This window comes from Dendropsophus ebraccatus, chromosome 12 (genome assembly GCF_027789765.1).
Source record: "Dendropsophus ebraccatus isolate aDenEbr1 chromosome 12, aDenEbr1.pat, whole genome shotgun sequence".
Classification (NCBI taxonomy): Eukaryota; Metazoa; Chordata; class Amphibia; order Anura; family Hylidae; genus Dendropsophus; species Dendropsophus ebraccatus.
Window position 1 is genome coordinate 46,766,800 of NC_091465.1, and position 72,089 is coordinate 46,838,888.

General features: G+C 42.9%; 1 protein-coding gene across 1 annotated transcript; it reads left to right on the forward strand.

Annotated features, from left to right (window-relative positions):
• The first annotated feature begins 19,724 nt into the window (after positions 1-19,724).
• On the forward strand, positions 19,725-58,547 carry LOC138769784 (sulfotransferase 2B1-like). The gene is made up of 8 exons (XM_069948469.1): positions 19,725-19,827; positions 25,028-25,161; positions 27,363-27,503; positions 32,402-32,610; positions 35,090-35,216; positions 46,682-46,776; positions 51,985-52,165; positions 58,360-58,547. Exons 3-8 carry the CDS (start codon positions 27,368-27,370, stop codon positions 58,473-58,475), a joined length of 864 nt encoding a protein of 287 aa, XP_069804570.1. The 5' UTR covers positions 19,725-19,827; positions 25,028-25,161; positions 27,363-27,367; the 3' UTR covers positions 58,476-58,547.
• Positions 58,548-72,089: the final 13,542 nt, after the last annotated feature.

Below are 72,089 nucleotides of genomic sequence, written 5' to 3' on the forward strand. Positions count from 1 at the left end.
TACTATCGAATACCTTACTATTCGATCGAATTTTAATTCCATCGAACAGTATTTGCTCATCACTAGTTAACAACAGAAATCCCTTGCAGTAAGGCTGTATTCACATTGCATTTGCAGTGGATGTCAGAAGTAGATAATAGAGAACAATGTTAACAAGCTGAACATACACTGCACATGAATAGAGAACACATCCTAATGGCACGTTCACACATTCTTAGGCTACGTTCACACAATGTATACATTTATTAAACAACGGCCATAGTTGCAGGTTTGCAACCACAGCCGTTATTTAATGAATTTGCTAATCACTTTTATTGCTATGGAATCCTGGCCAGAGTGTGTATATACTGTATACACTCCAGCAGGGATTCCATGTGGCTGCACAAAAAACTGACATTCATTGAATAGCAAGACTGACAGTCCAGACAATGTAAAGTGCTGCTCCTGCAGACTCCTTTACGCTCCTATTCATTTGTATCAGCAATTGTAAGTACAATGAATAATTATTTTCTGGCAGAAGCCAAGGAGCCCTGTGCTCCCTGTCCTGCCCTTGATGTGATCAAGAGCAGTGCGATTAGCTCCGCCACCATTACACAGGATCCAGACATGAGCAGAAGAGGCCAGAGCAGGAACCACAAATGGGGAGCTTTACCCAACTACAACCTCCTTATTTCCTGCTAGCAGCTCATGTTGAGAGTTTTGCAGCTTGAGTATCTTCAGATTTCAGAACTACAAGCCCTATCAGGTCCTGATTGCTGCTTATGATGGGAGTTGTAGTTTCACAGCCTATGTCTCTTTATGTTGCAGCACTACAGCCCCCATCATGCCCTTCTGGAATTCATGATGGGAGTTGTAGTTTTCCAGCTTTTGTCTAGATTGAAGAACTACAACCCTTATCATGACCTGTTGGCAGCTTATGTTGGGAGTTGTATTTTGGCAGCCTGTATCTCTCAAGGTTACAGTATTACAACCCCCAACATGTCCTGTGTCTTTCCAGGTTACTGAACTACAACCCCCATCATGTCCTGCTGGCAGCTCATGAAGGAAGTTGTAGTTTTGCAGCTGGAGTATCAAAGATTGGGAAACGGGCGAAGCAGCCAAAAATTCATTTTGCGAGTGTCAGACTCGGTAGGCAGAAACAGTACAAGACAGTGAGCCCTGAAGCTAGACCCACCTTCTGACCCTACCTGCTTGCTGCAACGACCCTAAACGGTCGCCGACAACCATGGTGCCGGTCCCTATACTGATATAAGTGTAAACATGAAACAAAGACAGACGAACTAACACAATAGAGCAAAGTCAACAAGCCAAGTCAGCAACACACGGAGAGCGAGGTACAAAATCGGAAGGCAAGCGGGAAGTCGGTAACAGGCAGAAGGTCAGAAAACGCAGCAACAATAGAGGAAGGATAGGGCAGGGAAGGCAGAACAAGGATCAGGGGAGCTGGGACTAGAACAATCTAATAGCCAGCAAAGGAGTCTGATACTGGCTGTACTTTATACTGGATCAGGAGTCCAGACCAGCCTCTCATTGGTCCGGCCTCCTGAATCCAAACCTTGTGCAGCTGAGACACTGCAGGCTGAATGGCAGAGCGATCTGCCCCTCAGCCTGAGTGTGACTGCACTCAGCTGTGAGAGCTGGGCGGAAGCCGGTCGTGACACGGAGCCACGGCGTCCCTGGTTGTCAAGGACGCCGTCAGGTCTCCGTGACGTCACGCGGCTCCGGCGGCTGATCCGGCGCTGTGTCCTAGCGCCGTCAGACGGGGCTGAGGCCGAGGAGGACGCCGCTGGATCCACGGCAGGTGAGTTGCTTACAGCGAGGTTTGCAAATTTTGGGTCATTGTTATTAAGATTTGTGAATCGAATTCTAACAGATTTGAATAAAACAGCCAAACTATAGTAGCTACAGAACTGGGACTATTACAGAAGGATGAATGTGTTACCACATGTTCTTGTAAAAGTGTCAAAAATCGGAAAATCAAAATGAAAAAATAAATAAATAAATCAGCCAGACAGTCATCCAATTTCAGCTATGGACAGCAGAGGGCATTTGTGGATTAGCGGCAGAAAATATATAATCTTTCTAAGAAACCATTTAACCCATTCAAATACCCTGTGGATCTCTGATGGCAATGCCCCTTTATAGCAGTATTTCCTATGATAGCAAAGATCTCATCATAATATAAATATTACATGTATGTGATATTCATAACATATTTTATTAGCCTGTTTTTGGAGTTTTGGGTTATACAATGTTAATCTACTAATATATAACACTATGCTATTATTATTATTATTATTATTATTATGTAAGGATAATTCATATACTGCTGACAGCTGCAAGTTATCAGTATTATATAGGAGGATGTAGCATCATTAGCATAGTGCATGTATGTATGTATGACATCATGATGATGTCACAGTGCTGAGCTGGGGTAAATTCCAGCTGACACGCTGGCTGTTACCTTTGATGGGCAAAGGATGGCGAGGCGAACATCGAGGGATGGTAAGTACCACAATATATTTATGCTATGTCTATCGGCAATGAAGAGAATTTATATGGGTAAATGTTCTAAATAAACATTCTAAAAAATTCTTTATTTTTCAGGGATTTTAGAGCTGAGATTTGCATTTTTAATTATCTTGATTATTCTTGTACTTATCTTCCTGGGATGGCTGATTGAGTATCTGTGGTAAGTTACTGTCCCCATGTACTGTATGTTATATCTTGTCTTTGTTCTGTAATGGGAGTCACTCCTAATGGTCTCTGTTGTTACCGTATAGCACAGGGACATCTTTATAACCTTCTGCATTTCAATTTTAGTATGAAAATCATAGTCTGGAGAAAGAAGAGAACTGCTAAACTGCCTGCCCAAGGTAAGTCTATATGATCCATCTAACAATAATATAACTCATCTACATGGTGTCCATGTTACTGTCAGGAGCGGAATCCTCCACTATTACTTGTCTTTTTTACCTGTCTTATGTACAATTGCACCATTCACTCCGTAAAAAAAATTACATATTTTTTACAGAAAACCCTCAGAATATAATTCCTAAGGACAAGGTCATGATATGGATTCACTCAGTAGCAGGTTAGAATGGTAAGTATATACTATAATTCATGATCATCATCATCATCATCAATGTAAAGAATATCATGAACATCATCATCAGTGTGATTTAGAACATCAACATGATCTGATGTATTGTCTTATTATCTAATTTAACCTTATCTATTATCTAATCTTAACTCTTTTTATTTTCAGAGCATCTAGAATCCTGAAGCAGAGGAGAATTTGTTGTTTTTGATTAACCCCTTAAGGACCGGGCCTGAAATGGCCTTAAGGACCAAGGCAATTTTTTGAATATGACCAGTGTCACTTTACTTATAACTTAGGAGTGCTTTTACCTATCCGGCTGATTCTGAGATTGTTTTCTCGTGACATATTGTAGTTTACATTTCTGGGAAATTGGACACAATCCTTAAAACAAATCTTTATGAAAACCCCCAAAATAACGTGAAAAATTGCATTTTTCTAACTTTGAAACTTTTCTACTTGTAAAGAACTACTTTATGTTGGTGGCATTTATTAAACGTTATTTAAATTTTTTTCACAAACATCAGATTTCTTCAGGGACCTGTTCAGGTTTAAAGCAGAACATTTCAGAAACTGCACCCCCCAAACTGTGCACATCCAGGTTTTTTTTAACCCTTTAGGTGAGTCACAGAAAAAAAGCTAAGAAAATTGAAAATGTAAATTTTATGTGCAGAAATTTTATTGTAATCAAATATCTTTCATAATTATAAACCTATTACCAGAGAAATGCACCCCAATATTTATTGCCCCATTTCTTCAGTTTATAAAAGTATCCCATATGTGGCCCCTTTTGCGCTATTTGATGCAACCACAAGCCTCAGATATAAATGGAGCGCCTAGTGAATTTTAACACCCCCATTTTTGACTGTACCACTTCAGGTTGGCAGAGGCTCTGGGGTGCCAAAACCTAAAAAACACCCCTAAAGGGATATCATTTAGAAAACTACACCCTTCGAGAAATGTAACAAGGGGTGCAGTGAGCATTTGGACCCAGCAGGTGTTTCACAGATTTTCAGAACAATGTGGCATGAAAAAGGAAACATTTAATTTTTTACACTAAAACTAAAGCCTTAAAGGTACAAACACACACACCGTATACACAGCAGATACGCAACAAATACGCAGCAAATACGCAGCAGATTTGTTGGTTCAGATTTGATGCTGTGTTCAGTTATTTAGATCTAATCTGCTGCGTATTTGCTGTGTGTTTGCTTCGTATCGCAGCAGTAAATACGCTGCTTATACGGTATGTGGGTTTATACCCTAAAGGACAAGTGCCATGAAAAACTTTTTCCCAGTAATTAAAGCACATTACAAAGTTATATAACTCTGTAATGTGCTTCAATCACCTATCTGCCTCCCTTCCCTGTCTTTTCCCCCCTCCACCCCCCAGCAGGAAGTGTAAGAAACTCACACAGACCCAATTACTGTCGTCCCCAAGCTCTTCTCTCAGCTTCTTCTTGTGATGATGAGTCATCAGCAGGAGGGCTGCTCTAGCTCCTGTTACACCAGCCTCCCCCTCCCCTGCCTTGTCAGGTGACTCAGCTTGCTCAGCTCCGATTGGCTGAACAACTGCAAGCCATCTGAGTCCATGTCACAGGGGGGAAAAGACAGGGAAGGGAGGCAGATAGGTAATTAAAGCATATTACAGAGTTATATAACTTTGTAATGTGCTTCAATTACTGAGAAAAAGTTTTTCATGGCACTTGTCCTTTAAATTTTTGACTTTTACAAGGGGATACCACCAAACATGTAGCAAAGTTTCTCCCGAGTATGGAAATACCCCACGTGTTAAATCCTCTAGACAAAAATGCATATGAACAATACTGGTAGCACATCACAAAAAAATCTTTATTAAATAACAAATATAAATACAAGAAGATCACACATAAGTACAAACGTACAGGAGCAGTACACGCAGGGAGACAAAACCCCACATACTACTCTAAAATCATTTAAAATGTTTTTCTAGTTCATCTGTTGTTCCTATCCCTGGAATGGAAGTAGTGAGACATTCTGGAAGAAAGAACCCATAGTTTACAAACTACTGTGGAGGAGACAGCATCTTTTATTCCTCCATGGGGCAGCCTTGCTGGTAGCTTTCAGGATTATATATAGTTTATATCCTGGAATATATTTATTTATTATATACACACACACACACACACACTATATTGCTATATATCTACTTTATAAACAAATGTAAACACCAGCCAGACCACTGTTTTTAGAGCAGAGTGGTGGTGTGTAACCTAGACAATGAGCTGTCAACAATGGTAGGAGAAATATTTACTTGTTTTGCTTAAATGCCATATTACAATTATCCCTATAAAATGAAGATAAATGGCACAATAATAATGCAGAATATTTTAGGCGATTAAGGTCACATTTAAAAAGGAAGAAAGGAATAAGATACCTTCAAGTTCAGACTCTCGTTCCAATATGAGAAAGCTGTTCCCTCTCAGCCATACCCTTTTCGACTTTAGTTTATTAAGCAATCTCAGGCAATTATACAGCTTTTACCATAAGGTAAGGATTTAGACTCCACCTCACTCTCAAGCTATTGGCTGTATTATTTAGCTGGAAATCATGGGATACTTATAAAAGTATCCCATGCCGCCGCTGTTTTTCAACTTTGCTCTGCTTAGCCCCTGGTGCCTGGAAAAGCTGGATGCAGTCCTAGGAGAATATTTCCAGGACTGCATACAGCTTTTCCAAATACCCAGAGAGGAGCAGAGTTCAAGAGCAGCAGCCTGACAAGCCAATAGCCGAGCATAACAAAGGGTTTTGCCTTAACATTACATTGTATGTTAAATGGAATAAAAAAGATTTTGTATAATATGTCTAATTTTCACTAACAGTACAGGCTCCTGTGTCATTTAGAGTGAAGATAGAGCTACTTGTACTGCACGTTTCGCATCCAGTACAATTACATCCAGTCCCTTACAGTGATCAGAGTTATTCATTTTCTCTGGCTAACACAGCCATTAAGACTTCTTTCCCTTTGCGACTTGTATACTTTTGTATACTTTTATTGTTCCCCTGCAAACTACTAATACCTTCTTTGTTCCCGATACTGTACTAGGGCTGCCTTTTAAACCCCATAAAGTATTAGCAATAATTCCCCCACTGTGCCCACAGGAAAGTAATACTTATCACTTTATGCTCCTACAAGGTAATATCAGGCCTTTTTTGCCACCCAAAAAATTAATAAAAATAAAATAAAAATATAATAATAATAATAATAATAATAATAATAATAATAATAATAATAATAATAATAATAATAGTAGTAGTAGTAGTAGTAGTAGTAGTAGTAGTGCTTTTCCTCACTTTGTGCTCCATACTCCCTTATTTCCTACCTAGCTGGCAGGTACGTCTGAATAGACCTCAATAAAAGCATTCAGAATATATCTCTGTTGTCTGTGTTTTTATTGTCATAAGAGAAACAGATTGCTGAACTCATGGAGACCAGCCAAACGACAACCCTGCCGGCTGCTAGTGAAAGCGCTCAATGCAGTGAAGTCCTAGGTGCATTGCCCCCTGGGAAACATGAATATGAAGAAGAGCCCGTGGAGCCTCATTGAAGAGTCTCAAAACACAGGACTAGCCAGATATCCCTCTGGGAAGGATAAGGATAAGGATGGGTCCTTCCCGGAGGGATATCTGGCTAGTCCTGTGTTTTGAGACTCTTCAATGAGGCTCCACGGGCTCTTCTTTTGCATTTTTATTGTCATATAAAAACATAATACATTTATTTGGATGCTAATAGTGTCAAGTAGGTGGGGCCTAGGGTCCCTAGAACAATTTTTGTCGCTTTCAACACCCCTAAAAGTGTCCTGTGGTATCCAGCACCATGACATTACCAGCAGATCCTAGTTGTGAAGTGAGGAATCTATAGGTTTGAACTGCATTAAGTGCCTATCCCACAGATACTCAGTTGGATTGAGACCACAATATACAGTACATTCAGATTTCAAACCTGACCCCTTAAACATCTACAGGTAAAAAAAAAATGTATATCTCCCAGGAAGCACTTGAGGCAGGGTTATTGCCGCCCTCAATAAGGGAAGCGGTGATAGTGGTACTACCAAAGCTTGGCGAGGATCTTAAACTACCAGATTCCTACAGGCAAATTTCTATACTAACCTGCAATGTTAAATTATTATTCAGGGTACTAACAAATAGACTTGTAGTAGTAATAACCAGATTAGTACATCCTGATTAGTTGGGATTTATACAGAATAGGTCTACCTCCTTGAATTTCTGTAGACATCATCTGAACCTGCAGCTACAGTACATGAGAGGGGTGAGTTGTGTGCAGTAGTGGTTTCACTCGACGCTGCCAAAGCTTTTGACAGCTTTAAGTGGAATCTGTTGTGAGCTGCTATGCGTCGGCTGGGTTTTGGTGATAAGTTTTTGAGATGGGTCCAGTGCAGCCGAGGGTCAGGATTAGAGAAATGGTATCATGGATGGTTTTGCCTTGGAGTGTGGAACTTGTTAGGGATGTCCACTGTCACCGCTATTATTTGCTCTGGCGGTGAAGCCCCTGGCATGTCTTATACGGTCGTTGCTGGGATTCAGTGGCATTCAGAGGAGACTAAAGACTGAGTGAATATCAGTATATGCAAACAACATTTTCTTTACTGTATGTAAGAGATGTTCAATCTACTATGCTGCATGTAATCTCCCTTAGTGGCAAGGTGTCTGGATTTACCATTAACTGGATTCATGGTGTGTTTACACAGAAAGATTTATCTGACAGATTTCTGAAGCCAAAGCCAGGAATGTATTAGAAAAAACTAGAAATCTCAGTCTTTCCTTTATGACCTGTTCCCTGTTTATAGTCTGTTCCTGGCTTTGGCTTCAAAAATCTTTCAGATAAATGTGTCTGTGTAAACACACCATTAGTCTGTAATAATGCCTCTGGACCCAGTTACACCTGGTGATGGTGTGGACGGTACTAGACTGAAAGTAGTATATAGATTTAAGTATCTTGGAAAATATATTACGCTGAATCCTAGGGATTACATTAAATACAATCTGCTGCCCCATCTAGCCAAGTTCTTGCAATAGGTAGAGATGCATGGTGTAAACGTCCTATGTCCCTGAGTGGTAGGTAGGGGGAAGCTCCTTTAAATGATTCTAATGCCACAACTTTTATATATTCTACACAATTTACTGATGTGGATACCCTTAGGTATTTCCACAAAATCCAAAGTATGTTCCGTAACTTGGTGTGGAGGGAAAAAGGTAGCGAAGATTAAATTGGAAACTTAACACAGGGATAAAGAGTTGGGTGCCCAAAGTACCCATTACAGCATTAGAGGCTGAAAGTGATGAATGGCATGCTAAAACACTATCATCCGTGTCCCTAATGTTGCAGGTTTAGGGATAGAGCTAAAAATCTTTTGGAATTGACATGGTTTACAGATTACGCTCCCATTTGGAGAAATCCTAAATTAGCTTTCGTTTATTGGGATTCTTTCCGTGAGGCCTTTTTTTTTTTAATTTACAAATTTTTTTTAAATATTCCAACAGGTTTACATCATAAACATACAGTAAAAAAAAAACAAAAAACCCATACATAAAGAAAAATTCCATTTCCCACCCCTAGATCCCTACCCAATACCCGAGGAGGAGGAGGGAAGGGGAGAAAAAAAAAACAAAAAACTAAAGATAACTCTAATCATACAAAACCTAGATCGAAAATAAGCTCAATCTACCAAGAAGGAGGCCATCGTCCCCAAATCATATTATGGGTTTTAATACCGTTCTTCTTATCCCAGGAGTGGATGTATTTGTAGTTTTTAACTTTCAGTACCTCTGCCTTCCATTGAACTGTAGTCGGTGGGAGCATTGATATTCAATCCCGTAAAATCAATAGTCTCGCTATAAACAAAAGTTTGGACAACAGTGGAGCCCCCGAGCCAAGTTGTAACGAACACCCCAAAATAGTGTACAGGGAATTGAAGGGAAAAGAGATCCCAATATCAGATCTTATATAGGCGGCTATTTCCTCACAGTAAGGCAGTATTTTAGTACAGTTCCAGACACATCCTACCTCTTAAACCACACCTTGCACATGAGGCATTGATCCCTCTACTCATTTTCTGTATCATAGCCAGGGGGTAGTGCAATCTATTGATGATCTTAGTTTGAATCAACTGGTGATTTTTGCTAATGATGCCCTTCCCCCACTAGCTAAAATATTCCCCCATTCTTCTTTGATACTAATCCCACCTCCTTCTCCCAGGCATGTTTCTTGGTCTTCAAGATTCTGTGTGCCATTGCATCCCTTAAACCATTATATATCATTCTAATCTCGCCTCTTCTGAGGCCTGTTACATTCTTTAAGATAGAAAAAAAAATAAATCACAAATCAGTAACACAGAGTCTCTCCCTACCCACAGCAGAAGCCACATGTGCCAACTGTAATTAATAAAATCTATAAATTATTAGAGATTGCAAATTCCCCTTGAAGGTCTGTAAAAGACCTAATGGTGTCATCTATAAAAAACTGAAATTTTTAAAATACCTTTATCTTTCTATAACCTGGACGTTCCAATCTCGTGAAATGGCAAAAAATTCTGATTCTCCCATATCGGAGAGAAAATTGAACAACAGTTAGTGCCCACTATCCTACAAGTGTTAATCCATATTCTATCCCATATCTGAAGTTTAGAGAAAATAATGTTAGTTCTAAATCGTGACCTGTGTGCATCTACATAAGTTAGGAGAGACTCTGCGTTACCAGGGGGCTCCCCTAATACATAGGCCCCCAAGGGGGTAGCTGTATTCCTACACATCTGATAGAGATTCATAGCAAAAAGTATAACCGGAAATTTGGGAGGGCCAGGCCTCCTTGTTGTTTGGAGAGAGTGAAAGTAAGATACCTTGTTCGAGGTCTTTTCCCTCCCCATACCAGCTTGTTTAATACCCGTTCTAGTGACCCCCAAAAAACCCTCCGAGATCCAGGTCGGAGAGGCCCTTACATAGTAAGAGAATCTGGGGTTGTATTTCCACTTTCTTTTAGGCCTTCTATTTTTACATCAATTGAGTAATGGTGAGTATGTAAACCCTGTTCACCATGTGACTCCTGGCTCTCTGACGTCCCGCTCAGCCAATCAGTGCACTGTCCCGCCGCAGCCACTGTTTTGCTAATAAGGACGTCAGGGAGCCAGGAGGCATGATGTATGAACATCATGCTGGTAGTAGGAAAACAGTTTGAATCTCCGTAGCACTGTAACACAGAGCCGCGCGACTTACATCCTTATCCATGCAGACTTACTCAGTGTTAGATTATGTTACACAGACTTCACCAGGGAGATGATTTCTCAGCTTCATTTACAGCTGTTCTGCTAACATTTATCTTACTATCCTGTATACACTTATCAGAAAAGTTATATTCCTCTAGTTTTGGAAAACAGTTTGCCGAAAGACATGTCTTTTGTTCTTGCTTATTCTGAATTGTTCTTGCTTATTCTGAATTACTCAAAGACACCTTATAGAATGGAATAGCAACTCCCACTATAGACACAAGGATGAAAAATATAAGGATATCCTGGACATCCTCAGGTTTCTAACAGTAACTGAGAATGCCAATAATTGGCATATGCCAATAGGATTGCAGGATTTGGATTAGAAAATAAAAGTTGGTGCGAGTCTGCGATTGCTCTTTTAGAGGATAGACCAGATTTATTTTGTTCCCCTTTTGTTCCGATTTTGTGACTGTTTCCTGTATTTTGCGGTGGAGGAGACCTGACTGTACATCATCGTGTCACAAATCTTCAGAGGTTAAGTGGCATTACATTTACCCCAATAATTTGGGCAAATCTATTTTATGCTTATTTGTAACAATAGAGAAATTGTGGGAGGTTGGTCATGCAGTCTTACAGTAATAATGTCCTCTATTGCCCATAGCAACTAATCACTGCTCTGCTTTAAAGAGAACCAATCATGGACAATTTTTTAAATTTTTTAAGATTTTAATTCTTAATTCCATTTAAATTACATTTAAATTACTTTTTTATTAATATTTGTAAATAAGATAAATTAATTCTCTGGCCGCATCATTCCCATTTTTCTTCATTGTTACGGGCTGGCTCTTTTTTTAAAAAAAGTCGGCGCATGACAGGAAGCTTCCGGCATGCACAGCGGCAGGAAGGGCTCCTTGGCCGCCGCTCTGTCAATACGCAATGATCTCGCGCTATACTGCATGAGATCACTGTGTATGTCAGTTCTTATTGATCCTATTAGTCTATTCATGAAGATACAGACTGCCTTTGCAGTCTGTATCTTATACTTTACCTAATCATTTGTACTGGTGTAGTGTGGCCTGGCACCGCCATCTTTATAACCAGTGTCAGAATGCAAGATGGCGTCATCAAGATGGCGCCCGGCCTTACTACACTGCTACACTGCCTTTGCAGTCTGTATCTTATACTTTACCTACTCCTCTGTACCGAAGCAGTAAGGCCGGGTGCCATCTTGATGACGTCACTTGCGTTTCAGTGCTGGAACGCACTGCTGAAATGTACTGCTGGAACGCAAGTGATGTCATCAAGATGGCGGCGCCATTCCATACTACACCGCCACACAGGATCAGGGGAGAAAAAATCTTTTATAATAAGGACAGTTAAATTCAGGTGATCTCTTCAGGTTTTCTCATTAATTATACCAGAGCTCATTGATATATAACGCTGAGGTGTGACTGGTTGCTATGAGGATACTAGTTGCTATGAACGAAGCAAAGCACTTCATTAGGCTCGTCTATTGGCTTCCATCAATTTGCCAGGACTGCATCCAGCTTTTCCAGGCATCGTGAGCGGAGTTTCAAAGCAGCAGGCTGAAAGCTGCCGGCTGAGCATAACAAAGTGCTTTGCTTTCTTACTACTGTAGATAAGCTCATGATCAATCTCCCACAACTTCTTTTTAGTCACAAGTAACCATAGTAAAATTATGCCCAAATTAATAGTAATGCTTCTGCAAAATACAGAAAATACTCACTAAATCGCCAAATGGGAACAAAATAAAGCTGGTCTATTTTCTAAAAGAGAAATCGCAGACTGGCACCAACTGAAGAAATCATCTCCCTGGTGGAGTCTGTTTGTTTAATATAATCTAACACCAAGTGAGTCTGCATGGATAAGGATGTAAGTTTTGCTTCAGACTGATAGGTGTGACGAAGTTGCAAAAACTGACAGAAAAACCAATGCAGCAAATCATACTAATTTTGAAAACTCTTAAACCCATCACCATACCTCCCAACTTTTGCAAAGAGCAAAGAGGGACATGTGCGCCACGGTCCCCATAGCCACGCCCCCATAGCGACCCTCCATAGCCACGCCCCCATAGCGACCCTCCATAGCCACGCCCCCATAGCAACCCTCCATAGCCACTCCCCTACAGTCACCACATGCTGCTGACTGAATAGTGCCCTATATAGTATCCAATCCCCCCAAAAATGCCCTATATAGTATCCAATGCCCCCATATATGCCCCACATAGTAGCCAATCCCCATATAGTACCCCACATAGTAGCCAATCCCCCCATATAGTGCCCCACATAGTAGCCAATCCCCCCATATAGTGCCCACATAGTAGCCAATCCCCCCCATATAGTGCCCCACATAGTAGCCAATCCCCCCCATATAGTGCCCCACATAGTAGCCAATCCCCCCATACAGTGCCCCACATAGTAGCCAATCCCCACATAGTGCCCCACATAGTAGCTAATGCCCCAATATAGTGCCCCACATATTATCCAATCCCCCATATAGTGCCCCACATAGTAGCCAATGCCCCCATATAGTGCCCCACATAGTAGCCAATCCCCCATATAGTGCCCACATAGTAGCCAATCCCCCCATATAGTACCCCACATAGTAGCCAATCCCCATATAGTGCCCCACATAGTAGCCAATCCCTCCATATAGTGCCCCACATAGTAGCCAATCCCCCATAGAGTGCCCCACATAGTAGCCAAACCCCCATAGAGTGCCCACATAGTAGCCAATGCCCCCATATATGCCCCACATAGTAGCCAATCCCCCATATATGCCCCACATAGTAGCCAATACCCCATATATGCCCCACATAGTAGCCAATCCCCCATATAGTGCCCCACATAGTAGCCAATCCCCCATATAGTGCCCCACATAGTAGCCAATGCCCCCATATAGCGCCCCACAGAGTAGCCAATCCCCCCATTAGTGTGGCCCCAGCGGAAAAAAACAGTAACTCACCTGTCCGCCGGTCCCAGCAGCTCCTCTCCCGGCAGAGCGCGCACTCCCGTCATCCTCCGGGGCGGGCAGCGGGGTACAGAGACACTGACTGTGCCGGAAGTGACCTGCAGCCTCTATATGAATTACTTCCGGTACAGTCAGTGTCTCTGTACTCCGCTGCCCGCCCCGGAGGATGACGGGAGTGTGCGCTTTGCCGGGAGAGGAACTGCTGGGACCAGAGGACAGGTGAGTTACTGGTTTATTGTTTTTTTCGCTGGGGCCACATATATTGCGGGACACGGGGGGCCGTCCCGGGACCGCGGGACAGAACCCCGAAAACGGGACTGTCCCGCGAAATCCGGGACGGTTGGGAGGTATGCCATCACCATTACTCAACTGATGTAGCAATAGAAGGCCTCGCTTTTCCCACAGGGAAAATTTCTCCAAACAAAATAGCTCAGCTAAATTACGATTTCTCCAAATAGGAGTATAATCTGTAAACCTTGTCAATGCCAAAACTTTTTTAACTCTATCCCGAACCTGCAATATAGGGACATGGCAGGTAGTGTTTTGCCATGCCATTCATCATTTCAAGCCTCCAATACTGCAATGGGTGCATTGTGTCCCATGTGATACTGTGATTCTCCTTTAGTTTTAGGGTCTCCCCACCTCCTAAAATGTTGCATCCAAGCAGCTAAAAGTAGATCAAAGGGTTCGGACAGACCATCCGACTACTTATCCCTCTCTAAAGTTTCCAATTTAATCCTTGCTACTTTTTCTCTCCACCCACAAGAAATACCTAAGGAGGATCCACACTGGTGAATTATGTAGAATTGTGTGGCATTAGAATAATTTTAAGAAGATTCCCCCTCCTACTACCTACATAAGAAGTCTGTGCCGTTCAGCTACCCTTTGTAAGAATTGGTTTTGATAGGGCAGCAGGTTGTCTTTAATGTATTGCAGCGAGCCGGGGTAATGGGAAGAGAGTGAGGGGAGTGAGGAGAGGATGATGGTGATGGTAGTCTCTCCTGAGTGTGGCGCTGAGCTCCTCTGTGAGGGGATGCACTGAGGGCTGCAGGGGGAGAGTGTGCTATACCTGCAGGATGGCTGGAACTTGTCACAGTCACAGGTGGGCCCGAGGGCTTCTGCAGGTACAGGGGGACTCTCTGGCGCTTCCCGGGTATCACTCTCTCTTCTGTGGCTGCTGCAGCGGTTTCTGTAGGGGGGCTGCACCCGTGTGTAAGGTGGTCGGTGGTGTGGACCTGTAGTTCCCCCGGGGCCAACCCCAAAATACTGCTGCCTGGTAATATGGCCCTTGATGGTGGTGTGGTGCAGGTGGACCAGACAACAGGGAGACAAGGAGGGAGGCAGTGTAACAACAACTCCTTTACTGTTAGTCTTGCAGATGTTATACAGTCCTTTGGTACACAGCGGTGACTACTGGCAGCTTTGACTGGGTTACTGTACTTTTGAGAGCCTGGTGGTGTGTAGAGAGATGACCTGCCTTAGGTCCTGGTCTGCCAGTACGTGTGGGACGCTGGTAAGCACGGTGATCCTGTGGACTTCTCCCCAATGGAGCTTGAGTCTGCTTCTCCTTCCCTGTCTGCTAGGGAGCTTCCTGCTTAGGTTACTGGGCCGGGCCTTAGGCCACAACTTTCGGGTCCCAGAGGTATCCAGGGGTCATAGTCAATCCTACCCCCCGAATGTCAGGAAGATGGGTGCCGAGGCCTACGTTAACTCGGCTCCCTCCTGCAGCCAAGTCTCTCCACTTGGGGGTCTGTCTTTAGGATTCCCACTGACTGTATATGTGCTGCCCCTTTCCTGAGGGTGCACCTGACAAACTGTCTCTCAAGGTCTCTCTTTCTCTCACCTCCAGCTGTTTTTCCTCTTGCTGCTCTGTGTAAGATCTTTCTCCTTGTTCCCCTCAGCAGCTTCTCTCTCTGTGGTGATCTCCTGAGGTGATGTTATTCCCTCTACAGCTGGTCACTTGTCTCACTAGTCTCTTGTCTCCTGTCTCACTTGTCTCAGCTAAGCTCTGCAACAGCCAGCCTTATATAGGGGGCCTATCTGCATAACCACACACCCTTCTAGCAACTTCCTAAGCTTACCACACTACCTAAGCAGTTCCCACTACGGTCAGTAGATGTCGCTGTAGTGTGTTGTGTGCAGTGTAAAGCATGTAACCCATCTCTGCCTGCCAGTTACTGGTACAAAGAAATACACAGAATAGTTGCACATAAAACATGTTAACTCCTAAAATATATAATAACACTTGTTGACAGGTGCCATCCTCAGCCCAGCCACAGGAACCATGCTCTGGTATACTACAGTATTACCTAGGGATCGGCTTTATATATATATATATATTTCAAGATATTTAAATCTAACCGTCCACACAGTCACCAGGTGTAACCAAGACATTATTACAGACTTAGCCCAGTTAATGGGAATCCAGACAACTTGTTATAATCTTAAGTGAGGGACATTACATGCGGCAAAGTAGATCTCCCACATAAAGCTAAATGTTGTCTGCGTAAAATGATATTTGCTTTGTCCTTAGTTCCCTTCGAATGACACTGATTCCCAGCAACGACTATATCAATGGTCACCCCTGATGCACCCCGCGCTCCAAGGCAAATTCATTCCGTCATACTATGCTTGGCTGCGTGTATAACAACTGGACCCATCTTAAGAACCTATTACCAAAACCAAGCCGATGCATAGTGGCCCACAAAAAAAGTTGCTCAATGCTGTCAAAGCATTGGCAGCGTTGAGTGAAACCACTGCTACACGTCCCTCACCTCTCTCATGTATCTGCAGGTTCAGATGAAGCCTACAGAGATTCAAGGAGGTAGGCCTATCGTCCAGAAATCCCGACTGATCAGGATGCATCAATGTCATTATTACTGTAGTAAATTTATTTGCTAGTACCCTGGATAATAATTTAACATTGCAGGTCAGTATAGAAATTGGCCTATAGGAATCGGGCAGTTAAGGGTTCTTTCCAGGCTTCAGGAATACCACTATCATGATGGTATAATAAAATCAAAAAAGTTTATGTACTAGAAGCCAATACACTGTCCAAAGGTAGATAAATCCTCTCACGAATAGTGCTAAGTAAAGTACAAGTGCATAAACTAATGCAATACTAAAGTGCAAATCATGTGCAATCATGTGGCCAATAGCCATCCAAAACATGTAATTAAAAAATCTCCCCATAGGAGAATTTTTTAGAGTACGCCGCAGCTGTTCGGATCAGGTTTCCTATGCCAGTGCAGTTTGTGATTTAAAACAACTTATGGTCATAACATTAATAGGGCAAGAAAGATCACAAAAAACACGCTTTGCACACCTTCTAGTCTCCAATATACAGCCATCCAACATATCTTTAAAAATATATCCCTCTCCTCTATAAAGATGATATATGTGAAATAAAATCAGATGTGTGGCCCGCAGAGTAGTCAAATTGGATAAGTTACTATCACTTAGTGTTGTCAAGGACAATTCAGAACAACAACACACTTGGTTATGTCTGAAAGTTTTTTTTTAAATGTGGCTTACCTCGTTGTTCTTTTTTGTACTTGTAAAACAAAATTGTTTCAGGGTAGCTTCACACGTACCCACTCGCAGCGTTAATAACGCTGCGAGTCGGCTAGGTCCTGGCAGATTACTTTCACTACATACACGCAGCGGTCTGAACGACTGCTGCATGTATGTAATTCTGCCGGCCACTTAACCCCTTCAGCTGCCGCCTGGCTCCTGCTCCGCTCCCACTCTGTATACATTACCTGTCCTCACTGCACGGGGTCCCGGCGTACTGCTCTCCCTCCCGGCCAATTAGTGGCTGCGGCAGGGCAACACACTGATTGGCCGGCCGGGAGAGCAGTACGCCGGGACCCCATGCAGTGAGGACAGGTAATGTATACAGAGTGGGAGACGGGCGGCAGCTGAAGGGGTCAAGCAGCCGGCAGAATTACATACACGCAGCGGTCCTTCAGACCGATGCGTGTATGTAGTGAAAGTGATCTGCCAGGACCTAGCCGACTCGCAGCGTTATTAACGCTGCGAGTCGGTACGCGTGAAGCTACCCTCAGGATGTAATTTTCACATGCTAACTTTCATGAATTGCAATTCCACATTTGTCGTATATTTTGCAGAGTGTGTATTATGCAAATTGCAAGATGTGGGTTCTACAAAACAAACTAAAAGTCTCCGACACAACTTTTGTTACAACCCAATCATTAGGCAAATCTACTGTATGTCGGGTCTTTCCTAATATTTTGCTGATGTCGATTCAGGAGATTTATCGAGCCTATCTGTGAGTGCCATTGAAAGAGTATTTTGTTCATGTTGAGGGGGAGATTGGGTACATGCACAAAAGGGAAGCTTTCTGGATACTTCACTTAGGCACTTGTTGGGCATGAACTACAGAAGTGACTTATCATTTATATATTACCAGCTGTATAAATTTGTTTTATGTCATGTTATGCTTAAAATATTCTTTGATCCAAGTTTTGTGATTAACCCAATCATGATGTAATTTTCTGTAATGATCACGTGATTTCACTGTTCCGCCTCCTGTTCCGCAATGGTGCTACTTCTCCATATATAAATCTACCAAGTTGCATTGTATAATTGCCATGATTAAGAGACGTATGTCTCGAAACACGTCGGTGTGTTTTTTAATCCTGTCTGTACATTTTTTATGGATGTGAAATAGAATTTCTCACAGAAAAGTAAATTCTTTTTAAAATGAAGTGAATTACAAATATGCTTGTTATTTTTATCGATAGGTTTGACACTTTTGTCATAGAGAGAGAGCAGTAATGACAATGTAGGTTACTAATTATATAAATAGAAGCAGCATTATCATATTTGGACACTAGGGGGACATTTATCTACAAGTACGAGTACAAGTACACCGGTCTTAGATAAAACACCCTTCTCCTGGTCAGATTTACAAAGGGGTGCGCACCTCTTAGGTAAATCTGGGTGCGCAAATCTACAACACTCTGCGTCTTCTCTGTGGCATACACCACCGGCGCAAGTTTCCTAAAAGTCCCCCTATATGTCAGAGTTATAGTTAACCAGTAAGAGTATACCCATACCTGCACTGCCTTATTTATAAAGATAGCCGAACCATAGTAACAATGAAGCACTTTGCCCCTCTGCCATTTTGTCTCAAAGCTCCTCCTAATAGTCTATATCGGCTATATCTGCTTTGTGTCTATGTATGTACTCTCAGAATTGTAAAGTGCTGCAGAATCTGTTGGCGCTATTAACATAAAAATTATTATTATTATTATTATTATTATTATATGGACTCACTGTATACTTATAAAACCTCACTGTAAATGGAAACAAAAGTTTACATGGCGCAGTGGATGTCCGAATTTCTCAGAAATGATAGTAAATACTTAATTATAGGGGCAATAATGTTATTACTATTACACAAACAACAAAAATATATTTTAATTTTTTTAATTTGTAAAAAAAAAAATGTATCAAAGAGATATGGGCCCAGCACTGATTATATAAGAAACAGCACAAGAAAAAGTGAGACCTACCAGCCCTATGGTCCTACCTGTGTATTGGAGACTTGGGCGTAGCTGGGGGTTCAGCCTGAAAGGGGGGGGGGGGGGGGGTGAGTCTGAGTGGCTTTTCCAAGATTTTAAGACAGTCTTAAGCCAGCCTCATTCTCTTTTCTTCACACACAGCACTTTTTTGCTGCAATTTTGTCAAAGTAGTGGAAAAACAGCGGCCGAAATGTAATAAAAAAAGTGTTATGCTATGTGTGAACACAGCTTTAGGGGGAGCGAGGAGTATTGACACCAAGCTTTCTTAGGCCGTGTTCACGTGTTGTAGTTGCAATAATGGCTGTTATTTAGGCTCGAATTGACGTCCATCCCAAAAAATGGCCGTTGAACAGCCAAAAAAGATGTTATATGGTCGTGGCCGAATGCTGAACAGATGAGCAGTTGCTTTAACCTCACTGTTCAATGGTAAGCAAAGAAATTTGAAATTATGAGGCAGGGTGGGTGGACTGTGATGAAGAACTGAGGGAAAGCAATGCCTTCTGGGACTTGTAGTACTGAACAACTGCTCAACCTGGAAGTAAAACCTCAAAATACAGAACTAAGATTACCAAAACAAATGAATTTACATGATGTCGGAGTACCCTTTTAAGGTATGAACTTTTTAGCACTGTGTTCCGGGCAGCGATATAGTTATTGACTCATGTGGTGCCAAAGTGCATAGTAGTATCAACAGCGGCCAGCAGCTCAAGATTGACTGGTTGGAAAACATTGTTTAACCTGATTCTTTTTAGAAGTATCCCATGTTTTCCAGCTACAGCAAATAATACAGCCAATAGCTGGATAATGAGGTGGAGTCTAAATCCTTACCTCATGGTAGAAGCTGTATAATTGACCGAGATTGCTTAATAAACTAAGTTGAAAAGTCTTGTATGGCTGAGAGGGAACAGAGAGTCTGGACTTGAAGGTATCTTATTCCTTTCTTTCTTTTCAATGTGATCTTGATAGCTTAAACTATTGTGCATTATTACTGTACTGATTATCTTCATTTTATAAGGATAATTGTATTATAGCATTTACCTAGAACAATGTTTAATGTGATAATAGTAAAATGTTATAAGTATCCATTCTCTGCAAGGGATCTTAAACAAATAACAATAAACAAAGGGGGGAAAAAACAACAACAGTATGCACCGGTATATGTTAGCATCCTATTTTGACTTAAAGTATATGCATGCAACACATTGAAGAATTTTGATGTGAACCCAAATGTAAACTTGTTCCTGCTGTATTCATTTCTGGCTTTAGCTAAAAGTAAAAAAAAATATATATTAAAAAAACTGCTACAAAAAGCTGTGTGTCAATTCCCCCCTTCTATCTATCTGAAGGTTATGGTCGTTGCTTGGGGATACTTGTCTTAAAGTCCTATAGGGTTTTTATATATATATAGCAAAATTTGAGCATGCTCAAGTCTTGAGCTGAGCCTTATTTACCTGGGGAACAGCGTGGATCATCTTCTGCAGACAAACAAGTTGTTCTCTCTCTCTGTTATGAATGTACCTGTTCAGACCTTGGCACTCGCTGTGCAACGTACGACAGAGGCTGCACTTTGGGCCATAATCTGTGTTTATTTTGTGTTGTCTTCGCTCCAGTATGAACTCAGTCCTAGTTTTGTTAATTGGTTTCATCTGACACACCTGCTGAGTTCTTCTGGTAACTGCAGAGTTCAGCTTTGTTTTGCTTTTTTTTGTCTCTTCTAGCCAGTCAGTTACCTCATTGTCAGTTGTGTATGCTCTGAAACCAGGAGGCCGCTGCAATAGGAATCTGGACTAGGATCCTGGTTCCCTATAACTTGTCCTAAGTATCTCAGTGTATTGCTGTTTTTTCAGTATAGATTCTCTGTCCTGTGTCCCAGCTCTCCTTCATCTATCGGTGCATTTCCTCTAGTTTTCTGTCCCTTGCTTTGTATTCTGACCATCCTTGCCTGCCGCCTGACTAACTAACTATTTGCCTGACTTTTGACTTCTCCTCTGTTTGGTGATTCTGTACCTTTGCTGCCCACCTGTTATTACTCGGACTGTTGACTGCAGAGAGACTTCTGAGCTGTTTTTATGGGGTAAAGAGTCTTTTTGTTTGTGATTAATTCAGAGATTTACAGTCATGTTAGGAACCACATTAAATTGATGGGAGTTGTTTGAAATAATAATAAGAATGACAATATCCTTCATGTATGTAGTAGCGCCATATTGCCTATAAAGGAGAAAGATAATCATGCACTATGATATAAGGGTTTGTGGAGTATGGTTATCTTTTATATCAAAGTAAATACATTTTAGATGCCTTCACTCACGTTCTAAATGTACTAGCTGTACTATCTGGGTATTGCTTACATATTGGGTATTAGCCAGTAATGTGTAACAGCAACCCGTGGGATACACAATTGTGGATTAGCTAATGTTTCACCCACTTTATAAAGCCTACTGTTCGTGAAGATCCTTTTGTGGTAATGTGGCTCATGTTTTATTCAGTCAACAATGATACAAAAGGAAATAGTTTAGGGTCCATTTCTAAACACTGATATAAGTCCAGGTGTAAACTGATGTCATATCCAAGATCTGCTCCCACAGAGGGTGAAAAAAGCGGCACAGAGCGGCAGTGAGTTCTACTGCCTTAGGGCGGGTTCACACTACGGAATTCTCGCGGACAATGTCCGCGGAATTCCGTCAGCTATCCACCCGCACGGGCACGCGCTTTTCCGCCGGCTCCATAGACACCATTCTATGGGCTGGCATATTCCGCAATCCGCTAAAAGAAGTGACATGACACTTCTTTCAGCGTATAGCTGAATACGCCGGCCCATAGAATGGTGTCTATGGAGCCGGCGGAAAGGCGCCCAGATGTGCGGGCGGACAGCTGATGGAGTTCTGCGGACATTGTCTGCGAGAATTCCGTAGTGTGAACCCGCCCTTAGGGTACAAACACACAGACCGTATACGCAGCCTATTTACTGCTGCGATACGCAGCAAATACGCAACAAATACGCAGCAAATACAAAGCAGATTAGATCTAAATAACTGAACACAGCATCAAATCTGTACCACCAAATCTGCTGCGTATCTGCTGCGTATACGGTGTGTGTGTTTGTACCCTGAGGGTACAAACCCACTTGACGTATTTGCTGCGTGAATCAGTCTTAAAAATAAGCAGGCAAAACGCAGGTTGGCTTTATACGATTGTTCTGCGTTAAAATACGCAATTGCGTATTTTTGAAGCGTGAAGCTACTTGCATTTTTCACACAGGTTGTTAACAACTGATGCTTTGCTAACAACAAGCTTCACGCTTCAAAAATACGCAATTGCGTATTTTAACGCAGAACAATTGTATAAAGCCAACCTGCGTTTTGCCTGCTTATTTTTAAGACTGATTCACGCATCAAATATGTCAAGTGGGTTTGTACCCTGAAAGAGATTGTCATCAGAAAATGACCTGCAAAGCAAATCTTCCCACAAGAAATCATATAAATGCAGAGAATTGGTTCCACACCCAAAAAATACTTTTTTAAAATTCTGAATTACATGTAAAACAAATGAAACAAACATTTAGATACAGCTGAATATGTGATATTATAAGTTACTGTACAGTATGGCAATCAGCATGAGGAGTATAATGTATAGTAAGAGCATAAACCAGAAAAAACTGCAGCAGTTTGTAGATACAGGCTGGAACTTCAGATCCCCATAATGCAGTAGCATAGTACAACAGGCTAGAATAGAGAATCAGGTCTGCTGTCAGAGGTCTGTGTGGTCACATGACAGCAATGAGGAAGAGGTGTGTGGTCAGCATGGACTAATCAGGAAGTGAGAATCACAGGAGGACAGTGGCAGAAACTTTTCTATACAGCAGTGTGTATAGCTGAGTGTAAGTGCAGGCACATTATAGCAGGAATGAAGAGGAGGGAAAACACAAGGACTGGCAGAGACTGCAGGGAGCATAAAGTAATGAGCAGGGCAGATGTGGGCACATAAATACAGCGGGGTTACAGCTATATAGAGATTACCTCCACAGTCCTGTCCCCTGATGCAAGCCCCAGCCTGAAGTGGATCTGCTATGATTTGGAAGGTGGGGGAGACTTCCTCGGTCAGAGTAAAGTCCCAGCTATGCAGACCATGCCCATCTCCCACTAACCCTCCCACCCAGTACAGGGAGCTCTTAAACCAAAGCAATGCTTTTAGACCAAGTTACAATTTTGAAAAACTATGAGCTCTTTTTGCAAACATTTGTATGAGGAGGAGGGGTGACCTCCTCCTGCGCCTGATTTATCATGCTTAACAGACGTAAACCATGGCAGAAATATACACCCGTACCGTTGACAAGCTGTCAACAATGGGACGAAAGAGCTGGCATACTACAAGAAGGGGGCAAGTTGCTTTGAATGTATTTGGAAAAATATTTAACTTGAAGAGGTCTACAAGTATAAATATAATAGTGGAGATTAGAATACCCCATTAATAACAGCTGACTAGTAAAGTATATGGTCCATCTAAAAGGGGCTTCTTTGCTCAAAGTTTGTCTTTTTATTAATCTTAAGCTCAGTGTAGGTTTGATGTGTTATTTCAGCTATATAAAAAACATATACCACTCACTATGCCAGGTTTTGCCACCAAAGGCAGAATCTACTAATCTCCACAATCTGTGTGTAATGTTTCGTTGATATTTTGCTAATATTTTTATAGCTGCCATTAGTTGCAGGCTTTACTCACAAGTTGCTCAAAATAATATTTAAAGGGGAACTATTAGCAGGTTAGATAAATCTAACCTCCTGATCTAGCCCCCTATAGCACTGGGGACGCAGAGAAGGAAGGTATGTGTCTTATCTTCCTCCTTTGCGCCAGTCCCGTGCCTTTAGTTTGGGTAAACTTCACTCTGGGGCACTGTCTTGTCATCCAGCCCACCCCTTCTAATGATAATCAATGGTGGGGTGGGCCAGATGGGACAGCACTGCTCCGGAGCAGAGTTTACCCTGACTAACAGCACGGGACAGGCACAGAGGAGGAAGATAAGAGACATACTTTTCCTTCTCCGCTTCCCCAGCATTTTAGGGATGAATCTAACCTGCTGATAGTTCCCCTTTAAATTAAACACTGCATGCATTGCAGATACTGTTTCTTTCAATATTAGAATAAGTAATGATATAGGATAAGAGTACAAAGGCTGTACAACGTGAGGAGTAGGAGAAAACAATCATGAACGTCCTTGACCTGCAATCAGTGTCCTAACCAAAGGTTAAATGAGTTTGCCATAGTGTGCTACAGTTCAGATAAATACTCCTTTGTCCTCCAGCAATTAACCCATCATGATTAGAATGGATGAGGTCAGGATTAACTTGTGTAACCTAATAGCAGGTATTTTATAATCCATAGTTGTTAATATTAATACACTGTAGGCTCATAAGACGAAGGGTCTAAACATTCTTATTTTCTTTTGAGATTAGAGTTAACAAGACTTCAGAGTTAACAAGACTTCATTCATAGAATAAGGCATTCTAGAAGTTCAGAAAGAGTTGAAGGGGTTTTCCTAATATCTTAGTCTACAGCAGAACATATTGTGGGACATTTACTAAGGAGTCTAATGTGTGCAACTATTCTAATGGATATCTTGTGACTGATACATTTACTATGGCAGTACTTCATTTTAATGAATCTAATTAAAAAGGCGCAGATATGAAAGAATTGCGCAGTTTTATTCACCTGGTACTGACCAGACTTAAGCCTGCGCCTGTTTATGCGACTTTTGATAAATGATAAGTGCAAATGATAAATTGGGCACTAATCCCAGATTATGTGAACTTTTGGCTGAATACTTAAAACAGGCAGATAAAAAAAAAAGTCGCATCTAAAAATATTCACCTGTCAAATACTGGTTCAGAAATAGAACTTAGACCAAAAATGGGTGAAAAATGCAATTATTCACCAAAAATTAGGTGCAAAAACCTTGATAAATGTCCCCAATTGTCTTCTGTCTATTCTCCAATCCCTTGATTGCCTATTCTATTATGTGAGGTTTTATTGTTTTACCTGTAACATGTTTTTTTTTTTTTTTTTTTTTTTTTGGATGATTTTATCTGACCCATATACTAAGTCACCAGGCATCTTCTTTCTTTTTTTAGGGAGAGAGCCACAGAGGTGTGTCTGAGACATTGTTGGTCCTGCCCCACTCTACTACCACGACCTCCGCCCCTGCCTCCTCACTGCAAGGGATTTCAAGGAAACCGAAAATAACATAAAGCAGAGAAAGCACAAGGTGGGCACTGCGTGCATACGTCAGGTATAAGTCAGTGATTCCTAGCGTTAGCAGGGTGGTGTTCGCTTTATATTCAGTGAAATGCAACAATCAGAACAGTAAAAGACAGTAGCTGCACTCACCCTTGAATCTCTTTAAGGACTTCTTTATTTCAGTACAAAAATACCCATATGAAGGTGTGGAATACTGATCTAAGATAAGGTGGCTGTCACAAACAGTTTGTGACTGCAGAAAAGAAATGGCTACACATTTTCTTATAGAAGCCTATCCATTAAATACATACGTCACAAGTGTCTTTCTGCATTTGAGATGTATGCAAGCAGTGAAAAATGCTAAAAATGTGATGCGAAAAGAACATTAAGAAATTGCTGTGCTCTTAAAGGACAAGTCCGGCGGTTCACAAAAAAAGAACCCCCCAAAAAAACAAACACATTTTATACTCACCATCCCTCTGGTGACAATCACTGATTGAATCTCCTACTGGCCGCGTCCCTGTTAGCTCCGGCTGGCGTCTTCAGATCTCCCTCCCTCCCTCACTTCCGTGTTTCTGTGAAGTGAATGGGAGAGGAAAAGGCTTAGCCAATCAGGACTGAGCAAGCTGGAAGCCATGTGATGCGCTCCAACCAATGAAAAGGCTGCTGGTGTGCAAGTGCACCATTAGCCTTTTCTTTCCCATTCACTTCACTGGAAGAAGACCTGGCCCACTGATGACATTGACACAAATAGTGCCAGGAGAAGAGGACGTGGTCAATAGTTATTAGGTATGTATGCTTTCTTTCACGACCGAGGGGATGAGGGGAGGGGGGAATGGGTCAGGGGCCAGATAGCTTATTAACATACATTACAAAGGTATATAACATCAGAGTTGTCCTTTCGATCCTCAAAGAGTCTGAAAGAGGGGTGCCAAATTAAATCTCGGCTCCGTGAGCAGAAAACCCAGCTATGCCTGTGCATAGAATGTAGTAAGTGAGAGGGGGATAGCACAGGTTAACACATTCTGATACAAGAGTAAAATAACAGCATATTACAATATATCTGCAGCATAGCATGGTAACAGACATGCATCAAAGTGAGAGGCGCTGCAGGAACATGGAAAAATAGAAGATACTGTCTCCTCCATCTGTTATGGGTTAGTTCCCCCAGAATACCTCACTACTAGAGATGAGCGTACCGGGTTCGGGTTCGAGACGATCCAAACCTGAACGATCGGCATTTGATTAGCTGGGGCTGCAGAACTTGGATAAAGCTCTAAGGTTGTCTGGAAAACATGGATACAGCCAATGACTATATCAATGTTTTCCAGATAGGCTTAGGGCTTTATCCAAGTTCAGCAGCCACCGCTAATCAAATGCCGAAAGTTCGGGTTCGGATCGACTCATCTCTACTCACTACCTCTGTTCAAGGGATAGGAACAACAGACAAAATAGTTAAAATGAAAAGGTAATGAGTGAGTCGGAAAAGTGTTTTAAAGTAGACTACCAATAAAACCCACTGAACACAGACAGTGAGCAGTGGCTGTTCCTGCCCACTGTCCCTGCCTACTTGCCACAGACAGCCCTAGGGGGCTGCCGATAACCACGATAGCAGTCCCTACACTGATAAAGTGTAACACAGTACAGGACAGATCAAACAAACACAATGAGCCAGAGTAAACAATCCGGGTCAGCAACGTTGAGCAGCAAAAGTATAAAATCACGATCCAAAAGAGTAGTCAAAGTCAGGCGGTAAGGTCAGGGCAGTCTGCAAAACAGGAAAATCAGAGAAACAAAACCAAAGGTCAGAAATATACAGACAAAAGCAGAGGTAAAAGCTGTAGTAGAGTATAACTCAATAGCCAGCATCTAACTGCTGGAGTGTCAGGCTTTTATAATAGACCAGGAGCCCAGTCCATAATCTCATTGGACCGGCCGCCTGAATCCATCTGTGCAAGTAAACCCTGGCTGGCAGAGACATCTGTCAGTCAGGAGAAGACAATGCTGAGCAGCTGAAGGAATCCTGAGTAGCAAAGATTCTAGCAGCAGAGTAACTCCTTTTCTGCCAGAACTCTGACAGAAAAAAAAGGTGGGGCTTAACAAACAAGACAGGATCAGACCAGGTTCAGGAATCAGCACCTTCTCCACTGCACAGCCTGAACTGATGAATGAAAAGGCACAATCCTGACAGATTTATTGAAATTGAACCGGAATTTGTTGTCTTTTTAGATAAAATGTCTTTTGACCACTTTGACTACAAAGGAACCAGGTTTGCTAAAGCGGCACACAGTGAGGATACGGTCAGCTATGCCGAAAATGAATTTGAAGTTTTTGATGATGACATTTTTAATGTAACCTATCCTAAATCAGGTAATTACCATTTATTAGTCTTCAATCTTTTTGTATTTCCTTTACATCCATATATAATACTTTTCTAGTTACTCTCGAGTATTTAGAATTGTCTAATATTTCCTTTTGTTGAGACTACAAGAAGCAGTTAGGAGTCATTCACACTTTTTGTGCATGGTCTGTAATCACAGACGATGTACTATGGAATGGACTTTGGAACCACATTGTCTCAGTACAGTAGCACAAAGATTTAATAATGAATAATGATATTGACGGTTCCAAAGTCCTTTCCATAGCATTTAGTCTGTACACAGAACATATGAATGACCCCTAAAAGTTTATGTAATGTGGCCACATTTTTTGTATTACAGTCTAAAGTCCAGGCCCAACTGCTTGTTAATTACCCTGACTGACAGCTCGGATCATCAGCCATGCCGTTCGGCTGGGACCTTAGGCCATAATATGGACTCTCATGTTAGTGTCAACCCTCAAAATGACAAAAAGGAGAACATAACACATGTGCAGGGCACCTTGTCAGCTACGGCAGAGCCTATAAAGCCCAGTATAACCATCACTGTTGAGAAGCTGGCCTATTTGTTTAGCACTTAAGGTGACATTAGAGATGAGCAAATTTACAGAACAAACTAAGCGAAATCTAAATCAGTTGTAGATACAAAGCAAGTTTCAATTTACATTTATGATTATTATTATTCAGTTATTATGTTATAAAACAAAGTTATACTTGTCTAAAATCCAGGTCCATTCTCCTGAAGGCAGCTTTTAGGTCTTGTGCTGGCTAAAAAAAAAACCAGACTAAATACATGAAGTCCCAGCCAGTACAGAGTGTCACGGCTCAATGTGTCCATCAATCACATGTGAGCACTTAGATGATCTGGGAAGCACAGGACTTCCTGTGTTTAGACTCTTTGAAATAAAAAAGTGTTATGCTGCGTTTACACGAAACGATAATTGGCCCGATCGTACGATTAACGATGTCGGAGTAACGTTTTTTTTCTTCAAAACAATCAGCAATTAGACGGTATGATATATTGTACAGAAAATTCGTTTTGCGATCGCTTAAGCCTATCTCACACATTGGTTACATCGGCGAACGACTGTTCACACGGAACGATCAGCGATTTTTTTTTTTTTTTTTTTTTTTTTTTTTTTTTTTTTGTGAACGATCAACGACGATTTGAGAACAAGTTCAAAGATCAAAATGAACGATTTCTCGCTCGTCCTTTGTTCGCTGCGTTTACACGTACGATTATCGCTCGAATTTGATCGTTATCGTGCAAATTCGCACGATAATCGTTACGTGTAAACGCGGCATTAAACTAAAGCATACTAGATGTCATGACCAGGTCATGTGGCATACCCGGAGGAGCAGGAGCCATCCATGCTCCATGATATCTTATTATGCTGCTTCGGACTAGAGGAAAAGAATAGAGAAACAGTGAGTATATACAGTACAGTGTTTCAATAGCCGCATAAATTCTCTATTCAAGCCTTTTGGGCTCCAATGTCTGTAATGTATGGATTCAAAAGGCCCCCCTCTTCAGTAGGAGCTTTTTTAAGATAACCCCCTCGCTTTGATAAAACTACTTGCCCCAGTACTTGGAACCACAGTTGGGAAACAGAATGATTTTTTTTCTTTCAAATAATTTGGCACAGGGAGTAATGTATTTGGACAACTTTAAAGAGTAACTCCAGATAAGAAAAACTTATTTTCTATTAAAAGTAAATTAAAAGTTATACAGATGTGTCTATATAATGTATTACCATATCTGTGCGGTTCTGCCACACTGGTAGCTGATTGACAAAGTGAAGTGAAGAGAACTGGCCTCTGTGCCAATCCACATTGTCTCCTGCTCCTTCTGCTCTCCCCCCTTAGGAGACAAAAGATTCCATGCCTCTGTCTCACATTCTGTGTGTGTTTGCTGAGCACAGAATGATAATGCAGACGGGGCAGGGCGTGATGTCACAGGAGGCTTGGCTGGATCCCCAAATACCCTAATTGATTCACTAACCAGCCCCTCCCTACATCTGAGCAGCAAGGAGTGAGAGAAGCAGCTGCTGCAACTTCACTGATTGTGTAAAGGTCTGCAGTAAAATTAGAGCTATGTTAACACATGTTGGAGTTTCATTGCAGTACTGCAGCGTATTCACAGAAATGATGTAGTAAAACAATTAAATGATGCTAAACGGCAGAGAGGATCAGAGCCAGCACTGTTAATCCCACCTTGACAAAAAATGAGGCATAAACAGTATATCCCATGTAAGATAATAATGGCAGAGAGGATCAGAGCCGGCACTGCCAATCCCACCTTGACAAAAAAATGAGGCATAAACAGTAAATCCCATGTAAGATAATAATGGCTTTTGTATGTTGTTGCATTGTCAGTAATGCAGACAATGGAAAGTCCCATTCCTTTTACAATTTTAAACAGAAACTTATTCTGTATCCCAACTGGGTTCCAAGTACCGGGACAAGTAGTTTTGCCAAAAAGCTCCCTCTCAGGAGTGGGGGCCTTTTAAATCCATACATTAGAGACATTGGAGTCCAAAGGCTTGATTAGAGAATAGTGTTATTTGGCTATTGTAACCTATACTTACAGTGTCTCTCCTCTCACAGGGAGTGTCTATTCCTGTTATTATAGTCCTGATCTAATTTGTATGTGGCCCACAATTTCGGTAGGATTTAAATAACAAACTGGGCACCAATACATGGATTCAACTGTGTGTGTGTATGTATATATTTATGTATTGCATTGTATGTATTGTTTGTACTATTGCTTGTATATTTTTTGGTGGTGTTGAAAGACAAACGACTACAACGGTCAGCCGACATCATTCATGTCGGCTGATCGTTGCCTTCTACACGGAATGATTATCAACTGTAATGGCCAATATTGACCGAATGCCGTTGATACTCGTTCCGTGTAATGGGGCCTTTAGTTTCGCTTTATCAGCTGGTTAGCTGTCTCACATTATTACTTAGACAGTTAATCTATCTTTAAAAATTAATTTCCTGGATGAAGTGGCATGTTCAGGAATGATTCCTTTTTTTGAATGAAATGCCATTAAAGTATTTCATCTCTATATGTATAAGCTCAGCCTGGAGATCAGAACTGGTTTTCTGTCTGTGCATGTAAACCAGAATGTTCTTTAAAATGAAGAAAGGAGAAATCCAGAGAAAATGAACATTTTTTCCGGAGGCAAGTTCAGAGGGGAATATAATAAACAAGGGTTATTTGCCTCTCCCTATGCCCCCGAAGTGCTGCGTCACAGGCTCCCGGACAGATATGTCATCATGCCTCGGGGGAAAATATCTGACCCGGCTGATGGAATGCCCCATCAGACAATCAGTGACTGCAGCGGTGTCCCGCCCCAGTCACTGGCTGAGCCGGCAGTCAGGACATCACTGGAGAAGAAAATCCAGGAGCCCGACGGGAGTTCCAGAGTGGTAAGACAGCGCCGCGGAGGCATGGGTAAGTATTGTTTGTTTACTATGTTTTCTCACTGCCCCTACCTGCTGGAAAATTTTCAATATTGCCAGTCTTCTTCTTTAAACAAACGCTTACTGAGATTTGCAGTGCCTTTACAGAGCACAATCAATTGGGCAGCTGGGCTGCATGAATGATCAATGCATCATTTATAGAACTATTTAACAGCATTATCAGCTGAACATCCCGTTTACACAGAGAGATGTTCTGCTGATATCAATGATTCTATGACAGTCACCTGTTGTTTGTACTTAAGTGATAATATAATAGGGTCACAGTTGATCTTCCAAAAGGTATCATGTAAATTAAGGGTGCAAAACTTTGGCCATCCAACTGTTGCAAAACTACAAATCCCATCATACCTGGACTGCCAAAGCTTTTTAGGGTAACTATCAGCAGGTTAGACAATTCTAAACTGCTGATAGTCCCCTATAGCGCCCGGGACGCTGTGGAGGAAGGTGTGTGCCTTACCTTCCTCTTCAACCGCAGTCCTGCACTGTTAGTGGGGGTAATCACTGCTGGGAGCACTGTTAGGAGCATAACTTACTGTTTTAGATCTAATTCTTGAGATGAGAGCACTTCTTTTAAAGGGGATATCCAGCGCTACAAAAACATGGCCACTTTCCCCCTACTGTTGTCTCCAGTTTGGGTGGGGTTTTGAAACTCTGTTCCATTGAAGTAAACGGAGCTTAATTGCAAACCTCACCTCAACTGGAGACAACAGTAGGGGGAAAAGTGGCCATGTTTTTGTAGCGCTGGATAACCCCTTTAAGTAGAGGAAAGTCTGTCTGGACTCTTATAGTTTTCAGGGTTTAGGGAGAACGACCTAATCTTAGGGAGGGGGAAAAGTGTACCTGATGAAGGGGGTTCATCTCAGGCCAGAGTTCAGAAACAGAAGCAAAAAGATGATTGTCACAACACAAGAGGCCAAGCAGATGCTATTAAGTTTATCTATGTAAGAATTTATTTAGTGTGGTGTGCCAATGAACTTTTTTCTTTTAATCATATTTGTGCACTTTGTATTTTTTATTCAGGCACTTTTATACAGTATATGTTTTCATTGCATTTAGGCTGTGTTCACACTACATAAAAAACACAGCCCTATTTCATAAAAACGGCCATAATTGCGCAAACAATTATTTTTACGTAGTGTGAACCCGTCCTTAAGATATGTAGATATTACATATCCTAGTCTAGCCAACTAGATCAGTGGTGTCCAGGTAGAGTTGTAATAAAACAACTAGAAGTGTTTATGATACATTTTTATTTGCATTGTGTTCCCCTACCGCAACTATTACCCAGCGCCAGATAGAGTATACTGTATGTATGTATGTATGCTCTCATATATACTGTGTGCATGAGGATTTAATTCTATATATTGTATGTACTGATATTAATTCTTACTATTTATAGGTACTAACTGGATGATCCAGATCTTGAATTTAATTCAAAACAAAGGAGATCATGAAAAAAGCAACATTCTGCCTATCCATATTAGATCACCATGGTTTGAAACTCTTGGATCTCAGGAACAGATCCAAAAGATGGAGTCTCCGAGAATATTATCTTCCCACCTACCGCACCACATTTTTGCTAAATCTTTTTTCAAATCTAAGGCAAAAGTAAGTCAAATGAAATACTATGCTCTGTGAGAATCGATCCAGCATCGTTTTTTTCGGAAGATGAAATTTATCAGGGAGAGGTATACAAATACAGCACTGAAAAATTCCCCTCTCCTGTCAAATCTACCATTGCCCAAAGGTGACATCAGGCCTGCCGGCCTATTCAGATGGAACACTTCCTGTAATGCTCTTACTGCTAATCGTGGTTCATTCCTGTCCCTGTACAGATCTTCCTTGGGTTGCCTCGTGAGTGGCCCTAATCCTGACCTGTAAATTTACTTCACCTCATCCCTGCTATTGTTTTGGTACCTGGCTACTGACCTTTGGATGCATTGTTGCTTATGCTTCTTATCCTCTGGCCTGTTGCACCCTTACTGGTAATGACCAACAGCTCTGTTCTTGACTGCTACTGCCTTAGTGCTACTGTCACCAATATATGACTTTGGTGACCACGACTATCTTACAACATAGTCTTTAGAGTTTCAAGCTATGTTTCCACTGTGTCTCATAGTTTAAGTCCAAAATATACATCAAGAGGATTCTGCTATGTATACTCCCCATGGACGCCTATGATAGATTGCTGGTGGGATCTGCCATAAGTAGACACCCAGGTTAAATGAATGTTAGGCTGTTACCATTCTCCTTGTCAATAGGGTGAGTTCCTGACTAAGCACCGATTGGATTAAATAAGACTATGTAAGAAGATACCTTATAATTTAAAATGGTAAAACCCACTTGTCAAGTTATTAGTTTCCAAGAAGGAATAAGAAAGGAAAAACACAATGGTAAAACCCACTTGTCAAGTTATTAGTTTCCAAGAAGGAATAAGAAAGGAAAAACACAATGCCGAGTTTGAAGAAAAGTTTTCATTCAGAGTTGTTATTTAATATGAAATACAATATAATACAAGGAATGCCGACAGGTTCTTTACAATACAGAGATCTTAGAAAAGTTTCTTCAGAATTTTCTATGTGATATGGAATACATTACAAGGAATGTTGACAGGTTCTTTTCTAACTACATCGTTCGTTTTCCAATTGGTCACATATAACATGGAGTAATGTAACAAGGAATATGCACATTAACTCCTTAGTAATCAAGCTAATTTCTGTTTTGTATTTTTGTTTTCCTCCTCACTTTTTGAAGAGCCATCAGTCAATGTAAAGAGCCCCCTGAGTGCTTGTTTTTTGAGGAAGCAATTTTACTTTTATCTTACCATAAAATGTACTGTGATACAAAAGGCAGTTGGGGTTTAGAACTGAAAAAAAAAACAGTTCTGCAATTCTTGAGGGTTTCATTTTTAGGCTGTGTTCACACAATGTATTAATTTTGTTAAGAACGGCCACCCTTTTTACTGAAAAGAATGGCCGTTAATAAAATTAATACATTTGCATTGATTTCAGTGCAAAAATGGCCATAGTGTATACATTGCGGCTGTTGTTGAACTGCGGCTGCAGAAAATAATGGACATGTCTATTTTCTACGGCTCATCTGTCCTATACCGTGGTATCAGTTGGGTGAAGATGCAAGACAGCGGCCGTTGTTTGACAATTCTAACAATGGCTGGGTCAAACAATGGCCATTGTCAATACAGTGTGAACACTATACTGATCACCATATGTTGTAAAAATAATTATGACATAAAAAATTAAGATGCAAGGACTATCAATACCATTTTGAGGTACATGAAACATCTTTGATCTCTTTTATTCTGTTTTTTTTTTTTTTTTTTTTTTCTGTGATGCATTTATACAGTATATTGTATTATAGTGTGATATCAGCCTGCGGCAGGCTGATCTGACATGTCAACCACTGATGTGCATACCACAATTGTGTTGTGGGGGTGAAAACAGAATCCTGACATGTGCAGCACCTGTCAAATAACCAGATAACTGCTGTGCGTATTGACTGCAACATCTAGGGTGTTAAATGACTGGTGGGATCAGAGTGATTTCCTTTGCCAGTCACTGGCTGTCAGTATTGACCGTTGACAGTAGACAATCCCGCCACCTCCCGCCCAGTGTATATGGAGAAGGCTTAACTCCTAAACCCAGTCCATATTCCCTGACTACTGGTTTGCCATAAAACATTTAATTTACATAAAAAATTTTCAAAAAAAAACCCTTGAAAAACTGATGCATTTGTGTACATCTATTTTAATCTGTTTCTCCATTGACTTCAATTATAAAAAGAGGATAAAACGCATCCTTTTTTTAACCTACACAAAAATATTTGTCTGTTAAAATTTTTTTTTACCCATTTTCTCCAGTCAATGGAGAAATGGATTAAAATGGATGCACACAAATGCATCTGTTTTCCTTCCTTTTTCTTAACTGTGTTTTTTTTTTTTTTGCAAAAACTAATTTAAAAAAAGAAAGAAAACATAATGTGAACCCAGCCCAAGGCATCAACTGTGACAATTTGCTAAATTGTTAGAGCATAAAACACAATCTTAAATAAATTATATATTTATTTTCAGATTGTCTACACACTGCGAAACCCAAGAGATGTCATTGTATCTTTGTTCCATTTTACCAAGATTCTCAAGATCTACAAAGGTTCTAAAGAGTTCCAGGAAGTCCTGGAGGACTTCATACAGGGGAATGGTAAGATATTTCCTTATGAGAATATATAATCAGGAGTAGAGAAGAGCGAATTTGCAGTAATAATGAAGAGAAGCCCTTCGTTATGTCGGACATCCGCTCATTAGCCAGCTATATTTTAACTCCATGCCAGATCCAGCCCTGGAAAAATTCTCCCAGTTCCTGGACTGGATCCAGCTTTTCCCAGCACCCAGGTAATGAAGAGCTTAGTTTCGTTATTACTGTAAATTTAATTACCTCTAATCAGAAATTAATATATATATATATATATATATATATATATATATATATATATATATATATATAATTTTTTTGTTTTTTTTTTATATTAATAAGATATCTATATAAAAAGAAAATCTGGAAATGTTACCATTATCACAATAACTGCTAAGGCAGACACAAAATTGGTTTCTGGTATTTAACATCTGCACTGTAAACCCACATGAGTTTTTAGGATACCTCGTTCTAAATCCATATTATCAATATTGTGTGGGTTCCCCCTTTTCAGTTGTAACAGCCTCCATGTGTGAGAGGGTCAGGCCTGCGGAAAACATTCTAGTTTATTCCACAGTTGTTCAATAGGGACTGCCTTAGAGATTTATCTAACAGATTTTTGAAGACCTGTTCTCTGCTTATATTCCGTTTCTGGCTTTGGCTTAAAAAATCTGTCAGATAAATCTCCTCTGTGTAAAGGCACCCTTAGTAGGAGCTTGATTATATAAACCTGTGGCAATGGGAGTGAATGAAATACCTGAATCCAATTATGAAGGGCTGTGGAGTCGGTAAGGCGCAGCTCCGACTCCAACTCCGACTCCGACTCCTTAATTTTTATCAGGACCGCCTCCGACTCCTACTCCTGCTCCTTCATAAATGGCCAGTCATATACCAGGGGAGTTATTTATCTCACTGGCCCAGCAGCTATAGTGCATAGTGCCATAGTGCAGCGAGCCGGGGTAATGGGAAGAGAGTGAGGGGAATGAGGAGAGGATGATGGTGATAGTAGTCTCTCCTGAGTGTGGCGCTGAGCTCCTCTGTGAGGGGATGCACTGAGGGCTGCAGAGTGAGGGTGTGCTATACCTGCAGGATGGCTGGAACTTGTCACGGTCACAGGTGGGGCACGAGGGCTTCTGCAGGTACAGGGGGACTCTCTGGCGCTTCCCTGGGCTCTCTCTCTCCTGTGGGCTACTGCAGGGATTCCTGGAGGGGGCTGCACCTGTGTGTAAGGCAGTCAATGGTGCGGACCTGTAGTTCCCCGGGGCCAACCCCAAATACTGCTGTCCGGTACAATGGCCCTTGATGGTGGTGTGGTGCAGATAACCAGGACCACAGGAAGACAAGGAGGGAGGCAGTGTAACAGTGTTATACAGTCCTTTGGCATACAGCGGTGAATACTGGCGGCTTTGACTGGGTTACTGTACTGATGGAGAGTCTGGTGGTGTGTGGGATGCTGATGGGCGCTGTGATCCGGTGGATCTCTTCCCCCAATGGTGCTTGAGTCTGGTATCCCTCTTAGTCTGCTAGGGAGTTCAGTTACTGGGCCGGGCCTTAGGCCACAACTTTCGGGTCCCAGAGGTATCCAGGGGTCCTAGTAAAGCTTACCCCCCGAATTTCAGGAGGATGGGTACAGAGGCCTCAGTTATCTCTGCTACCCAGTATGCTCAAGTCCTTTGGCTTAGGGGTTCTGCCCTTAGGATTCCCACTAACAGTAGAGAAATACCTTGTGTCTCTGTAAATACTCCTGAAGAACTCTCCTCTGGTTCAGTCTCTCCTCCTTTATTTCCTTCCCTTTCTTTAGTAACAAGCAGGCTTAACTGGCCTGCTTTCAGAACAACCACTAGGGACTGTACACACTGACTTGCCAGTCTGCACACTGACTGAACTGAACACACACTGAACTGAACTGAACACTACTTCCTGTCACAGCTAGGTCTTGTGAGGAGACTGCTCCTCCCCCTTCTAGCAACTTCCTATGGGATTAATACACTATCTCTACACAACCTAGAGCAGTTCCCACTAGGGACAGTAGGTGTCGCTGTTGTGTGGTGTGCAGGGTGAAACATGTAACCCATTCTCTGCCTGCCAGTTACAGGGTACAGAGAAATACACATAATAGTTTAGACAATAAAACACTTGTGGACAGGTGCCATCCGGTGCCATCTGGTATACTACAATAGCACACGCACACAGCCTGCTGCAGCCATAGTACATACACAGACATACACAACCTGCTGCAGCCCTAGCATACACACTCACACACAGAGCTGCAGCAGTAGAACACTGAAGAAAAACACCACATTGAGGACAGAGGTTACTGCTACACTACTTATGTCTTCTCCTCCTCTATATTACACGGGATATCTTCATATTACACTGCTGCTCATATACAGTCATCCAGCATCCAGGAAGAGAACAGCACAGATCTCCCCCCACACAATGGACTCTTCCAGCTCACAAACAAACTGCTAAAAAGTGACAAACAACTTTTCCTCGACCCCCCCCCCTCCCCTTATCTAATAGGGCCAGTGTCTTATTAGAATGTTGCTCAAAATATATAATGATGAGCAAAAATTCATATCAAAACTAGTGATGAGCGAGTACTAAAATGCTCGGGTGCTCGTTACTCGAAACGAATATCTCCCGATACTCGAGTACTCGTTTTGAGTAACGAACCCCATTGAAGTCAATGGGAGACTCGTGCATTTTTGCAGGGGACCCAAGTTCGGTAGAGGGAAGGTCGTGTGAAAACCTGTCAACCTCAGAAATTGATGGAAACACAACAGAAATGGACAGGAAACAGCAGGGGCAGCATGTATTTATGCCTCTGAGGCTGCCTAATGGCACCATTATGCCAAATTCTGGGCAACAGCCTGGTTAAAACAGAGGGACAGTAATGCATAATGCATTCTGGAACCTGTGGTACTGAGTACATCTGCTCAACCAGGAAATAGAGAAACACAAAACAGAACAAAAAAACACACAAAAAAATGGATTTTTGGTAGTTTCATAACTGGGATAGATAGGTAATAAATAATGCTATATGCTTCTGCAGAAGTTTCATTTTTTTCTTGCCTCGATCCGGAGTTCCCCTTTTAAGAAAAAATAAGACAAAATTAAATTAAGAAAAAAGTACAATATATCTATACAATAGTCTTAGTAAGCGGTGGTGTGGTACATCATAGTGCAAATGTCTGGGGCGGGAAGCACGCATCCTTCTAAACTATCAAAGTGATAAAAGTGAACACAAACTGTGCAATCAAACCACAACCAATAAAAGTGAGATAAGTGCAGAACTTTATACTTTTACAATGTGAACTATGAACTGAAAACAGTCACCCAACAATAGTCACATCCCATTCTCTAGTTGACTAATGTGATAATTCTAAATGCTAACTGGTTTAAAGTGCTAACAAACAAGCATGAGCACAACTAGATAGATTTTTCATACTGTGCAAACTTACAATATGTATATATCCCAACAAATTAAACTGAAGGGTAACCATCATTTCCAAATTTCTGACATGTTATCAAACTTGTTAGGGTCCAAGTGCTGACCCTAACCCTACTTGCTTAAAGGAAGGGGCAGAGGGCCCTCAGCAGAGTGCGGCATCTGTTCCTTCCTGATCATCACTTCCCGGATAGACAAACAGAAATAAAAAGGTGACGACCTGACCACCTCTGCCCTATTTTGGCAACTGTTGGAGGTAAGGAGGCTGACATGTCAATATGAAAGTTATAGTCACATCAATCGTTCTATGAAGTGATAGTTACCCTCCCCTTTAAGGCGCAAACAGCATTAACAAACTATCAACTGTGGCGGTGTGTATCCTAAACGTCATTGTTGTCAACTCCATTTCCTCACTCTCCTCCTCACTTTGAATTACATCCATTACAACAACTTCACTGTCTGACAACCGGGTCTCATCGTCATCATCAGACACCTCTTCCAACCCCGCTTGCAAGTCCCCACTCTCATCACCCACTGACTGGGTGAGCTGCATAGTTTGGGCATCAGGACAGATCGACTTCTCCGGTTGCTGTGACTCAGGGAAGGGTTTAGAAAAGAGTTCCTGGGAGCATGATAGTGGATCTGAATCCCTTATTTCCCTGGAGGGGCCAGGCTGTGGGGGAGGAGGCTGAGCTAATGGAGCAAGGGTTCCACTCCCTTGGGTAGCGTGGTTGGACTGCGTGGTGGATAAGTTACTGGACACATTATCCGCTATCCACGTGATCACCTGTTCACACTGCTGCAGTCAACCTTGAGACCCCGTAAGTTGGGCAAAGAAGCTAGGGAGTGGACATCTGCGGTGTGCCACTGCTACCTCCTCAACAGGTGCTGCTGTGTAACCCTGCCCTGAACCACGGCCTCCTGGGGTTAACCATTTTATGGACACTGCACAGTAGGGAACATAGATAGGCCTTGCGTATGAAATACAGAAATCAGGAAAAATACTTGTGCCCCTACAAGTTTTGGGGGGGCTGTACGGTACAATCTGGTAGTGGCTGGACCTAGATACACGCTGTGATACTCCCTTACAAGGAATAGTGAAGTTTTAGGCAGGTGTACTACAAATCCCAGCAATAGTGTAGTACCCACTAGTTTAGGGGGGGCTGTATGGTACAATGTGGTAGTGGCTGGACCTAGATACACGCTGTGGTACCCCCTTACAATGAGCAGTGAAGTTTTATAAAGGTGTACTACAAATCCCAGCAATACAGTGTAGTACCCACTAGTTTAGGGGGGGGCTGTACGGTACAATCTGGTAGTGGCTGGACCTAGATACACGCTGGGATACCCCCGTCCAATGAGCAGTGAAGTTCTATGCAGGTGTACTACAAATCCCAGCAATCCAATGTAGTACAGCAGGACCACCAGCCCCAAAATCAAAAAAGGAGTACACTGAGCACTTCTTAGGGGTCTGTATGCAACACCTAATGTCCCCTTTCTGCCAGAAGCCGATCACCACAGTCTGCTGGTGAAATCGTGGTAGCAGCACTGCAAGTCCCAGCCAGCAGTCTGTAGTAATACTATTAAAGAATGATTTGAAGCCCTGAAAAGGGCTGTTTGTTTGTATTGCTAGTATTCCCTGCCTACAGGAACGCTAAATCCTACACCGACGCTCTCCCTGAGAAGCAGCAGCTCTGTCCCTAATCTCTCACAGCATGCATGTGAGCCGAGCCTTGCCGGCACCGATGTTTATATGGCAGGGTCATCTGATCTGGCCAACCAATCGCTGCTATCGACATGTTTTGGTCCCACGTGATCGCAGGATGTACCAAAGAGTCTCCTGCATGTTTATTGGCTGAGAAATAGCCCCAAACTTACAGGAAACGGATGATGAGATTTTCTTGAGTATCGCGAGATGCTTGTCCAAGTAACGAGTACCATCGAGTACCTAGTTGGGACGAGCATGCTCGCTCATCACTAATCAAAACTCAATTCTAAATTGTTCTAAGATTTCTTTTAAGGCTCACACTACGTATATTTCAGTCAGTATTGTGGTCCTCATATTGCAACCAAAACCAGGAGTGGATTAAAAACACAGGCTCTGTTCACACAATGTTGAAATTGAGTGGATGGTTGCCATATAACAGTAAATAACTGCCATTATTTCAATATAACAGCCGTTGTTTTAAAATAACAGCAAATATTTGCGAAAATTATTATGTTAATTTGTTTTCCCTGAGTACCATTGGCATCACAACGATAGGGGTATTTTCGCCCCTGCGAGCCCCTGGGACGAAGGAATTTTTAATGAAAACGATAGCGAAGCTTTTATTAACCCCTCCTACAGGAAGTATAAATAAGCCCCCCCCCATACATACATCAGTCATTTACAAGAAAACAAAACAGGGAGGGAGACTTGTGATGCCAATGGTACTCAGGGAAAACAAATTAACATAATAATTTTCGCTTCCCTTACGTCCCATTGGCATCACAACGATAGGGGAACTAGCAAGTAATATCCCCAGAGGGTGGGTTGTCTGATACAGCTGCATTGAGAACTGACCTAGCAAAGGCCGTTCTAGCAGAAAGATTAGCATCTATTCTGTAGTGCTTAACAAAAGTGGATAAGGATGACCAAGACGCAGCTTGACATATATTCTCCAGGGATACCGAGGACCATTCCGCCCAACTAGAGGCAACCGCTCTAGTGGAATGTGCCCTGGTAAATAAAGGCGGTGTTTTCCCCGCTGAAGAATAACATAATTCAATGGCTTCACATATCCACCTTGATATGGAAGGCTTAGAAGCTTTTTTGCCCTTTTTCTTCCCTGAAAATAGGATCAACAAATTTTCTTCCTTCCTCAACGAACTTGTTCTATTCAGGTAGATTCTTAGAGTTCTAGGAACATCTAGAAGGGAAAGATCAACATCCTGATGGGATGGATTTGAAGGAGAAAACACTGGAAGAACAATGGGTTCATTAATGTTAATGAATGAAGCAACCTTGGGTATAAATCCCGGTAAAAATCTTAGAATCACTTTATCCTCGAGAAAGGTGATGTACGGAGCGGTTGATCCCAGAGCCTGAAGCTCCCCGACACGCTTGGCAGAAGTAAGGGCCAAAAGCAGTGTACATTTTAAGGTTAAGAATTTTAATTCTACCTCCTCCAGAGGTTCAAATGGTTGAAGACATAAACACCTGAGTACAAAAGAGAGATCCCAGGAGTCGACATGCTTGTTTACCCTGGGTCTTAATCTCGTGATAGCTTTTACAAAATTTTTTACCTCAATAATCTGAAAGAGTCTATAGTTCAGATGTGCAGACAGGGCTGCTATTTGGACCTTAATGGACCCCGGAGTAAGACCTTTGTCAAACCCCTCTTGCAAAAACTCCAAAGTTGCGGAGTAGAGGGCTTAGTAGAACTCAACTTTTTATCGGTACACCAGGCTTGAAATATTCTCCAAACACGAGCGTATGAAGCATTTGTGGAGTTGCTACGTGCATGAGATAAAGTTCGGAGAACATTTTCCGAGAAGGTTTCAGGACCTAATAAGGTCCTCTCAGTCTCCAGGCTGTGAGATTGAGGCTGGTTAGATCCTGGCACAGATGTTGTCCCTGAGATATCAGATCGGGCTGTAACGGCAGTTTCCAGAACTCGCCCCTGCTCATGTTCATGAGCAGGGTGAACCAAGATCTCTTCGGCCAAAACGGCGTAATTATGATCACTGACGCCTGGTCCAATCTGATCTTCACCAGAACCCTGGGGATCATCGATATGGGCGGAAAAATGTAAGCCATCTGAAAATTCCATGGAATTGACATCGCATCCACCGTCGTTGGATGGTCGGCTGAATACAGGGAACAAAACCTCCTCAGTTTGGCATTGCTTGTTGATGCCATGAGATCTATCTGAGGAACTCCCCATCTTTTGGTTAACTGTAGGAACACTTTCCTTGAAAGCGACCATTCCCCTGGTACTGTTAGTCCCCGGCTCAAACGATCCGCCAGAGTGTTGTGAATACCTCTGATATGAAGAGCAGATAGTCTGGCTATCCGGGGTTCAGGTAGTCTGGCTATCCGGGGTTCCGCCCACCTGAAGAAGTGTTCCACTTCCCTGAGAAGTAGAGGCGACCTGGTACCTCCCTGCTTGTTGATATAGGCGACACAAGCAGTGTTGTCTGTCCTGATTCTTACAGCCTTCTGTAACAATTTCGGAGCGAAGTGTAGAAGGGCTAGATAGATAGCCCTGAGTTCCCGTACATTTGATGGAAGGGACGACTCTTGAATGTTCCATGTCCCTGACGCAGTACTCTCTTCTAGATGTGCACCCCATCCCGAACCTGAAGCGTCTGTGGTGATCGTAATCCACTGGGGTTCGGTTATGGAGGCCCCATGCTTCACCTGTCTCCACCATGTTAGGGACTGTCGAGTTTCTGTAGATAGGACATGTATTGTTTCTAAATCTTCTAAGCTCCGGTTCCATGTCGTCAGGACTTCTCTCTGGAGGTACCTCATATGCCATAGTGCCCATGGAACTGCCTCTGCGGCTGATGAAAGGAGTCCCAGGAATCTCATTAGGGTCCGAAGAAACACTTGACGAGGAGGAATGAGAAAATGGGCTCCCTTCTGTATACGTAACAGCCTGGGTGTTGAGAGGAACAGCTTTATCTGCGTGGAATCTATGATGAAACCCAAGAAAGTCTTTATTCTGGATGGCACCAATTCCGACTTCTCCTGGTTGATCAGCCACCCTAACTGCTGAAGAATGTCCAAGACATAATTCAGCTGAGCGCTCAGAAGACTCTGAGTCTGAGCCATAATCAACCAGTCGTCTAGATAGGGAATGATCTTTATTCCCTGAAGTCTGAAGATAACCATCATGGCCGACACCACCTTTGTGAACACAAAGGGGGCTGATGTTATGCCGAAGGGAAGAACCTTGAACTGAAGATGTCTTACCTTCCCGTGCAGCTGAATGGCAATCCGCAGATATTTTCTGTGCGCTGGCAGAATAGGAATGTGGAGGTATGCGTCCTGGAGGTCTATTGATACCATAAAGTCGCCCTCCTGGAGGACGGTTTTTACGGATCTGATATTTTCCATACGAAATTTCTTTTTTATCATGAACCCGTTTAAGTAACGCAGATCGATAATAAGCCTCCACTTTCCAGACGGCTTCGGTACGAGAAAAATTGGAGAGTATACTCCCAGACCGACGTCTGACAGAGGGACCTCCTCCAGGGCTTCTATGTCCAACAGGTGAAAGATTTCTTTTTCTATAACGGGATGTTTGACAGGACCTAAATGATGAGACACCAGAAACCTTGGGGGGGGAGGAAGAAACAAAGGAAGCACATAACCACTTTGAATAATGCTTATCACCCACACATCTTTTATTAGTTTTTTTCCAAGCGGGAAGAAACAGAGTAAGACGACCCCCCATAGGTATGCCTCTGGCGTCAGAAATCCGGCTTCTTGGCAGAATCTTTTTGCTGCTTGCCTGTACCTCTTCTGTTGTTGTACTTCCCTCTTCCTCGGGAGTGGTAACGACTTTTTCCACGTTGAGGAGATCTGCCTCTACGAAAGGATCCGCGAGGTTTTTTGTATGATCCACTAACGTAAGAAAGGGGTAAGGACTTACCCTTCTTGTCCGACATCTCCTCCATGATTTTATCCAATTCTGAGCCAAAAAGTCGTCCCGGCTGATACTCCAAATTACACAACTGAAATTTAGAGTTGGAATCGCCAGCCCATGGTCTTAACCATAGGGCCCGGTGACCAGCAGTTGAGAGGGCCATTGTTTTAGCTGCTAAGCGAGTCTCCTGTGAAGCTGCATCACACAAAAAATCAACTCCCATGTTGACTTTTTTGAATGAACGGAGGACCTTGTCCCGGCTCACTCCAGACTCGAGATCCTCCTGCACTTTAGCCAACCATCTTCTAAGACTTCTGGATACCTCAAATGCAGATATAGCAACTGCCCCTTGGGCAGCTGCTGCCGTGTATGATCTCTTAAAGGCTACTTCAATTCTCCTATCCATTGGATCTTTGAGATTAGAACCATCCTCAGCGGGCAAGACAGTATTCTTGGATAATTTGGCTATGGCAGTATCTACTTTGGGAGGATCGGCCCAATCCTTGCATTGGTCCTCCTTGAGGACATACAAGGTTTTAAATTTCTTACTTAAAACCGGAGCTTTTTCCGGTTTTTTCCACTCAGTATACAGCATAGACATGGATGTTTCTCCAATAGAAAAAGCCCTAGGCTTTTTCGAAGCGGAGGCTACATCCTCGATTTCTTCAGGGTGAATTTCAGCCTGAACAGCTCTGCGTAGCTTGTAGATGCTGTCCATAGGGAAATAACCCTTGAAAATATGAAGACCCAACTTCATCTATCACCTTAAATTCTGACCCAGGATGTGAGGCAGAAGGAGAAATGCTACACTTAGATTTCTTCTTATGATGACAGTCTCTATTGGCAAGGGATTTTTCAACATAATCCTTCACCCATATGACAACATCCTGAGTATCAGGTTCTCCGGAATTTTTTGGGCGGCATGAAGTACAACGTACTGTAATATATATATATAATAAATAATAAGACATCATGAATATGAAAAATTGGAACCTTATAGTTGATAAGTAGTGCGTACGATATTCATATCCATCCGGCAAAGGATTTTCGCAATCCGCACAGACTAGAGGTTTGCGTTTGGAAGTTCTTTTCCCCGATGGGCTAGTTTCCATTGCAGACATCTAATAAATAAAAAAGTTTTATCGACAGAAAGAAATTCAATATAAGTACAGGCCTTGCCTGAACTAAATAGAAAGGGTGTCATGCACCAGTAAGACCACAAGATGGCAGCAGAGTTACTTACATTGACACAATATGCAGTAATCTCAATAGGAGAAGCTGAAGATAAATAGTGGCGCCGGTACACAGAATATACACTCTATGCCTAGGTAGGACTCAGGAGTCAGACCTAGTCCTACCTGAATAAAGGAGTCCATTTAAATGAGAGGGAGCCTGACAGCGAGGCCGACGCTGCCGGCGTACAAGCCGCACACTTCCGGCCTCTTCCGATGACGTCAGCCACCTGCGCCGGAGAATGGCGGCGCTGGAACGCATGTGGAACGCATGCGCAGAAGACTGCAAGCCGCAGGACGATGATGCGGCCAAGATGGCGACCGCAATCCCGGAATAAAGGTTTGGTACGTTTGTACCCACAGGGCCGGACATCAAGCAGCCTATCACTCATGCAGGAACCAGCTAACTGGGTCCTGCCTAAGGTAACACCAATACCACTACAATAGTAATACCCACAATGAAAGAAGGAGGGAGCAAGGTCCCTTGGGGCTAGTCACTAGGACGAAGAAAAAAAGACTGATGTATGGGGGGGGGGGCTTATTTATACTTCCTGTAGGAGGGGTTAATAAAAGCTTTGCTATCGTTTTCATTAAAAATTCCTTCGTCCCAGGGGCTCGCAGGGGCGAAAATACCCCTATCGTTGTGATGCCAATGGGACGTAAGGGAAGCCAAATGGCGGCCATCCACTCAATTTCAACATTGTGTGAACAGAGCCTTTCTGTGTTTTTTAATCCAGTCCTGGTTTTGGTTGCAATATGAGGACCACAATACTGACTGAAATATATGTAGTGTGAACCCAGCCTAAAGCTGGAGTCAGAGTCGCTACATTTTTTCCGAATCCAACTCCGACTCTGACTCCAGCCAAAACTAGCTCCGACTCCAACTCCGACTCCACAGCCCTGCAATTATGAAGAGGTATGTACCAATACTTTTATTCATATAGTGCATATTCTTTTCTGTCAACTAACTCCCATTCATTGTAGCAGTCCCGGAACACACACCCCATGTCTGTTTGCAGGAGAGGGAGAGATAGAGGGAAAAAGGAGAAACTTAGTATTTGATGGTAGGTTGTACAAGGGCCCACATACCATGGGGTCAGGTCAGGCACTATACAGGGTGTGCTATCATTTAATTGTTAATTGTCTTTTTTCCAGCTCTTTATGGATCTTGGTTTGATCATGTGAAAGGCTGGATGCAAATGAAAGATGACAGCAGATTCTTCTTTATCACATATGAAGAGCTCTTACAGGTAGTCATACTGCTGGACAATCCACCCTGCTCAAACAACAAGTCCATATTTATACTGTTATCCCCAGGGCCGTTTTAATACATTGGTGGGCCCAGTGCACAGCCCTCAAGAGTGGGCCCCCCCTTACCTTTCTGCACATTGTATAATGTACTGAATTTGCCCCCACACTGTATCAAGAGCCCCAATACATACAGTAGTTACCTTATAACACTATTTCCACCATTCAGTGATTACATATTACATAAAAACTGCACTAAACAAAACAGAAAGATATCACCATTGATACCATTACATAATACCGCCACACCATGACCCCTATCAGTACAAGCCTATAACAGAGTGAAGTTACATCCAGTGACTCACCGGAGGCGTCTTCTCCGATCAGAGTCTGTCACCTTTTCTTTTTCTCTCCATCCAGCGTGGGCCACCTTGAAGTCTTCTCCTGGCTGTGAATCTTCTCTCCAGAATCTGCCAGACAAATATTTTAGGCTCCAACACATACAGTAGTTAGGTCCCTTGTACCCCTATACAGTAGTTACACCCCTCTGTACTCCTACATAGTTACACCCCTCTGTGCCTCCATAGTTTTAAGGTGTCCCTGTAGTATATAGACCCTCATGTGCTCCTCCAGTTATATACAGCCCTCCTGTGCGCTCCCCCATTAGTATATAGCCCCCCTGTGCACTCTCCCCAGTAGTATATAGCCCCCTGTGCTCACCCACAATAGTATATAGCCCCCCTGTGCTCTCCCCCAATAGTATATAGCCCCCCTATGCTCTCCCACAATAGTATATAGCCCCCCTGTGCTCTCCCACAATAGTATATAGCCCCCCTGTGCTCTCCCACAATAGTATATAGCCCCCTGTGCTCTCCCACAATAGTATATAGCCCCCTGTGCTCTCCCCCAATAGTATATAGCCCCCCTGTGCTCTCCCACAATAGTATATAGCCCCCCTGTGCTCTCCCCCAATAGTATATAGCCCCCCTGTGCTCCCCCTCAATAGTATATAGCCCCCCTGTGCTCTCCATAATATATAGCCCCCTGTGCTCTCCCCCATAGTATATAGACCCCTGTGCTCCCCAATAGTATATAGCTCCCCTGTGCTCCCCAATAGTATATAGCCCCTGTGCTCCCCAATAGTATATAGCTAACCTGTGCTCCCCAATAGTATATAACCCCCTGTGCTCCCCCATAGTATATAGCCCCCTGTGCTCCCCCATAGTATATAGCCCCCTGTGCTCCCCCATAGTATATAGCCCCCTGTGCTCCCCAGTAGTATATAGCCCCCTGTGCTCCCCATAGTATATAGCCCCCTGTGCTTCCCAATAGTATATAGCTCCCCTGTGCTCCCCAATAGTATATAGCTCCCCTGTGCTCCCCCATAGTGTATAGCCCCCTGTGCTCCCCCATAGTATATAGCTCCCCTGTGCTCCCCCATAGTATATAGCCCCCTGTGCTCCCCCATAGTATATAGCCCCCTGTGCTCCACCATAGTATATAGCCCCCTGTGCTCCACAATAGTATATAGCCCCCGTTCTCCCCCATAGTATATAGCCCCCTGTGCTCCCCAATAGTATATAGCCCCCGTTCTCCCCCATAGTATATAGCCCCCCTGTGCTCCCCAATAGTATATAGCCCCCGTTCTCCCCCATAGTATATAGCCCCCCTGTGCTCCCCAATAGTATATAGCCCCCGTTCTCCCCCATAGTATATAGCCCCCTGTTCTCCCCCATAGTATATAGCCCCCTGTGCTCCCCATAGTATATAGCTCCCCTGTGCTCCCCCATAGTATATAGCTCCCCTGTGCTCCCCCATAGTATATAGCCCCCTGTGCTCCCCAATAGTATATAGCCCCCGTTCTCCCCCATAGTATATAGCCCCCCTGTGCTCCCCAATAGTATATAGCCCCCGTTCTCCCCCATAGTATATAGCCCCCGTTCTCCCCCATAGTATATAGCCCCCTGTTCTCCCCCATAGTATATAGCTCCCCTGTGCTCCCCAATAGTATATAGCCCCCTGTGCTCCCCCATAGTATATAGCTCCCCTGTGCTCCCCAATAGTATATAGCCCCCGTTCTCCCCCATAGTATATAGCCCCCTGTTCTCCCCCATAGTATATAGCCCCCTGTGCTCCCCATAGTATATAGCCCCCTGTGCTCCCCATAGTATATAGCTCCCCTGTGCTCCCCCATAGTATATAGCTCCCCTGTGCTCCCCCATAGTATATAGCCCCCTGTGCTCCCCAATAGTATATAGCCCCCGTTCTCCCCCATAGTATATAGCCCCCCTGTGCTCCCCAATAGTATATAGCCCCCGTTCTCCCCCATAGTATATAGCCCCCTGTTCTCCCCCATAGTATATAGCCCCCTGTGCTCCCCCATAGTATATAGCTCCCCTGTGCTCCCCCATAGTATATAGCCCCCTGTGCTCCCCAATAGTATATAGCCCCCGTTCTCCCCCATAGTATATAGCCCCCCTGTGCTCCCCAATAGTATATAGCCCCCGTTCTCCCCCATAGTATATAGCCCCCGTTCTCCCCCATAGTATATAGCCCCCTGTTCTCCCCCATAGTATATAGCTCCCCTGTGCTCCCCAATAGTATATAGCCCCCTGTGCTCCCCCATAGTATATAGCTCCCCTGTGCTCCCCAATAGTATATAGCCCCCGTTCTCCCCCATAGTATATAGCCCCCTGTTCTCCCCCATAGTATATAGCCCCCTGTGCTCCCCAATAGTATATAGCCCCCTGTGCCCCCCCTCCCCCCCCGTAGTATATAGCTCCCCCTCCCATATAACATTGAAAAAAACAAACACTGTTACTCACCTGGGTCCACGCGTTCCTCTTCTCTTCCCTCCTGTGGCCGCACTTCCTCCGGTCACAAGAGGCTGCGCTCCCCTTACCCTCGCGCCGACGCTCCAGTGACGTCGGGCGCTAGAGGGAGAGCGCGGCCTCTTGTGACCGCAGGACGTGCGGCCACAAGAGTGAGTGACTGACAGGGAGGGAGCCAAGGGCTCTCTCTCTGTCAGTGTCGCTGCTGCTGCAGCGCTGAAGCGCCGCAGCAGCAGCGGACGGGGGCAGCGGCGGACGGGGGGGGCCCTGCAGGGGGCGCCATGGAGGGGTAAGTAGATTACCCATCCATGGCGCTCCCCCCTGACAGGCTGGTGGCCGGAGCCCTGTGCGACCGCACTGGTCGCACATAGCAACGGCCGGCCTGCTCGGGGGGGCCCCTTTAACCAGGGGGCCCGGTGCACGTGCACCATGTGCCCTCTGGTTAAAGCGGCCCTGGTTATCCCATTGAAATGGTATGCCACTCAAACTAAACTTTTGATATGTTGCTGCCCTGGTGGAGAACATATCAAACTGGCCTTACCTTTATGTGCTTTCCCAGTCGTACACTATCTTTGGGTCCCCAGCTAAACAATCCCGCCTCCTCTGGATTTTTCTCAACATTGACAGTCAGCTAGGCTGAGTGGGCTATCACCGCCAAAATGAGTTTGTGCGCCAGGGAAACCGTAGAAAGGGAGGAATATTTTGTTTAAGTTCTCTTCTAGGGCAGCAACATGGTAAAAATTTATTTTGAGTGCAATACCCCTTAAATATAAGGATATATCAGCACCTCCTACCACCTTTGATCCACTGTATTACCATAATCATTCATGATGCTTTTATACATGCCATACCTGTATCAGAGGTATAAGGCAAAGCATGTCACCAATATATTAACAGCACTGTTTGAGATTTGTTTCTCCATGCCAGTAGAGCATAGGGCTTCATATCATTTTGTGTGAGGAAATTATACAGATGGCCTTCTATTTTAAAATCTCCAGCCTTTCAGTACTTATCAGCTGCTTCATGTCCTGCAGAAAGTGATGTTTTCTTTCCAGTCTGGCACAGTGCTCTCTGCTGGCACCTCTGTCTGTGACAGAAACTTTCCAGTAGCAAACGCCCATAAACCTTAACTGCTCTGGACAGTTCCTGTCACGGACAGAGGTGGCAACAGAGAAAATGTCAGACTAGAAAGATAACTTATCCCTGGTCTTCTCCCTGTTTTCTTTTAATCAGCCGAGCAGGGACACTGCTTCAGCCGCTGATTGGCTGAGATGACGCTTGTGTATCGTCATCACAGCCAATCAGCAGCTGCAGCGATGTCCCAACTGCAGCCGCTGATTTGCTGGCGACAGATTTAAAGAGCCAGAGCTTGGCACACTTGTAGCTCAATGTGTCATACTGGTTCTTGTGGCATTTATTAGCTTTTTACTAACACTATTGTATTACCTATTTGTAGAATACTGTGGATATAACAGTAATTCTTAACTAGTGATGAGCGAATACTGTTCGATCGAATAGATATTCGATCGAATAGTGAGATATTCGAATATTCGATATTCGTACGAATATCCCGCGCATATTCAATAAATATTCGATAAGCGTTCAAATCCCCCAGCTTCCTGTTTCACCCTCCAAATGGTCAAATAGATGTTTTTCACTAATCAAATACTTGTTCCCATAGACTTTATTGGGATCGAATATTCGATCGAATATTGGAATACTCGCTGGATATTCGTACGAATATCGAATATTCGAATATCTCACTATTTGCTCATCACTATTCTTAACTAAACAATGCTGCACAGGGTTTTTCTGAAGATGCAGACAAGGCAGTGCTGCACCAAAGGGATCCCAGCTGAGGCTGCTATGTGAAGGAAGATGACAGCAGCCTCATTATACATACCTGCTGTTATCTAATGCCGCCCAGTCGTCCCTGTATGTACTTTACCAGAGAGCAAAATTACCACCACCACCACCACCCTTCCAAATACTATATACACCCACCTATAGCTGTAGGAATGGGACGAAGTGGCAGATCAATATAAATATGTACCTGCTGTTTTCTGACAGATAATAAGTGCTAGGAAGGGCAAGTTAATTGCTTAAATTTAAAAAATATATACCATCACTGTATAATTCTGAGAATGCAGGGAATCAGGTGCCAGGGCGCCACTGTGCAGAGAGAAAACAGTGAAGGAGATGCAGCTCTATAGCAGCACTGAGAGTCCTAGATATGGGACCCCTGAATAATCCTTCATGGCAAATATAAGAAAGTTTTCCCATGGCTTGTCTGAAACACTAGCACTGTGTTGTAAATGGTACTATATCTATATCTATATCTATATTATATAGATGTACATTAATGTAATATTTTTTCAGGATCTCCGTGGCGGTGTGGTAAGAATCTGTAAATTCTTGGGCGAGGATCTGGATGATGCACAGATTGACTTGGTGGTTAAACATTCATCCTTCAAAACCATGAAGGATGATGCACAGACAAACTGGACTCAATTACCAACCGATATCATGGACCAATCCAAAGGATCATTCTTGCGTAAAGGTAGCTTGTTGTTTTAACACAATGTTGACACCATTTTTTTATTATTAGAAGGTAAATAAGGGTTCTGCATATTTTTGCAATAGGTTGCAATAGACTCTAATCGCTCCAGGGAGGGGCTCCCCAGAATCTCTAATTGCTTGGTGTAAAAGGGCCTTTAGTAACTAAAAGATCTAATGTACTGCTGAAGGCTTGGATAAGGTAGGATAGCAACACTACATATATATACACCCATATGTATGTTACCTCCTAATGTCAACAGGAATAGGTTATCACTTTCTGGAAACTGTCACAGCCCCCATAATTTTTTTAAGAAAGTTGTGTGAACCGCTTGGTTCTTTCTTTTTTTTTTTTAAACAATATTTTATTAGTGGCTTATGTAATATTTGAACATACATATTGAAAATTCATTACATATTTAAAAAGAAAGTCGCTCACAGGCAACAAAGGATTGTATGTTTACAATATCATACAGATACAATGAGCCTTTGTAATAACCTTAAAAGACATATTATCATATACAATACAACATAGTCTTACTAAAAACATAGGTAGAAAAACAGTAACCTATAATATCACCTTAAAACATGGTATAGATGTCAGATATTCAAATATGCTACCAATAAAATGGAGAGAATTGTCTTTAACAGAGAAAGGGAAAAGCTTAAGATATTTGGAGTGCTCCCAGAGTTCCCTTTTGGGCGGCCATGCAATACCAATCAGTGTCCTTAAATTGATTAATGACAGAGTCTCTCTCTTCTATAGTAAAATCATAAATTAGAAATTGTGTCCATTTGGACATAAATGTTTTTGTTGATTTTTCTTTGGTGCGCAATACATCCAAAAGTTCCCAATGAAAGATCTCCTTCAGAGCGGAGATTACCTCAGAAATGTCTGGTAGAGTATCCAGTATCCAGTGTCTTAATAAACATTTCAGGGAGACTAATAGAGTTCAATGAATTCCTTTAGAAGTAAGTAATTTAGGAGAGGGAGTAGTAGAGTCTATATCAATAAAATGAAAAAGATAACTAAGAGGGAGAAGTGGTATGGCATGGCCCCAAGTGGACAAAAGATAGAGCCGCACAGAGTCCCAAAATTCCTGCACTCGCGTGCAGGCCCAGGCAAAATGAAACAAGTCTGCTTTAGGAAGTGAACATTTCGGGCAACTGTTTATGTGAGAAGTGTGGGAGTTGGAAAAAGATATATTAAAGGCATATATAGCCTTGTGTATAAAGCGGAAATGTATTTCACATAGAACCACATTAGGAGTGACAGAATGCACTAGTTGAGATCCTCTCAATATTTGTTGGGTCAGATCCTCTGAAAAAATTACGGAGGACCATTTAAAAAAAAAAAAAATTGTCTAGATAAATTCTTTTGAGAGCGTGATCTAAGTTCTCCATATGTATGTGATAAAGAATTATGAACTGGTGGTGTTGGGAATAGATTATCAAATTCTATATCACTTTCTGCTTCTGCTATGTCCCGTACTCTGGAAGTAAGAAATTCAATTATAGAATCGTATTGAGGTAAATTAAATGAAGACAATTTAAATCGTGTTCTGACGATATCCCATGATAAGAAAGTGTTGGAATTAGTATTCAGCAGATCCCCAACAGAAGAAACATGTGCACTTTGCCACTCCGAGTAGTCCAATTTGTCAGGTGGGTAAAGTGGTGAATGCCACAGAGGAAATCTTTTCGATAGGCAAAAGGGTAAACCATATAATTTTCGTATCGCCTTCCATGTGGCAATGGTGTCTTTAAAGATAACACTTCTCTTAATTTCTGGGGGTAGTTCTGGTAATTTAGCATGTAGCAAGGTGGGTAAAGGCCAAGGTGCTGCTAAAGCTTTCTCAATTAAAATATTGGAGAAATATGACGTGTCCATAATCCAATCTTTAGCATGGCGAAAGAGAGCTGCTAAATTATATAATCTAATATCTGGGCATTGAGCGCCACCTTTAGAAGTAGGGAGACAGAGAGTGGAATAGGCAATACGAGGTCTCTTTGATTGCCAAATAAATTTAGTGAAATATGATTGGAGTAGGGAGACGTCAGAATGTTTGAGTAAAAGGGGTATTGTTTGCATTGGATATAACAGTTTTCCAAAACACATCATTTTGATTAAGTGGGTACGTCCTAGAATTGACAATGGTAGAGATTCCCATCTCTGGAGATCTTGTTTTATTCTCTTAATTATAGGGCGATAGTTCAGGGAATATAGTCAGGAGGGAGTTCTGCCAATCTGGATTCCAAGATAAGTAATATAGGATTTAGCGATGGAGACCCCCGCAGGACCCGAAGTAGACCTCTTATGTGGAGTTAGGTAAAGAAGTTGACTTTTATGTATATTGATTCTATACCCAGAGAAGGAACCAAAAAATTTTAAGGCATCTAATACTGCCGGAACATGTAGATCTGGGTTATCTAAATATATTAAAGTATCATCAGCAAAGCATGTAACTTTGATGACTTGGGAACCAACCCGTATGCCAGAAGAAATAAGATATCTAGCCAGAGGCTCCATCGCCAAATTGAACAATAGAGGGGATAGGGGGCAACCCTGTCTGGTACCTTTTTGTAAGGGAAAGCTATCTGAAAGGAAACCCGGGGTACGAATTCTAGCTTTCGGAGATGTGTATATTGTGGAAATAAAATCTTTGAATTGACCTGTGATACTAAATTTTGTTAAGGTCATGTCCAGCCACTCCCAGCTGATATTATCAAAAGCCTTTTCAGCGTCAATTGCCAACAGACCTGGAGAGTGGCTGGAACGACCCCCAGATTGGACACCAGACTGGGCCGCTAGTACCGTTCTTATATTAGTGACACCAGAACGTCCTTTTATAAAGCCAACTTGATGGCTGCCTATTAGTGATGGTAGGATGTCTGCCAATCTATTGGTCATAATCTTTGCCAACAATTTTAGGTCTGAATTTATTAACCCCTTAAGGACAGAGCCAATTTCCCCCTAGGGGACTTCTAGTATAAGTGCTTTGATCTCTCATAGAGATCTCTGCAGCATAGATATGCTGCAGAGATCCATGAGATAGGCACTCGTTTACTCCGGCTGCTATGTAAGTAAACGAGTGCCGAGCCGGGGACGGCGCCATCTTGGAGCGGTCCCCGGCCGGCTTCAGAAACGGAGATCGCTCCTCCGGGATAACATCCCGGGGGAGCGATCTCCGCCACTAGACACCAGGGAACAGCTGAATCCGGTAATCGGATGCAGCTGTCATGTTTGACAGCTGCATCTGATTACTGTATTAGCGGGCACGGCGATCGGACCGTGCCCGCGCGGCCCCACTCTGAACGTCCTTACCGGCATCAGGGCGTAAATATACGCCCGATGTCGTTAAGGGGTTAAAGAGATTGGCCTGTACGAATTAGGAGATGTCGGATCCTTCCCCTGTTTGTGTAGTATTTTGATATATGCAGTATCTCCCGAGGGAAGGATGTGATGGTCAGTCGGAATAGTTTGGAAAGTAGAAAGAAGGGTGGGGAAGATGACAGAAGACATAGATTTATAAAATTCCGCACTATAGCCATCAGGGCCTGGAGCATTGTTATTTTTAAGTGTAGAGATAGTGGCAGTAATTTCCTCCAATGTGACTGGGGCGTTGAGAGAATGAAGAGAAGGGTATCAAGAGAAGGTAGAGTTAATGACTCTAGAAAGTTCTTACCAGCAGCTAGATCAAGCCTATCTTTGGAATATAGTGAGCGGTAAAATTGTTGTAAAAGTTGTGATACGACTTTAGGATCTTTTTGTATATTACGCGCTGTATCTTTGAGAGCCGGGATATGTGTAGTAGGTCTACGTCCTTTAGCAAGGTTAGCTAACATTTTCCCTGATTTATTACCATAGCGGAATAAACGGGATATGTTTTGATCTCTATATATAGCATTGAGTTTTTCCTGTGCAATTTCGAAAGCTTGTCTAGCTGCTGTCCATTTAGATTTATTGTCATCTGTAGGGGAAGACAGGAAAAGAGTGTATGTAGAGCGCAGATCTTGGGAAAGTTGAAGATAGTTTTTACGTGCTTCACGTTTCTGGGCAGCCACATAAGAAATTATTTGGCCCCTTAGAACTGCTTTTGCAGTCTCCCAGAAAAGTATTGGGGATTGTGTATGTTGAGCATTGTTAGAATAGAAGTCTGACCACCATTTTTTTAATAGTTTGATAAATGATTCATCATTAGCTAAATGAGAAGGAAATCTCCAAATAATATCCGATCCCTTCTGAAAAATATCTCTTAATTGTAAACTAACAGGGGAATGATCCGAAATTACTATATCATGAATTTCAGAGTCTTCTACTCTGCCAAGAGAGTCCGGTGACACTAAACAGTAGTCTATTCTTGACCAGGCCGTTTGGGAGTGAGAGTAAAAAGAGTATTCTCTACCATCTGGGTGTAGATGACACCAAGAATCAGATAGGGAGGTAGAATTAAGGAAGTTGGATAAAATATTATCTGATGAAGTATATACAGTAGGGGTCTTAGTTCTTTTTCTATCTTCAGTTGTATTAAGAACAGTATTTAGGTCTCCACCAACTATTTTAATATTATTGTCATCTTGCAGAATGAGGTTTTCCAATTTTTTTTAAAAAATCAGGTCTCTGAGTGTTGGGACCATAAACGTTATATATGCTATATTTGCCCGCTGGAGTGTCAATAAGAAGATGACATATCCTGCCTTCATCATCTTGATATTGAGATAATACCGTACAGGCTAAATTTTCATGTGTAAGAATAACTACCCCGCCTTTACCTTTAATAGCTGGTGAACCATAAACTGCACCCACCCAAAAACGTTTGAGTCTGAAATAATCCGATTCAGCTTGGTTCTTTCTAAACATGTTAAGTTTATTTTGTGGTTTACAATTTTTTTAGTTTTGTTTTCTTTTGTACGACCATGTTTTAATCCCCTATAAAATGTTATATTTCTGGTCTATGGAGCAGTGCAAGGGCTCGTTTTTTCCTTGATAAGCTGCATTCTCCCATCTGATTCAGATTCATTATTAAACCCACACTATTTTATTTTGGTCTGTAGTCAGTCAGCATTTGGTCCTTATTTATTTAGGAATTCACTATAGACCAATATATGTGTGAACAAGCCTTGTAGTGCTCCATATGATGCTGTATTATGGAAATATTCTTTCCTAGGCAATGGTAACTCTGTCATAATAAATCTGATGGAGCATAGTAGTTTTTTTCTGTCAGATTCATAGTATGAAATCAGAGGCGGATAGATACATAATAGGGTTTTGTAGATGTCTATGGATAATGCATTATGGCTCTGTACAACTTATAAGTTCATGAGGCCAGTCATATAAATTCATTCTTTACATTGATAGCATTGGAAAATACTTGGGGTCCTATTGGACAAAGCGGTATTTTGTTTCCACCAATTAACAATAAACAATTACAAATGAGCGCTTTTGGAAATGACCTGAAATCCTCCACCATAATACGATCGTTCGCATACTCTAGCGTACGAGTGATCGTAATAATACAATCAACGACACACAAACAAATTTCTGTTAGTCGTTTAAACGTTGCCTGTATACACATGGAAAAATTATCGATTTAATTCAAATGATATAATGACTTTTAACACAATCATTTCTCCTTGTAATAGGGCCCTTCCTGTTGTTCAAAATATTTCCTAAGCTACTGTATTTTTATATGACTGAATACCAGCAAGAAAAGTGTTCAGGTGTACACCTCAGCATACCCATGGTGGCACACAACCTTCAACAGACCAAATGGAGTCTATGTATGAACACATCTTGTCTTCTTCATTCCAGTTTATTTACTAAGCAAATGTGACCCACAAATAATTACGTACATTGCAGATCCTAAAACCCGAGATACAGTCGGAAGAGTGCATGGCAGGGCTGGTCTTTCCTTGGATGTCAAATTTAACTTGTTTGTTTCATTTTAGCCAAGGGAGCAAACGAATCAAATTTTCTGTTGGCAGGGAAGTAACTCTTCTGTTGTAGTGTAGTGGGAAGTAACTTTTTAAATAATCAAGGGAGAACACAATGTAAGCATAAGATGATACTTTAGAAAAAAATAGTTAATTTATAGTTTTCTTCCAGTGTTATTCTTCCTATGTCTGTCTATGCCTGTCTATAAAACCAAGCTTGTCATTTCAGATGCTCTTATTATTGCATGGTTTCCTTACTTGCAGGAATATCTGGTGACTGGAAAAAACATTTTACAGTAGCTCAGAGTGAATACTTTGATAAGGTCTACCAAGAGAAGATGAAAGACCTCAACATGAACTTTTTCTGGGAACAATCTTAATAATGGAACTACATATTTTACTGAGTGTTGCTAATGGCCATATAAAAATAAAGAAGACAAAATACACTAAAACCGTGTCAGTAATATAAAATAGATATACACAAAAGGCATAAATTAGAGGCTACAGTCAATATCCAGTTACATGAGCTCAGAGATTTCTTCCTTACTGTGCTTTAAACCCAAACAAATACATAAAAGATGTGTGGGATGAAAAGAATCAATGACACTGGAAACACAACCACAATGTGATAGAGATGCACGGAACGGCCAGTCTCTTACGTTGTGTGAACATAGCCTTAGGCTATGTGTACACAGCGTAAAAGTACGGCAACAACGGCAGTACTTTATACGGTGTGGAGCACTGCCTATTCTTCTATGGGATCCTGGCCGGAGCGTATGCACACAGTATATGCTCTGGCCGGCATCCCATGCGGCGCCGCAAAGAACTGACATGTCAGTTTTCTGCGGTCGCAATTCAGTGAATTGTGACCGCAGAAAGACCTGTCAGTTCACACAATGAAGCAAGATGCTCCGGACGCTTGCTTCATTGTGTGCTATGGGGAGTTCTGATGCGGGCTCGTGCTGATGCACCCGCATGAGAACATTGTGGCCGGAAAGATCATGTGGCCGGAAAGATCATCTGGCCGGTACTGCAGTACCGCCCAGGATGATCATTTCAGAGACTGGCCATTCCGTGACCTGGCTGGGTCACGGAACGGCCGGTCTCATACGCTGTGTGATCATGGCCTTACTGTTGATGAATCCTGTTGGGTTTGCACTTTTCACTTTGTCTTTTACATTGCCTATGTATTACTTTTGCTTTAGGAATTTGCTGCTTTGCTGCTTTGTTGAAGCAAATCTACCATTTCCTCAGTGAATTTTCTTTTTCACTCCCTTGTCAGTGCCAGTGCAAAGATCCTGGTGGCGCAGCCCATGTTTCAAAAATAAAAACTAAAAAATGGACCACACTACCGGAATCTCTGCGCCGACAAGGTAGTGAAAAAAAATTCACTTAGGAAATGGTATGTTCACTTTAAGGCTCTAGCTTGGCATATTCACTGACTTGGATAATCCTAGTAAGTGGTCCCTGTTAATATATAATTGCTCTGAATAAACAACTGAATAAAAAGTGACCAATAAAATAATATCAAATACTACAGCTTCACTAAAAAGAAGCCTCCACAAAGCTCTGACAAAAAATGCCAATTGGCCATACTCAAAGTTGCCAACGCCGCCCCAAAAATCAGTGGGAAGTCCAGGATGGAAAAAATAAAATTATTGTAAAATAATGCACTCAGGTATTATACATTTAGGGAATACTTTCCCTTTCTCAGATACAATGCATAAGGTGTAGAGTATGGAACAGGTTCGAATAAACAAAAGGCGTCAACCCTTCCCCTTTTCTGATGGTGGTGGGGGAAGGTAGAGGGGGGGCAGGAGTAAGGTAAACATACAAGCACAATGATTACATAATAAAAGAAATAGGTTCAACATACATAACAGATACACTCTCAATGTATTAATTGAGCCCCTGTGGATTTAAAGGGGTATTCCAAGAAAATCAACTTTCCCTTATACACAGAATCGGGGAAAAGTAGGAGATTGCAGGGGTCAAACCTCTGTGCCCTCCGGCTTCCAAATTATGAATAGAGCCACGGGCATGGCATGTGACCCACGGCACTATTCATTATTATAGAATGACGGAAAGAGTCAGGTATGCTGAATAGAGTGGACATGGGGAAAAGTTAATTTTTCCTGGAATACCTCTTTAAAGTCTTAAGTTTTTAACTCTGCTCACCGTGGGTATTTGTTCAATGGGTGTTATCTGGAAGGGGGCAAAACAGTTGGTGCACTCAATAACATGTTGTGATGCACTATGCAAAAGGAAGCCTTTCTCTACATTAGCCCTATGTTTGTACGGCTGTACAGCCAAATATTAAGCCCCTACAATTCAAGAAGATTTTTATGGGAAACTGTTCCACAGTGACATTATGTATTATCTACATACAATATATAATAATGTCACATCTTTTTTTATCCTGGACTTGCTACTTTTTGGGGGGGCAGAGCTGGCAACTTTGAGTACGGCCCACTGGAATTTTTTCCCTATGTTATTGCTTTTATCTCCCGTTCTTGGGAGCATTCGCATGTTCTCTAGCCCGCTCTGGCAGCCCCAAGACATTACAGGAAGTTCCACCTGATGGAGAAACTATAACCAGGATTTTGTGTACCTCATACCTCAGGATGATACACACAAAGCCCAAGGAGTAAAAAGGTGAGCATTGAATATGTTCACCTGCTCTACATGCATATACCGTAATGGTATCACACGAGGCGCTGCCTCTTACCTTCTTTTTATATCCTTCCACACAGCTCTGTCAAGGAAAAGCAATTCTTGAAAAAGTGATTTAACACAATAAGTGAAACAATTATACAAATTTGATATTACCAACAGGGCTGCCATCAGGAATTTCGAGGCCCTATTAACAAATTCTCTGGAAGTATATCTGACTTATGCAGACGCAGCTGTCTCTTGCAGATCAAGTTGCTTTTGATACATCCCATATCAGCCGCGTTCCATCCACAAATCCTGTTAATTAGAATAAAAACACGGTGGCCAAATCTCCCTGAACCTGACATAACTACAAACACAGTGTGGGGAAAAACAGGTCACAGTGTTTAACCCCTTAAGGACTGGGCCTGAAATGGCCTTAAGGACCGAGGCAAATTTTATGAATATGACCTGTGTCACTTTATTCATTATTAACTTGGGTGTGTTTTTACCTATCCGGCTGATTCTGAGACTGTTTTCATATTGTACTTTACATTTCTGGTAAATTGGAGTCGATACTTATAATGAATCTTTATGAAAAAAAACAAAATAACGTGAAAAATTGTGAAAAAAAGCATTTTTCCAACTTTGACACTTTTCTGCTTATACAGAAAATGGTTATGCCACATAAATTATATATTAAATAGCATTAGCAACATGTCTACATTATGTTGGCAGCATTTATTAAACTTTATTTCATTTTCTTTTAGACAATAGAAAGCTTAAAACATTAGCAGCAAATTTCCACATTTTCAGTAAAATTTCAAAATCAGATTTTTTGTTTAGGGACCTGTTCAGGTTTTAAGTGTATTTGAGGGGCCTGTATGTTAGAAAGCCCCACAAAGCACCCCATTTTAGAAACTGCACCCCCCAAACTCTGCAAAAGCACATCCAGAAAGTTTTTTAACCCTTTAGGGGAGTCACAGAAATAAAAGGTAAGTGTGTAAGAAATTTGAAAATTTTAATTTTCTGTACAGAGATTTTCTTGTAATCCAATATCTTTCATAATTGTAAACATATTACCAGAGAAATGCACCCCAATATTTATTGCCCCTTTTCTGAAGTTTATAGAAATACCCCATATGTGGCCCTATTGCGCTATTTGACGCAACCACAAGCCTCAGATACAAAGGAGTGCCTAGTGAATTTCACCGCCTCCATTATAATTGGTCATTTCTGACTGTACCACTTCAGGTTGGCAGAGGCTCTGGGGTGCCAAAACCTAAAAAACACCCCTAAAGGGACACCATTTAGAAAACTCATGGAATGTAACAAGGGGTGTGGTGAGTATTTGCATCCCACAGGTGTTTCACAGATTTTCAGAACAATGTGGCGTGAAAAAAGAATACAATTTTTTTTACACTGAAACGTTGTTTTAGCCTTAAATTTTTCATCTTCACAAAGGGATAAAAGGAAAAAAAAAAACACAAAACGTGTAGCACAGTTTCTCCCGAGTACGGAAATACCCCACATGTGGACATAACGATCCAAGCGGGTGCAGGAAGAGCCTCCAAAGGGACAGAGCGCCAATTGGCTTTTGGAAGCTCGATTTTACTGGAATGGATTTCAAGGGTCATGTCGCATTTACAAAGCCCTCGTGCTGCCAAGACAAAGGACACCCCCCACAAGTGACCCCATTCTGGAAACTACACCCCTCAAGGAATCTAACAAAGGGTGCAGTGAGCATATGGACCCCACTCGTGACTGGCACATATGTAGAACAATGTGACGTGAAAGTGAAAAATTTGATTTTTTTTACTTTCACGGCACAAATGTGCCCGTCATCAAGGGGTTCATATCCTCAATGCACCCCTTGTTAGATTCCATGAGGGGTGCCGTTTCCAGAATGGGGTCACTTGTGGGGGGTTTCCAATGTCTTGGCAACATAGGGCCTTTGTAAATGCGACATGGCATTCACCATCCATTCTAGCCAAATGGCGCTCCCTCCCTGCGGAGGCTTACCCTGCACCCGCATGGCGCTTTATGTTCACATTTGAGGTATTTCCGTACTTGGGGGAAATTGCGCTACACATTTCGTGTTTTTTTTATCTTTTAACCCCTTGTGAAAATGAAAAAATAAAGACTAAATCATTGAGTTTAGTGTAAAAAAAATTTAATTTTTACATTAATGTGGGTCTAGCCTTGATTTTTCCATTTACACAATGGGTTAAAAGAAAAAATAAATGCAAAACGTGTAGGGTAATTTCCCCTGAGTACGTAAATACCCCACATGTGGACATAATGTGCCATATGGGCACAGTGCAAGCCACCAAAGGGACAGAGAGCCATTTAGAGGCTGGAATGAAGGATGGAGGCCATGTCACATTTACAAAGCTCCTGCGCTGCCAGGACAGTGGGAACCCCCCACAAGTGACCCCATTCTGGAAACTACACCCCATAAGAAATCTAACAAGGGGTGCAGTGAGCATATGGACCCCACTGGTGACGGGCACACATGTAGAACATGTGATGTGAAGATTAAAAATCCCATTTTTTTCACTTTCACAGCACTAATGTGCCCGTCACCAGGGGGCCACATCCCTGCTGCCCCCCTTGTTAGATTCCTTAAATGGTGTAGTTTCCAGTATGGGGTCACTTGTGGGGGTTTCTACTGTCCTGGCCGCACAGAGGCTTTGTAAATGCAACATGGCAAGCCTCTAATGGGAATGGGGGCCATGACTATTTAGTTGGGGAAAAGTGACAATTTTAATATATTTGGGGGTATTAGGCCAATTATTAATTTAGAAGGTTGAAAATGACATTTGTCCATCAAATTCAACCTGTGTTGATACTGAGGAAGGCAAAAAACCCTCATAAGGCAGACAACAGTAGCCTCATCACAGGGAAAAAATTTTCTTCCTGACTCCATAATGGCAATCAAAATAATCCCTGGATCAACGTGACCCCTGAAATAGGAATAACGGAAAGAATTTAGAAAATTTAGAACTCCAATGACGTGTGGTACACCTTGAAGCAATCCTTTATGCAGAGGCCAGGGTGATCAGGGCAGGTGTCACACTGGTAAATGGTGTCCTTCCTGATCTCCCTTTTGTGGCACACTCTGCACTTCTTTTGGGATCTCCCCTTTTTTCCAGTGTGTAGAACTTCACCTGGAAAATGTTGTCCCTGTACGATACGGGGTCCTTCATATCCAGAAGCGCTGGGGCCCGCTCCTTGGCTGCCGAATATCAGGGCTTTGTTCACTGCTTCCTGTAATTGAAGGAATTTCCCCGGGTGGCCGGAACATCGGTACAGCACAAAAGCGTTGTACATCGCTGTTTGAACCAGATGTATGGCCACCTTTTTATACCACGTTCTGGTTTTTCTCGTGGCGTTATATGGTTTGAGGACTTGATCTGAGAGATCAATTCCTCCTATATACTGATTGTAGTCTAGAACACAATCAGGTTTGTTCACCACATACAGGGACAGGGATACTATTCCTGTGAATTTTGGTCAAAATAAGGACATCGTGTTTGTCCTTATATTTGACCAACAACATATTTTCACAGGCATAGGCCTTGCTCTCACCCCTTCGCATCAGTTGTCTAACCGGATGACTTGGGAGGCCTCGTTGAGTTTTCCGAATCGTGCCGCAAGTAGCTCGGGCAGCGAGGGACCGAAACAGGGGGATACTGGTATAAAAAGTTATCAACATACAGGTGATAACCTTTATCCAGCAGTGGGAAGATCAGTTCCCAAACGATCTTCCCACTAACTCCGAGGATGGGGGTGCATTCTGGGGGTTGGACTCGGCTGTCCCTACCCTCATATACTCTATGGCCAGGTTCAGACTATGTAACTGTGCGGCTGTATTTGCGGCTGTAATTGTGGGGCGGTATTTTTGGTGGTTCATGCGTACGCTGGAAAGTATAGGATATACGGCTGCACAGTGCACACTATGTATGAATCTACGGCCCGATCGTAAACGGACCCGTAAAAAATGAACAAGACCATTGTTTGCGGCTGGACATGCGGCCGTGGATTGACAGGAAGTCCGTACGGAGTACTTCAAAAATAGCCGGCAATGATGCCGAATGCCGATGCCTCTAATAGTTAATATATTAAATTAATAAAACACATTTTCTTTGTAATAAAGTCCCTTTCGTTGGTCAATAATTTAATTCTAACGAATCCATCATTTTGCAATTAAATATACTGTTAAAAAAATAGATATATAAATAAATGTATATTTATATATATATTTATTTTTTGACAGTATATTTAATTGCACAATGATGGATTCGTTAGAATTAAATTATTGAACAACGAAACTGAATTTATTTAATCGAAAATGTGTTTTATTAATTAAATATTAATTAGTACAGGAAGCTCCAGTAAGCCGTTAATTCATATTGCCGGCAAAAGAGCATTCTGTACTAATCATCACTTTACTTTAATGAAAACATCAAATGTTTCTTCTAATTATGTTATCACAATAGCATTATTAGAAGAAACATTTAGAATTATATGTGCGCTCAGCTGATTGTCTGATCGGCTGAGCGCACATATAATGAGTCGGTCCGCAGTACAGTGACTTCATTGTGCTGCGGACCAGCGAAGAGGACACATCGGGGTGAGTATACAGCTCTCCCCACCCCCTCCCCAGCACTGCACCCCTCGCAGGAAGGAGTCAGTTAACCCCTTCCTTGCTGGGATGGGTGCAGTCTGACATCAGTCTGGCCCCCAAGGGGTTAAGGGGGATGCAATACTTCCTCCCTTAACCCCTTGGGGGCCAGAATGTAAGCATCGATCTGTAAAGATGCTGCATACTGTAAGGAGCACAACACCGCTCACAATGATGGGTGTTGTGCTCCTGTTTGTGTGTTTTTTGTGTGTTTCTCCCTTTTTGTTTTTCAGATATCGGTATCCTGGGGATTACGTCGGATTCCGTGGACTATGTCGATGACCAGCGTTTTTTTAATTTTTTTTTTTTTTATAAAATGGTCAATGAGGGGTGTGGGGGTGTTTTTATTTGAATAAAAAATTTTTTAACTTGTGTCTTGTCTTTATTTCTTTACTTTTATAGACTTAGTAGTGGAAGCCGTCTAATAGACGGAATCCATTACTAAGTTTGGGCCTAGTGTTAGCCGGTATAAAATGGCTAACACTAACCCCCTATTATTACCCCAGTACCCAATGCCACCAGGGGTACTGGGAAGAGCCGGGTGGCAGTGGTCCCGGTGCATCAAAATTGGCGCTCCTGGACCGGGCGGTAGAAGGCTGGTAAGATTTAGGCTGGGGAGGGCCTAAACCAATGGCTCTTCCCACCCTGGTGTTACCAGGCTGCTGTCGTTTGGTTTTTAACCCGGCTGGTTATAAAAATAGGGGGGACCCTATGCGTTTTTTTTTTATTATTTTAAGCTCAGGAGGGACTCATCTACTGAGATGTATTTCTCTGGGATATACATCTCAGTAAATTTGGCTGAGAAGTGCTCTATGACCGGCCGTACTTTGTACTGTCGGTCATATGAGGGATCATCTCGCAGGGGCAGGGGCGTAGCTAGGGGTTCAGTCTAGGGGGGGCGAGCAAGTCTGAGTGGGCCCCCAACCGACTAAGTTACCCATAGGGAACCTCAGCAGAAGACACTGCTTTCCAAATAATAAAGGAAATATTTAACTACATTACTCATAGAGAACAGGGACTGAGAGCAGTGTAAAAGGCTTTCTACTTTTCACATATACGGCCATGTAAAATTTAAAGGGGTTATGTAAGATAAAAGAACCATAGCTGCTTTGTTGGGTGACCTCCGTCATACTGAGTATTAGATGCTGGGAAAGCAGGGTGACCTCCATCATACTGAGTATTAGATGCTGGGAAAGCTGGGTGACCCCATTATACTGAGTACAAGATGCTGGAAATGACCAACATCATAAGGGGTGTAGTAGTGAGGTATAGTGGATAAGGGGTGTAGTAGTGGAGGTATAGTGGATGAGGGGTGTAGTAGTGGAGGTATAGTGGATGAGGGGTGTAGTAGTGGAGGTATAGTGGATGAGGGGTGTAGTAGTGGAGGTATAGTGGATGAGGGGTGTAGTAGTGGAGGTATAGTGGATGAGGGGTGTAGTAGTGGAGGTATAGTGGATGAGGGGTGTAGTAGTGAGGTATAGTGGATAAGGGGTGTAGTAGTAGTATAGGTAGATATGAGGGGTGTAGTAGTGAGGTATAGTGGATGAGGGGTGTAGAAGTGGAGGTATAGTGGATAAGGGGTGTAGTAGTGGAGGTATAGTGGATAAGGGGTGTAGTAGTGGAGGTGTAGTGGATGAGGGGTGTAGTAGTGGAGGTATAGTGGATGAGGGGTGTAGTAGTGAGGTATAGTGGATAAGGGGTGTAGTAGTAGTATAGGTAGATATGAGGGGTGTAGTAGTGAGGTATAGTGGATGAGGGGTGTAGAAGTGGAGGTATAGTGGATAAGGGGTGTAGAAGTGGAGGTATAGTGGATAAGGGGTGTAGTAGTGATGTATAGTTGATAAGGGGTGTAGTAGTGAGGTGTAGTGGATAAGGGGTGTAGTAGTGGGGTTGTAGTGGATGAGGGGTGTAGTAGTGAGGTATAGTGGATAAGGGGTGTAGTAGTGGAGGTGTAGTGGATGAGGGGTGTAGTAGTGGAGGTGTAGTGGATAAGGGGTGTAGTAGTGGAGGTGTAGTGGATGAGGGGTGTAGTAGTGGAGGTGTAGTGGATGAGGGGTGTAGTAGTGAAGGTATAGTGGATGAGGGGTGTAGTAGTGGAGGTATAGTGGATGAGGGGTGTAGTAGTGGAGGTATAGTGGATAAGGTGTGTAGTACTGAGGTATAGTGGATAAGGGGTGTAGTAGTGAGGTATAGTGGATAAGGGGTGTAGTAGTGAGGTATAGTGGATAAGGGGTGTAGTAGTGAGGTATAGTGGATGAGGGGTGTAGTAGTGAGGTATAGTGGATGAGGGGTGTAGTAGTGAGGTATAGTGGATGAGGGGTGTAGTAGTGAGGTGTAGTGGATGAGGGGTGTAGTAGTGGAGGTATAGTGGATAAGGGGTGTAGTAGTGAGGTATAGTGGATAAGGGGTGTAGTAGTGAGGTATAGTGGATAAGGGGTGTAGTAGTGAGGTATAGTGGATAAGGGGTGTAGTAGTGAGGTATAGTGGATGAGGGGTGTAGTAGTGGAGGTATAGTGGATAAGGGGTGTAGTAGTGAGGTATAGTGGATAAGGGGTGTAGTAGTGAGGTATAGTGGATAAGGGGTGTAGTAGTGAGGTATAGTGGATAAGGGGTGTAGTAGTATAGGTAGATATGGGGGGTTTAGTAGTGGAGGGGACAGGGCACACACCTTCCAGTCAGCTCTAATGTGTGTCGGCTCTCTGCATAAGTGAAAGTGAAAGTAAGGGATTGTGCTGTGCAGCCATCCCCTAGTGAGGCAAAGAGTCTGCTGCCTGAGGCAGAAAGCTCATTCTATCTCATGGCAGAAGCGGCAGTTACCAAGTGGACACATGGCAGACCCTCTTCTTACCACCCGCCCGCCATTTTTTCCACTAATACAGCAGGTATACACACCCCAAGCTGCATCCCCCCAGTAGCCTGTAACTCCAAATTAGGTCCCCGTCATTTGGCCAGACCAGCACATCACACCCCACACCTCCTCTCCCCCCAGAAAAAGAAAGGACGCCATAATTACCTGCAACGCAGTACTGTCACAGTCAGCCTCAGGAGTCAGCTCACTCCCTGAGTCTCTGCTCTGTGTGTGTGACTCAAGTGCAGGGGGAAGGGAGCGGCCTCTTGTGGCTGGAGGCGGAATTGCTCTGCCTCCGGCCACAGGAGTGATTACATGGCCAGGCTCAGCATCCAGCAGCTGAGTGCCGTCCCAAGAGAACTTTCCGGATGCCGGGGGACCCAATTCAGCGAAAAATCTCTGGAGATCACAGTGGGCCCCTGCCAGAGTGGGCCTGGGGGCGGCCGCCCACCCTGCCCCCTATCAAATATCGCTACTGCAGAGGGGGCAACTTGCATTGTCGTTATAACGCAAGAATTTTCGGATGGCTTCGAATCGAAACCGTGCCATGGCCATTCTGTAAAGTGGGGTATTATACATAATATCCCCACTCCAGTATTGCCGAATTATGTATTTTTTTTTACTAGGCCCATGTGCAGCAGGAGCCCCCAAAATGTTGTCATTTCGGCTGCAACAACAGGGGTCCACGCCATGGGCCTAGCAAAAGAAGAGGAGGGGTTCTGGGCTAGAAATTGGTGCACGTACAGATTTGTTTGCGCCACCATCAAATTTAAAAGGTCATCAGAGAAATAGAGCTTGAAAAAGTCTATTTCTCTGAGACCTGTGGGGTTAATTTGGATTCTCGCCGTTGCCATAAAGCCAGGAATCTGGGGCTGATAATTTTAGTGGTATGGGATCCAGATGGGGTCACCTGTCGGGGGGGCAGGGGGAAGGATGTGGTCACCTGTCTGGGGAGCAGGGAGCGGAATGGGATGACGTGTCTGGCGGGCAGCCTAAGGCGTCCTCCTGGGACACCTAGGTGGATATTCATCATCACTGGATAATGATGATGATTATGCTGATGAAGATGAATGGAGGAAAGAAGGATCCCCCCATTCATGCTCACTAGCTGTTTCGGTGTCGGAGGCAATTAAAGCATATGTGTTATGATCCGGACAGCAGGACAAGACAAGACAGTGAGCCCTAAGCTCAGCCCCGCCCACTGTCCTCTACCTACTTGCCACAATCCGCCCTAAGATGGCGGCGAGCAACTGGGCGGCAGTCCCTGCACTGGCTAGGTGGGACACAAAGACAAGACAGACAAAACACAATGAAGAATAGTCGACAGTCCGGGTCACAACAATCGGGAAGCAAAAGTACAAAATCACAATCCAATAAGCAGAGTAAAAAAACAAGCAATATGGTCAGGGGCAGGCGGCTAGCAAGGAAGGTCAGAACACAAGGCAGAAGGGTCTGAGAAACGACAGATAATAGCAGAACTCAAGCAGGCAGAGACTAAGTCAATAACCAGCAATGATATCCCAGACTGAGGAGGTTATATAGGAGGTCAGGGTTCTGATCCAGAACATCATTGGACCATCCCCCTGATCTCCAAGCACAGACACCTGAGAACAAAACAGATCCACTGGCAGGAAGACCTGTCAGTCACAGCAGAACCAAAACACAGATTAACCCTGACATGGCCAGACAGAACTCAGCAGGTGAAGTCGGGTGTGTCTCCCAAAGAGAGCAAATAAACCAGTGTTCAGACACAGCAAAACAAAACACAGAACAGAATAAGAGAATATCAGCGCCTTCTCGGCCACACAGCACGAGCAGAGGGACGCATAACGCTCCGCAAAGATACCATCCTGACAATATGCCTCTTCCACCGAAAACACTCTCTGGGACATTTTTATATGGGGGTTAGTATGTAGGGCTATGTAGATATAAGGTAGGAAACTTTATTTTGAATTTTGAATGGTATTTAGTGTAGTGTAGTGTTTTTTACGTTGGGTGTGATTTAACTGTAAGGGGGGAAAACCTACGCCAAAAAATGAGTCGCTGTTCAGTGGCAAAAAAAAAAAAGGGGGGGAAATATTGATGTTAAAAAAAAAAAAAGGAAAAGGGGTTAAAACAACCCCAAAACACTGCCTGCGCACCCCAAAGCTGCTGATCAGTGTCAATTCACTGAACAGCAGCTAGGGGGCAGTCAGTCTCCAACCAAGCTCAGCTGCTGCGGCGGCAGCAGCAGCAGCAGAGGAAGCAGTCGAGGAGGACAGAAGATGATGGCGCTCCTCTCCTTGACGGATCCTGGCCCTGGACACCTCAGATCAGGTGAGTATGCAGCAGCTGCGGCACACACACCTGTTCTGCACACCTCATCTTCCTGACTGAGGTGTGCAGGGACAGGATCCGTTATTACATACAGCCCCTTTTCAATGTCATTGGTCAGTTAGTACTAACTGGCCAATGACAGTGATTGGGGCGGGTGGCACCATGGCCATGGGGTCCTTGGTCTGAAAGGTGATTGGTGCGGTCTCAGACCGCACCAATCACCTTTACTTTCCGGGTTACCGGCTCACCGGACCCTGAAAAGTTCCTCCATCTGCTGTCATTGGCTGATCAGAACTGATCATGCCAATGGGGGCGACATGCCAGGATGGCCTGCTATGCGTTATAGCAGCCATCTCTACCCGATCGCTGTGTGAGTTCACACAGTGGTTGGGTAAACCACAGACGTGCATTTACGCCCTGTTGCCTTAAAGCCCAGGCAGCGGGTAAATGTACACCAGCGGTCCTTAAGGGGTTAATAAGGATAGTAAATAAATAGATAATTAAATAAATAAATGCAGTTTAATAATTTATAAATTAATTTATATAAATAAACATAGATAATCAGAAACTCCATAAACCATTACTCATAAACTGTAACAGACTAAATCCGCCCACAAGGGCAACTACCCCTCTCTACTAAAACACTGTGACAAATAACAAGGGAGGGAGGGCAGCGGCTTATTTTCTTTAGTCTTCCAGATGAACTGATGAGCAGTGCTGTGACTGGCTCTTAAATAGCTGTCTACCCGCTGCTGCTGAGGATCAACCAATCAGGGCCCTGGAAAAGTGGAGTGGGGTATTCCCCAGGTAAGACCAAGTACATGGACATATGGTGGGGTGGAACTGGACTAATCCACCATCCGTTTCTAGAACTTACTCCTATGTTAACTATATCTCTTAAAGCGACTCTGTACCCACAATATGACCCCCCAAACCACTTGTACCTTCGGATAGCTGCTTTTAATCCAAGATCTGTCCTGGGGTTCTTTCGCAGGGGATGCAGTTATTGTCATAAAAACAACTTTTAATCCTGCAGCGCTGTGTCTAACGGCCAGGGCTTACATTTGTATACGCATTAGGCTGGCACCCCACCTGTGTGCATAATGAACATGGGCTGGATCGTTAGTACACCTGTGCAAAGCTCAAACAGCAGTAAATGTTCCTGGATCATTCCTAATGATGAGGAGGGTGGGGAGGAAGGACGGAGAGGTGGTGACAGCCTAATGCATATATAAATGTAAGCCCCGGCCGTACGACACAGCGCTGCCGGATTAAAACTTGTTTTTATGACAATAACTGCATCCCCTGCCGAACGGACCCCAGGACAGATCTTGGATTAAAAGCAGCTATCCGAAGGTACAAGTGGTTTGGGGGGGGAGAGATTGTGGGTACAGAGTCGCTTTAACCCCTTAGTGACCGCCGATACGGCTTTTTACAGCGGTCACTAATGGGCTCTATTCTGCTGCCATGAGCTTTTTACGGCGATGGCAG

Excerpts from the sequence above, each read along its gene's own strand:
- LOC138769784 (XM_069948469.1), top strand. The coding sequence starts at position 27,368 with ATGTCTTTTGACCACTTTGACTACAAAGGAACCAGGTTTGCTAAAGCG. Across the intron at positions 32,611-35,089 it reads TTTTCAAATCTAAGGCAAAA|ATTGTCTACACACTGCGAAA; the intron begins GTAAGTCAAATG and ends ATTTATTTTCAG. Across the intron at positions 52,166-58,359 it reads AGGATCATTCTTGCGTAAAG|GAATATCTGGTGACTGGAAA; the intron begins GTAGCTTGTTGT and ends CCTTACTTGCAG.